This window comes from Juglans regia, chromosome 13, assembly GCF_001411555.2.
Source record: "Juglans regia cultivar Chandler chromosome 13, Walnut 2.0, whole genome shotgun sequence".
In the NCBI taxonomy this organism is placed as follows: Eukaryota; Viridiplantae; Streptophyta; class Magnoliopsida; order Fagales; family Juglandaceae; genus Juglans; species Juglans regia.
Genome location: NC_049913.1, coordinates 26,371,872 through 26,443,960, shown reverse-complemented (window position 1 = coordinate 26,443,960; position 72,089 = coordinate 26,371,872). Strand labels below are relative to the sequence as shown.

Below are 72,089 nucleotides of genomic sequence, written 5' to 3'. Positions count from 1 at the left end.
AGCATATGCATCATCATTAGCGCACATGATCGATCAGATTCAAGCAGCAGGCAATTAGTCAAAACTCAAAATTAATGATGTTGGTGCATGCGCATGTAGCATGTTATACCAGAAACATGTACTAAGCATTCATCCTCCGATCCCGGAAAGAGAAACTCGCCGTCCAATATTATATATCAGCTTGGTGCATATATATTAATATTACTAATTATCAGTACTATAATTATCATTAAAAATACAGTACTTGATCATGTCTCCTAATTATCATATGATCTTTCGCCTTATAACTTTCAAATTAATCATTAGTGCTTTCCCTTAAGCCTCTAATATCAACAAAAATGTTAATTTGTCCACTCCATTTATCCCCTTATTTTGACACCTCATGTATTTTTATTTTTATTTAATTTTTTTATTTACTTAATAGTTAAGGAAATGACTATTAATGTATTGATATATATATATTTTTAATATTTTTTAAAAAATTGTTTTAAAATGATAAAAAATATAAATAAAAAAATTGAAAAAAAATAGAATGAGAATTTTGAACTAGCGGCAAGGTTGAGCGGTGCATTCTGAGTGACAAACTAGCACCGTTCCTAATGTAAAACATCATGATTTAAAATATGTATTTTTCCGTCAAGATTTAACTATTAAAACCATGCACGTTGGATTATTTAATTTTCACCTATCTTAATAATTCGATCATTTTAACAAATTGGATGAATTATAATTAATCATGTCTTAAATTAGAGAGATTCTTTCAAAGGTCCAAACAAAGTAATAATTAGGGTTGTAAATAAATTAGTCTGTTCGATAGCCCGCTCGATACTCGTCTGGTTAAATTCGAATCGAACTCGACTAGTGAAAAAAAAGACTCATTCGTGAAAGCAGATACCCTCTGATTAGTAAATGACACATATCCGACTAAACTCGATTCGACTTGACTAAAGTTCATTAAGGCTTACGCGTTTATGCCCGAGTCTACTCGTTAGCTCGACTTGATTAAAACTCATTCATATATATATGCATTAGATAATAATATAATCATAGCACTTTTATAATTAAATATATAATGTGTAACCTAATTACTTATGCCTATATATTGAATATGTTTCATTGCTATATTGTATAATTTGTACAATAGTTAGTTGATAAGACTTAATAATTTCATATACTACTATGTAAGAACCACATATAAAATAGATATATGCTATCATATTATGTATATTTATTAATAATTTATGTAGGCATATAATATATTGTTATTATTGATAAATATCAACTAGTTCCATATTAATTATTTATAAATTTATAAAATCTTATAATGTAATATTAGATGTTCTATTTGTTAGTTGTATAAATTCAATATTAAATTTTTTATTTATCTAATTTATTAATTATTAAATCTTATTCAAAAAATAAAATAAACAACTTGAGTTGAGCTCATTTTGAGAGTTTAGCTTATCAAACTGAGTTTGAACAAAGATTAAATAAAAATCTTGAATTCGGACTCGATTTTTTGAGTCGAGCGAGCTTGACAAGTCAAAAATTGGCTCGACTCGGCTTGATAACAACCCTAACAAAAATACACGGGTATTAATCAAGCATGGATGTAGAATTCTATCCCTTCTCGGTAACATTTGGGAAGTTTTCGTAAAAGGGAATAATAAACGATTAAATCTTGGTAGTCATGATCAACTTGACAGTTTGAGGTACTAGCTGGGGCTAGGGGCTTCCAATTCATACAGTATATAACAATTATTTGGAAACTAAAGCCTTCTTTATATATGTCAATATAATATTATAAGATTTCATTGATTAGTTGCATATTATTAATCCTCATTGAATAGACATACAGTATAATATTCATTGAACTAAGTCATGGATATTAACGAGAAAATGATAATTAACAAAAAGGAGAAGTAAAAAAGGAAAGTAAATTTCAGCAGATACTACCTTCCAGATCTGTGAGAATGGATAAGGATTTAGGACTTTAAGCTGCATGAAACATGTATATATGCACACTAAAAGAGGCCTTTTGTTCAAATTCAATTAACCTAGATAATACCCTCCAGAATTGTGATGTCTTTTGGGAACGAGAATCTCGTTAAGAAGCTAGCACAAAATCCAGCAGGATTAGATATCTAATTATGCCATTAAATTGGTAAGGTAAGCAAACTCAATCCTGGGTAGTTGGGGCATGTACATTCTCATGTATAAATATCCCACCTCTTCTGTTTTCTTGAGCCACCACTCAGTAGTAGTTTTTCTCAACTTATAGATTCATTTGAACTTAGACAAGCACTACTTTCCGAGAAAGTGAACATGGGTTTCACAGAGAATAATGCCGCCCCTGTTGATCACAAACGCCGCTTGTTCTTGGACAATGGCACAAGAACTAATCACTCATCTAACTCAAATTCCGTTCTTGCTCTCAGCACGTAAGTCCTTATTTGCAGCTTCAATCACACGCTAGGATTTGATCAAAACTTACAGGCCTAGCTAGCTAGCTATATATTTACTGTTAAATATTCCTCTGTGATTTTTTGTTTAATCTCTGTAATCTGAACAGTGGTGATCCGACGATGTTTGAGCCATTCTGGCGAAAGATGGAGGACAAGTGTAAGGTCGTGATCCGCGGGGGTGACTTCATGAGCTATTTCAGTGACGTAAAAAACGTATGCTGGTTTTTGGAGCCCAAACTCGGAGATGCGATCAGAAGATTGCATGGTGTGGTCGGAAACGCTGTAACGGAGGAGCGGCATATCGTGGTGGGGACGGGTTCGTCGCAGCTCTTCCAAGCTCTGCTTTACGCTCTCACTACTCCTGGTGGTGCCGAGCCCGTCAGTGTTGTTTCCTCCGCACCTTATTACTCGGTCAGCCTCATTATTATTACTGAACTTAATTTGCTGCAATATTTACGTGCATCCTACCACCCCATAATTCGTTTCTCCTCTCTACTTCAATAAATTTATTGAATGAAAGATCTTTGGTTAGATATCAGTACTTCTTAATTTATCACTATTTTGAAACAAATTAAGCTGTGTTCTCTAAAATGGTTGTGTGGGACAAAGCAACAGACATGTTTCTTGAAAAACACAAGTTGTGGGAACACGCAACGACCATATATGCAAGTAGTACTACTAGTGTTCAGAACCGAAAAGAAGAAGAAATGGCGACAATGCATGTGTGATTGATTGGGTAACATGCCTGATCTGTTGGGTTGATTCCAAATCATGAATATTGAAAGACTGTGTCGTGTCTCTGTTGGGTCTGTCTCTAAACTAAAATCTGAACATGATCAAGCCGCATTAGTCGGCAATTAGTAGGATCTGTGTTCAATCATACCGGCAAAAATTACAATTTGCATACCTTTATATTTATTTTCTACGTAAAAATCTCCTTTTTTCCCCAATTATTTTGGATTAAAGTTTAAGCGAAGATGATATTCAAAATACGATGAATATGATTTGTCCATACATGAGTTCTCTTTCAGGACAAAAAGTGTCCCAGCTGTTAAGATATAAAATAATAAAATCTACCTCTTCCTATCAGCTTAAGCTTTTGGGACAAGTGGTGATTTAATATGGTATCAGAGCAGAGGTCCTGAGTTCAAACCCTGACTCTACACTCTATCCCATTTAATTAAATATTCCACTTGTTGGGCCTACTCATTGAGGGAAAGTCTGGCCCACAAGTGAGGGGGAGTGTTAAGATATAAAATAATAAAATCTACCTCTTCCTATCAGCTTAAGCTTTTGGGACAAGTGGTGATTTTACACCAGCTACATTAGTTATCTCGAAATTCACGAGTTGATTTTTGGTGTTAAATGGTAATTAAATATTTATTGCATGGTAGCAGCAATATCCGGAAGTGATAGATTGCCTACGCTCAAGGCTATACAAATGGGAGGGGGACGCACATAGCTTTAAAAAGGAAGGGCCTTACATAGAGGTGGTCAATTCTCCAAACAACCCAGAAGGTGGTCTTCGAGAAGCCGTGGTGAAGAACCAAGGTGATCAAGGAATGCTTATTCATGACCTTGCTTACTACTGGCCACAGTACACCGCCATTACCTCTGCTGCCGATTACGATATTATGCTCTTTACATGTTCCAAATGCACTGGACATGCTGGTTCCCGTATTGGGTAAGATCCTTTTCTATATATATATATATATATATATAACATCCATGCATGGCATGCACTGTGGTGTAAAAAAAAAAAGAGAAAAATTTTAGACATAAACCTGACACCTTGCACACCACTTAAAAAGTATATGATTTTACTTTTTTATCATCATATTTCATATTTCAATTCAATATAAAATATGAGGATAAAAAAATAAAATCACACATTTTTAAGTGATGTGTAGGGATGTGAGGCTTCTATGTAGCACAATTCAAAAAAAAAAAAAAAAAAAACTGTTACCTTTCCCAATTTCTTGACCGAATTGGATGGTTTAATGCAGGGAGAGATATATTATTCTTGAATGCTTATGTGGGACCTATACTATTTGAAATGCTCATGCGAATATCACTAAATAATATAGGGCCCATGAAAAGTATTAATGTCTATCTCGCTAGAAATGGTACATGAAATCGGTCAAGCAACTAGGAAAGTTGTTCTTCAAGACCCTCATAAAAAAAGTCTCCCTACATTATTTATGGTGGTACTTTTCCTGATCATTAATCTTAATTGAGCTTGTTTTATTTTGAAGCTGGGCTCTCGTCAAGGATAAAGACATTGCTAAAAAGATGATCCAGTACATAACAATCAGCTCAATCGGTGTGTCAAAAGAATCACAGTTCAGAGCTGCAAAGATCATAGGAGTGATTTGTGATGGCTGTGAAAATGTTCAGTCTACTGAAACGGACAACTTCTTTAAGTATTCTCGACATCTTATGACTAAAAGATGGCAAAAACTAAGAGAAGTTCTTCAACACAATCGGTATCTCAGTTTGTTCAAGTATCCACGACAGCACTGCCTCTTTATAGGAGAGTCTGTTGAAACACTTCCGGGTATATATTTATCATGTTGTTCATCACTATATACACATATTTGGGATTACGACATTTTACTTTCAAGAGAGAGAGAAACCATAATATCAAATGTTGTTGGTGTATGATGTTAAAAGATACGATCTTAAATTATATCACGTAGATGATGTGTAGTGTAAAGATTTTTAAATAGAATTAAAATGAGTTTTGTTTATATCTCTATTAATTATATATATATATAATTTGTATAACCCAAATCATGGGGAAAACACAGATGGATCGAAGTGCTAACATAATGATTTTTCTTGTCTTCCATTATAAACAGCTTATGCATGGCTGAAGTGCGAAGAAGGAATAAAAGATTGCGAAGAGTTTTTAAGAGGAATCGAGACCGTTGGAAGAGGTGGAAAGCAGTTTGGAGCGGATCCAAAGTTTGCTAGAGTTAGCTTGTTGTGCAGGGAAGACGACTTTAACCGATTCATAGAACGACTGTATATGGGCCATCAAGGGGAAAGCAACGGACATAATTAATTACAATTTGGAGTCCTGGTGGAACCTGAGATAATAAGATTAATTTTCCTTTTGCCAAATAAAAAAATCCTTTTTAAAATTTATGTGATTTGATATGGTTTTTCGGATTATAAAATTATATTTATTTTAAAGTAGATCTAACGGATAATATGAAATCACATCAATTTATAAAATTACTTTTATATAATTTATTTGTGGATATAACAGTTCTCTTTATTATAATATCCACATTGCAGTGTATTTCCATATTATAATATACAGCTTATAACTCAAACAACGTGCGGCTTAATATTTGTGCAAGCTTTATATATTTTTATTACTTTTTGATTAGATATCTCTTAATTTATATAAAAGATTTCAGTTTTACTGAATTTTTTTTTAATGCCAATAAACATGGATTAACAATAAGAATAAAACATTCAAAATCAACACTTTCTATATACAAAAACAAAAATCAACCAGCTCGAGTCAAGCCGAGCAAAATTATTTATTTTTTATATTTTGAATAAATGTAATGAATAAGAAATCGTATAAATAAAAAAAAAATCTAAATTTAACGAAATTTTTACAACTAACAAGTAGACCATAAATTAGAAAATTGTAAAAAATTATAAATAATTAATAGGTTATAACTAGTTTATAATTATCTATAATAACTAGATATTATATGTTTGCGTAAATTATCAATACTTATAAATAATATGATAGTATATATTAATATTTCATATATAGTTCCTACATACTAGTATATGAAATTATTAAATATTACCAAATAACTATTGTATAAATAATAAAATATTTATGAAGTACATTCATTATATAGGCATAAATAAGTAGGTTACATACAATATATTTAATTATAAAAGGTGTTATGCTTATATTATTAACCAATATATATATATATACATAATATATATATATACATATGTGGAAAACTCTGGTTGCAGGCGATCTACGCAGGCGATTGCGCACCTATCCAACGTGGCAAGTGAAACGGTGCGGTTTAGATAAGTTTAATAAAACGAACTGTTTGGGCTGAAGAACTTAGGCGGGATTGAATTTTGAGCCCCGAGGCGCCCTTCTCTCTTCTCTGGTTTGAGCCCCGATGCACCGCAATCTGCTTCTCTTCTCCAGGCCGTCGGTTCTCTACTCTCTTCAAGCCGTAGTTATCTTCAGCTCACAAGTCAATAAAACTACAGTAGATGTATAATCTACACAGAGAGAGAGAGAGAGAGCGCATTGAAAGTCTTCAGCAGTTGAAGTTTGAAAGACAGAAAAGCATTAAATATGGCTCCCAATACCAGTTGGCGTTTGTCATTCACATCATATTCACAGTTCGTTAGTAATAGTAACTTTTTCTTTTGCATTTATAACTTGCAACAGATTCGTTGTTGTCTCTCTCTCCTTCTCACCTACTCTCTCCCTCTCTCTCAACAAATCTTGTCTCTAGAACTGGAGAGGAAACAATGTTCGAGATACCTCGTCTTCCCTGAAAATCGGCTTGTGCTATTTGATAACAAGACCAAGGATGAAAGTAAGAGGATTGAACAGGTTCAACAACTTCTCTGCCTTGTAAACATGGTCATCACACAGAATGAAGGTCAACCATATATCGATGAGTTATTTTCTGAACTGAAGGTGATTTTTTCCCTTTTCAGGGAATTAACATGCTCTTGTTATTTCACAATATCTCATTAGTCTTTCTATCAAAATATCATGATAACGACTTTTATCATTTGACATGAGGGGTCAATTAAACTCCGCAGTCAACAAGAGCAAGTTGATTCCCTGAAAAGTTATTCTAAACGAGAAATATCAGAGTTGAAGGAACATATAGAACGTTCATATGAAGAGCAGCTCAAATGAATCACTAAGATGGTATCTTCACTGCCTTTTACTTCTATTTGCCAACTGCTTCTATGTTTGCATCTTGCACTCAATATGTTCTGTGATCAATGTTTCAAAACTGTGATATAAATCTGGGAAGGAGTGCAGCTACACTCTTGATCCGTGATTGTTGAAGAAGACTGCCCCCAGTTAACACGAGGCTTTATTTGTATTTTCTAAATCTCCATCTTACCTTTAGTAAAAGATATCTACTAGAACTTCATGATTTAGATACGCAGATACATACGTTTTTCTTCTATCTGCATGATAGACATGAGTGTGAAGCTGCATTTTGATCTGATGCGGTCTGATTTCAAAAACCATATAAATTAATGAGACCTTTCATAGTAACAAGTTGTTTGTGACATTCTGGTCAGATTCTTCTTCGTGATTTATATGCACACACAAGGTGCATGACAAAGTAATAGATTATTTCCTCCTTGGTTTACCCATGATTTCAGATGAATTCACTGAGTGTTGATATCAAATCCAGTGATTTCACAAAAATATACTGCAATTTAAGTGTGCTGTTTGGACTCTGAAGAAAGTAGGATAGGATAAGCTGAAGAGGAAGAGATTTGAGGGAGCCTTCGGAAGAGATTTTGGAAACAGAGAGGAAGTGCGCTGGGAGGGAAACGAATTGACGAAGGATATTCTTTCTTTTGTTTGTTTTAGTTGTTTTTATTTTTTTGCTTTCCATAATTACGTAAATACCCCTGTTGCCTGCCATGTCACACTTGGGTACGCAATTGGTGCGCGGTTCACTTGTACCCAGCAGAATTGTACTTATATATATACATAATATATATATATATGTAAATAGACACATTTGTCAATGTATCAATGAAGTTTAATCGACTCGAGCATAAACGAGCTGGCCTTAACCAGTTTTAGCTGACTCGACTCGAATATCCAGGTTGTCTCCTAGATCATTTTGGACTCTGACTTTTCTCTTGATTTGAATTACTCTCAAACCCCATCATTATCCTTATTTGAAGAGTTCTACACTCATTGAAAGTTCTTAAGTTGTTCCAACATCTTGCCCACTTGAAAGTCTTTTGAATTTGACTAGGCTTTGACTTGCTCTTTTATAAACCCTGATATTAAACATAAAAATCTGCTTATGAGTATACCAAAGTAAATAGAAACTCAATTCAAGAATACACATTAATTTCTATGATTTCTATTCACATTTAGCATTTTAGTCCAATAATAAGGTATTTATAGTGCACCTTCGTATACTTATCACATCTTGACCGGCTGACCTCGAGCCCTAGAGTGGCCCAAGGGAAAACAGTCAAGGTGAGGGAGGTGGTGATGGTACCAAGGCTCCTTCAGGCCTTGGATCACCGGCCTATCCTTCGCTTGGTTGGGACGAAGGTCCTATGCCTGTAGGGTCGACAAGACTCGGCTCATCCACTTTCTCCTCACCGCCTTTAGAAGGAACCGAGGAAGATACCTCCTTAAAGACGGTGGGCGAAGAAGCCCCCTGCTGATAGAGACACTGAAGGGTGAAGAAAGAATCAAAACCCTTTAGTTGATGAGGGTGACGGGGTCATCAAGAGAGAGACCCTTGCAATCGACTAGCGCAATAGGCACCTCACTGCCAAGAATCGTGGAAGGCGCCTCAAAAATTGAGGCACCCGAGTGAGTGATATTGCTCGAACAAACAAGGGCATCACCTGTTTCCTCAAGGAGCTTCGCTAGAGTTGGGCCTTGAGAAATCCCGAGAATCGGATTGAGTAGGACTTTGAAGACGGAGGTACATGTGGAGAAAATAATGATGAGAACAATCGACAGTGGGGAGGTGGCCACATTGGTCGTTTCCCTTGGCAATACCAACAACCTAGGGAGTACGAGCACTTCGACGAAGCATCTAAGTGAATTAGAGTGGATGTACCTGATTATCATGGGAGCTTAGACCTAAATAGCTTTCATGATTAGCTAATGTCACTGGAAGACTATTTTGAATGGTTTAATATGGAAACCGAAAAGAAGGTTCGGTTCGCAAGAATGAAATTGAAAGGGCAAGCGAGAGTATGGTAGCAGAGTATAGAAGAGCAGTTGCATCGACGTAGACAACCACCTATTACCGATTGGGATGAGATGAAGCTCCACCTCAAAGAGAAATTCCTACCATTGGATTATGAGGAGACTTTTTTCGAAAAGTTATTGGCGCTAAGGCAAGGAAACTTGACAATAGAAAATTATACTGCCAAGTTCAATGTACTCACAATAAGTAGCCAGGTAAAGGAGACGGATAGGCAAGCTCTAACTCGTTTTAAGGCTGGCTTACGTGAGGACATTCGGAAAGAGCTGACCGTGGCACGGTTATTCAGTTTAGAGGAAGCATACTAGCTTGCTCTTCGAATAGAAGCCCAGCAAAAGTTGTCCAATCTGAGGTGAGAAGGTAATCTATTCGGGTGCGGTGATGGCGACACTCGAGGAAGTTCATTTCCTGAGAAATCTACAACAAATAGTGCAGATCAAATTGGAATAAATAGGGAGAGTAGTATGACCAAAGGAAAAAAGATAGTTGTTGCAAAAAGAGGTCCGATCGAGTGCTATAAGTGTGGAGGAAAAGGGCATCTTGTTTTAGTATGCCCTACAAAGAATCAACGCTTTGCACTTATTTGTGAAGAAGATGAAATGGAGAAAATACATTGAGGATAATGCAAGGTGGGCGAGTTGGCCGTGGTTCAAGGTGCTGGAAAGAAGAAGAGGTGCCCGAAGTTGAGTTAGAGTTGTCGGAGTTGCCCGCCTACTTGGTTCAAAGAGTCCTAACAGGTCACAAACAGAAAGCTAATGAAGACGACTCTTGGCTGCGCACAAATATTTTCCATACTAGAGTTGAGCATCAAGGTAAAGCAATGAACTTGATCATCGACAATGGAAGTGGAATGAACATTGTATCCCTTGATTTGGTCAAGAAACTAAAGCTGAAGCAAGAACCTCACTCTAAACCGTATCGAGTTAGCTGGATTGATGATACGTCTATGGCTGTTAAAACCATATGCTTAGTTTCTTTCTCTTTGGGAAAAGACTTCGGTGAACAAGTCTGGTGTGATGTGTTGCCCATGAAAGCATGTCACATTCTTTTGGGTAGACCTTGGTTGTATGACAGGAAGGTCCGATATGATGGGTACTCAAAGTCATATTCGCTAACTTGTGGGAGTAAGAAGATTCGATTAAAACACATGAGATTCATAGATTTTCAGAAGGTAGAGGATTCTTCTTCCTCTATAACACTGTCCATGCGTTGGTTTGAAGAAGAGAGTAAGGAATCGGGAGCTATATTTTTATTAATCTCACGTGAGGTTTCTATAATGCAGGAAAATAAAATTCCTCCAGATTTCATCTCTATTTTGGAAGATTTTTCAGACTTAGCCCTTGAAGATCTCCTTCGGCAACTACCTCCCATGCATGATATTCAACATGCAATCGACCTCATTCCAGGTTCGGTGCTACCAAATCACCCGGCATATTGACTCAATCCAAAAGAGTATGAAGAGTTGAGGAAACAAGTACAAGATCTTTTAGAAAATGGATTTATTCAGGAGAGCATGAGCCATTGTGCGTGTCCTGTACTACTCACTTCAAAGAAGGATGGTACGTGGCGTATGTGTATTGACAGTAGAGCTATAAATAAGATAACTGTTAAATACTGTTTCTCTATTCCTTGCTTGGATGATATGATAGATTTATTATATGGATCTACAATATTCTCAAAAATTGATTTAAGGAGTGGTTACCACCAAATCCGAATTCGACTTGGAGATGAATGGAAAATTGCCTTTAAAACAAAAGATGGGTTATATGAAAATGTTGAGGCCATTTTTCGGTAGATTTGTTGTTGTATATTTTGACGACATCCTTATTTATAGTTGAGACAGGGAGGAGCATAAAGAACACCTCAGACAAGTCATGCGGGAATTAAGGAATGAGCAGCTTTACATCAATTTAAAGAAGTCATCTTTTGCTAATTCACAAGTCACTTTTCTGGGGTTCATTGTCTCAACAGAAGGAGTGCTAGCCAATCCTGAGAAAATCCGTGCAATCAAAGAGTGGCCCACACCTTCGAACATTCATGAAGGAGGAGTTTTCATGGATTAGCTACTTTTTTTCGCAAGTTTATTCGCAACTTCAGCACCATTATGGCACCCATAACCGAGTGTACAAAATTGGGGGCCTTTCTATGGAGTTTTGCAGCTGCACGCGCCTTTTAAGAAATCAAAGAAAAATTAACTAACGCTCCTATTTTGGAGTTATCAGATTTTGAAGAGGTCTTTGAAGTCTCATGTGATGCCTCTCACATTGGCATAGGCGGGGCCTTAAGTCAAGGATGTCACCCAATCGCTTTCTTTAGTGAAAAATGAAATGACGCTAAAAAAAAATATTCAGCATATGATCTCGATTTTTATGCGCTCATTCAAACCTTGAAGCATTGGAGACACTATTTATTACATCGTGAGTTTGTTTTATTTATAGACTAAGATTCCTTGAAATTTATTAACTCCCAAAAGAAACTAAATGCACGGCATGCTGCTTGGGTGGATATATTGCAAGAGTTCAGCTTTGTTTTGAAGCACTGAACAGGAACCGAAAACAAAGTAGCAGATACCCTGAGTAGGCTGTCCCATGTGCTCTCCATCTTTTCCTCTTCTGTTATTGGTCTCGATGAGATAAAGAAGATGTATGCAAATGATCCCTTCTTTGGTCCAATAATTTCGGACCTCTATTAAAACAAGTTGGATACTCATACAGGCTACTCGTTGAAGGAGGGATTTTTGTTTAAAGGGTGCAAATTATGTATTCCTGATTCATTTCTAAGGCCACGACAACCTATTGATTTAATATCCCTACAGATTAACTCAAGAGTTAGAGAGAGTGGTACAGATCTTTCTAATCACATCTAATCATTACATGAAGAAATCAAGCAATGTTTGGCAGTCAACAATGATTTCTATAAACAACAAGCTGATAATCATCGTAGGAACATTGAATTTGTAGAGGATGATTTTGTTATGATGAGGTTAAGGCCTGAACATTTCCCACAGCACACTTACCAGAAGTTACATTCAAAGAAGGTAGGTCCATTTAAAATTCTCAAGAAATTGGGCACTAAAGCTTATGTGCTCGAGTTGCCGGATGATTTGCAGATTAAAGATTTGCAACTATATGAAGGCCATCATGTTGACGATGAAATTCCAATAGTAGTTCCTAAGCTTCCCACAAAGATACCTCCGAAAGAAGAAATTGAAGAAATCCTTGATGATTAGATTGTGTCTACTCGCCGTGGTGGATATCATAAATTCTTGGTTAAATGGAAAAACATGCCATACTCTGATTGTTCATGGGTACACACTGAAGAGCTTCAACGACTTAACCCAGACTTGTACGAGTTCTGCCAAACGCTTCACTCGTCGAAGTCGAGCTCTTTTCAACAGAGGAATTGGTGGCTGACCAATGATGGAAGATCCGTGTCAGAAGACTCTGCCAGGTTGAAGATTTGATCTCTTGGCTATTTTTTTAAAATTTCAAAGTTTAGTTTTATTTGTTGGTTATGCAAAGCTAATTGTAGCTAGTTTAAATTTGAATTTTCCTTGATATCATAAAGCTGATTTTCAGCTGTGTTTGTTGCATTTCAAATTTGTAATCTCTGTAGCTATTAAAGGAGATTGCTAAATGAATAAAGGCAGAGTATTGATTATTTTTTTCAGAAATTGCCCTATTGTCTGGTGTGATTCTAGCGTAATTTATCTGAGAGTGTGCGAGGAGAGATTCCCAGCATATTTTCTGTTCCGTTCCACATTCTACATCAGGTGTAGAGCGACCTTCTCAACAAGCCCCTCAGAGTCGACAGTCCCGTGCTGGGAATCAAGGACCTCTAGGACAACCGAGTCTGGAACCCCATATATGTCCCTCAATGCCCTTAGGTTTGCTTAGTTGGTGGTAGTGGATTGTTACATACGGGTCCTAAACTAGGATTTAGAATTAAGATTATTATTATTAATACTATTGTTGTTGTTGTTGTTGTTGTTGTTGTTGTTATTATTATTATTACTTTTAGTAATGTTATTATTTTTTTAAGATCTATTTTGACATATTGATTGTTTTTGAGTGGGATTCTTCCAATCTTCCCGCCCATATGCCTCTCAGTGTTTATTTCCTAGTTGGAGTAGTTTCATAATTTGTAGCCAAACTCAAGCTTCAAAACCGTAGCCTAAATCTTCTCTTTTTATTCACATTATTCCTCCCTCATGCCAACAACAACCATGGCTAGAACCCAGCAAAGCAAAGTTTGCTACACTGCAGAACCTCATGGTCCCACCGTAGCCTTCCTCACAACAACCAGGTAGCCATCCTGCCGGAAACACCATAGAACACGCCGACGGTAAGCCCTCTTCTCTCCTCCGTCACTTTCCTCTCTCCCTTTACCATGAATAACGAAATAATTTCTGCCTGTTTCGTTCTGCCATCGTCGATCACCACAAAGAAGTCGGGACACCACTCGATGGCCCTAGAAACTACTAGCCAGTCACCCTCCTTCAGTTGCACACTTTTTAGGTAAGCCCTGACCGTCGATCACTTCTTTCTTTCTCTGTTGTCCTTTGTTAAAGACCACAAACTATTTTCTCTCTCTCTCTCTCTCTCTCTCTCTCTCTCTGTTGCACCACTATTCCAAGAGATCATCCAGTTACCATCGTCGAACTCGACTCACCAACCATCATCGTCACAGTTGGTTCTTCTACTCACTCTAGGTGAGCATTGCACAACCCTCCTCTCCCATAAGCATGTGTTTCTCCTTTTACTTCTTTTGTTTAGGCCTTTACCAAAAAGTCATGCATTATTACTGGTGTTACACAAATGCTCTTAAAACCCTTGTATTGGTAAGCTTCCGTAAATCCTCTTGAATGAACTTTTGGTAATTACGTATTTACCCTAAAGTGTCTATAACCGACTTTATGGTTTAAATCTGATCATTTACGTGGGTTGATTTCCATTTGTGGGCTAGGCTTGAGGTTCATTAGACATGCATCATTAAATTGGACTTGAGTTTTATATTGTATTTGTCTTAATTGTGGGTTGTGTTTTAAGTGTTAGAATTAGCTATTACTCTAGGGTCACATTATGATAATGAGTGTAAAGTTTACAAAACCATTGTGGAGCAGTAAGTTCTAATTAAGGGATTTAAAACATATATTATTGGGTATTAAAAACCTATTTTATGAAATTATTAATTATACTGTTATTTTATAGAATAGATAATCTATATATTCCCTATTAAATTATACTTAAAGGACTAGACCTGATATTATTATTTTAATAGCAATATGATATTAGTATTTATTGAATTCAGTATGTAGCCGAATATTTTTGTAGATTAAAATTCATGATATGTGTTCAATTGGGTGGAATGCTACGGCACGCTTTCTAAAAAAAGAATTAGTAACCTCTAGTACCTCGTATAGATAACGCGCTACAAAGTAAGTACCAAGAAGGAGTGCTAAGAGGTAAGTAACATGATTATAACTACATGTGTGGTAAATTATTTTGTCTTCTTTTATGAACATGTGAGGTTTACCATAACCTATACTACGCTACGAGTCAGTTGAAGATACATGGTGAATGAATGAAACTCTGTCTGCCATGCTGATATGGATTGCTGTTATAATGGATGATATGTTATAATAATCACATGTAGGCCATGCAATATTCATATAAAGTTTAGATCATGTTATGCTATATCACGTAAGATAAAAAATAATATGCCATGTTATGTGTTATACCATGCATGAGAGTATGTCATGTCATGTAAAATCATAAAGACAAATATGTTCACATGCATTGTGGAAGCAAGTAAAGAAACACATGAATAACAAATAAACTGTAAATGGGCCATGTTATGGGTTATGATGTGCGGTGCCATAGACTCAAGCGTGGTTCACCCTCTTTCTAGTGATATCATGGACCCAAGCATGTATCACTACATGATATGACATGTTACACGATGCCACGAACTCAAGTGTGGTTTGCCTTATTTTTAGTGATAACACAGACTCAAGCGTGTATCACTACATGATATGACAAGTTACATAGTGCCATGGAATCAAGCATGGTTCACTCTATTTTAGGTGATATCACGGACCCAAATGTGTATCAATACATGATATGACACATTGCACAGTGCCACGAACCCAAGTGTGGCTCACCTCTTGTTACATTATGTATGCATGGTCAACGAAAATTAGACCGATGCTCACAGGTAATAATGGTCACTAAATGAGTGAAAGATAAGATCAACAAGTCATGCATGATAAATAGGAAATACATAGGGTTAGCCACTCATGCATCAATCTACATAAAATTCCATGATTTTGTTTATTCTACATATGTTACAAAACATTGAAGTTTTGCTAAAGATAAATTAAGTTACATTATGATATGCTATTATTGAGTTTCCGACTCATTTGTTTTTGTTTTAATGTTTTAATGTCTCAAATGTTGATTGTGTGGACACAAAGCTGGAAGGCCTGGAGTAGATTAATTTCATAAACTTAGATTGGAATAAGTGTTATTTCCACAAGGATTTAGTTTATGATTAAAAGATTTGGATAAGTGATCACCACATAGAACTAATTATTCATTTTCATTATCTTTTAGCTTTATGTTATGAAAGATTGTTATGTTAAATTAGTTGATTCAATAAATGAGGTATTTTCATAACTTTGAATCTCTTTACTGGGCTTTATGTTTGAACAGGGAGTACCTCGTTAAATGCAATAAGATGCCGCCTCCAGGCACAAAGGCTCGGCGAGGGTCCAGAAGTCCTAACAGAGGATACCGCATTAAATGCGCAGCATGCCATCCAGAGTAGAGGCAAACACCCCAGGCGCAGGAAAAACAATGACCCCACCAAAGAGGGAAGCATAAAAGCCTTGGCACATGTATGATTCAAGGAGGATTCTGACTATTGTCTCTCTCTCTCTCAAGTATAAACTGACTTAGGTATCGAATGTGTTTTTTGACACTCCGAGCCATCAAATTTTCTTGTCTCAAGTGATCGGAGGAGGACGGCGGGGTGCGAAACATCCTTCACACAAAGAAATTTTTTGGGTGGCAAATAGAGATAAACCATTGTCTAATCCATCTTCTTCAAAACTCGAATTCTTCAGAGATGGCACTCTGGTCCTACTCGAAGGTTCCTCCAAGATACAATTTTGGTCCACAAACCCCAGTCAAATTCAACTAAAGCAGTACTTCACGATGACGGAAATTTTTTTTTAAGGGATAGATCGAACCTGATTACTATTTGTGCACCGTTTCGAGTGCAAGAGATTGCATTGGTTTAATACCAAAATGGCAAGATACCGATGCTTGGTGAAAGGGCTTAATACCAAAAAATCGAAAGTGCATGTTTTAAAATCGAAGGACACGGAATGAATGACACATCCGAAAAGCCAAACTTGGCTTTTACACATAGTAATAGATATTGTTTTTAAGATAAGTGTTACAACAAAAAAAAGATTTCATAAAAATAAACTTATAAATTGACACAACCTTATATGATATATTAGACCTATTTTATGATAAAAATAATTTTATAATTTGACAAGTCGCATCAAATCACGTCAATTTAAAGAAGACATGTCAGTTAAGTTGAATCAACCACTTTTTTTATTATTAATTTTTTCTTATATGTTTTTATCCCAATCATATTTACTGATTTGACATCCCACGAAATTTTAATACCATTCTGGTTGTTGTCTTTACATTGAGACTCTTCCTTTTTAGAATAAATTTATCATGCCCGAAAAAACAAATCTCGTTTTTTGAGACAATTTTTCTAGAACTCTGAACATACTTAATAAAATATTTACATGATATAATTTATTTTATAAAAATAAAATAAAATTCAAATCTCACAAATCAAATGTTACCATTTAAAAGATTTGAATGACGTACCCTACACACCGACGTGAGTTCATCAATGTTGTGTTTCATAAAATAGAATAGCTATAAATATGTTACTTCCAAATATAGGTAGTTACAAGTCAATTAAATTTGTGATATTTATGTCGTCCATCAATGTTGGATAGTGTGAGTTCATCATCCCTAAAATCCGATACAAATTGCCACGAACCCTCAAGAGAAGTATTCTTTATTTCTTTTCTCACATTTCAAAGTTGTATTTCAAAGAGGTAATAATTTTCGAGTTAATTGTACAATTAATATCTAAGTTATCGCATTTTTATAAATCTACTCTCGATTTTCAACTTTCACAAAACTAATATTTGAATTTAAAAAAGCTCGCAATTAGAAACCTTTCCCAATTTTGTTAAAAACCTAACAAAGGATTGCTGCATGTCATACGAATACCATGTGTAATTCCTTGATTGGCTGACACATGCAACCAATCAAAGACTGACGCGTGTCATTAGTATGCCACTAGATAAACTCCCATTAATTTTCTGACGAGAGTTTAACGAAAGTGCCTAATTTAGAGTATTTAAAGTTTGGGTATTAATTTGCAAAAGTTAAAAAACCTAGGCCTCAATTTGTAAAAACATAAGAACCCACGTACTAATTTTGCAATTACCCATAGATTTTCCGAGGGTAACCACTAACCAGAAACATTTGGTGATTAACGTGCAAACTAAACGGGCCACAGACTGAAAGGTAACGTAAGAAACAACATCAACCTAAGAATTGTATATATAATGCAGAGCACGACAAAGGGACGAGGATTATAATCTGTCACACGTCTGTGACTGTAACAGTAGGGACCAAATTCATAATGGATTTGGATAATTGGAGTCTAATAGTTGAACTCAGCCTATAGCCCAAAGCCCTCATCTCTTTTATTTGCTTGAGTTTTGTTGTGTCCGGCCATCGCCTATTGTTAGTTATAGTTGTAATTGTGGCTTTATGTTTACTGTTGGAGTAAGTGGCTTGTGAGGATCCAGTATCATTAATGGAAATATTTTCTTATTCTCTTTTTTCTATTTTTCTTGAAGGCTAGGTCAACTTCGAATGTGACCAATTTTCTTGTATTTTCTCTTATATTTTCTAGTCACCCAAACACCTACTATCAGGTGTTACATAATCACAGATGAAATAGATTAAGAATTTTCTCATGCAGAAATATTTGAAAAAAAAAAAACCACAAAACAGTTTTTGAGTTAGAATATATGATCTTTAATTCCAAACAAAAGAAAAGGAGAATAAAATGAGCTTTCTGGATATCCATCAACTAACAATCCTGTTAAAATAATGATCGATGCGCAACACCAAAATAGTGAGAAAAAAAAAAAAAAATTCTCAATGAATACTACTAACTCAATGAAGAAATATACATGATGGATGGGGAACACCAACATGTGAAACAGCTTTCATGCAAGCCTTAGTTCATATTCACCGGCCATGGTTATGTACCTCACCCATGGAAGAGCTTGGTATCCACTTTTCTCAATAATCTTCAGGTAACGAACCTGCGAAATCACAAGATTTACATAAATGATATTAATTCTAATACGCTCTATTCTGCCATGATTCCTGCTAATTTAACAACACTGTCTTAATAGGCAGTTAATCTCAACAATGTTATTCTATTTGGTGGTCCCTATTGCATATTAAGCCTTTCTACATATCTACCTTCAGCTTTATATTTTACGTAAGAAAGAGTGAAGCAAGAGCACCGACAGAAAGTTCAATGTTGCAGAGAACGAAATTTATAAAAATTACATCTCTCTTCAGTCCGATCCATTTCATGAGTAGTTCTTTTAGCCTACTGTTTCTTTTTGGTCAATTTCTAGACTACCACATCAACCCTATGAATCTAGATTCTGTGACACCAAATATAACACAGTGTCCACCAACAAGGTAACATTGCATTGCATTGATGAAAATGAGTATGTACATCTTAATCTTTGGGGACATTTATTATGCAATATAGCACACAATCATATTCTGTAAAAAAACATACCTGTATACCAGAAACCGTAAAATACGGTATCTCAAACTTCACACGTATAGGGGCTTTTCTCTCAGGAGCCGCTTCTTCCGCCGTTATACTTGGAAGACGAAACTCTGCTCTCAACATATACTCCTAACAATTTAAATTTGAAAAAAAAAAAAATGAATGGCTAATTGTAAAGGAACATGAACAGTAGAATAATTCCTTTAAATTATGGTATCAATGAAAATTATTTTTTGAATGGGTGTCAATGACACAATGTTAACACTGAAAAGGAGTGGAGATTAATGCGAATTAATACCTTGCCACCTGGAAAAGATCTAATTTTCCAGACCATTGCATCTTTTTCAGGTGCATATGTTGCAGAACCCATTGATGTACGAACATTTGGATTCATAGCATCTGCTGGCACAGGCAACTCAATCTCAACATTTGTGGCAGTGCTGTACAATTTAATTTTCATTAATACTGAAGAAAAACAACAGACTGTGCAAAATCCAGAGCAATTGACTACACTAGAGATATGACTAAGCAGCAATGACCCCTCCCCTCTCCCTAAAGAAAACAGAAAAGAAAATCTGAATACCTGCGCTCCTTGAACTGGCTTCGAGCTTTTACCAAAATCTCAATACGACTTTTTGAATGCTTTTCAACTTGAGCTTCCACCCAAATCAAAGGCTTTACCTGATAGCCAAAATATTATAATTTAGCTCAACAAAAGGCATCAAATAAGCAACTCAAACACAGAAAGGGGAAATGGCATTTGTAAACACAAGGTACCTGAGTACTAAGTCTATATGTCATGAGATCAAAAGATCCATCTGGTGGTATGAAGGATATTGTCCGATCATTTTCAAATCGGGCCAAACGCACACACCTAAACCAAAATTTGGATTTTAATTAAAAGAATTTGCAGGAAAAAAAATAGTAATCTTGAATCTTTTTTTTTTTTTTTTTGATAATTAATAGTAATCTTGAATCTTAATTTATAAAAATGCATCATTTTCACTGAATGCTCACGAACACTTGAATAACCAACACCAGAATTCAAGTAGACCAAAGTTAAGCTACATACTGATGGAATTTAATGTCTTCCAAGTCAATGGCCTTTCCCTTAGTTGACCGACCTTGTGCCTCCAATAATACTCGATCATTTAGGCCAAGCTTACACTCGGGCATGCCACTGCAATAGATAATAGAAGAATATTTTTAGGATCCAGCTAAAACTGACCAGAACAAATAGATGAGTAACAAAGCACAGATGTTCCTTTAAGGAGGACAGAATCAAAGTAAAATATTGAAACTGTGGAGTTCTGTGGTGGTGAATTGACTGAAGTCGGCTATAGAGATCCTGCTAGTGTGAAGGAATATGCTAGATGAGCTCAATTGGGAGAAATTCTTCAACTAGATCATCCTCTTTTAGAATCCAATGGTTCTGTTCATAGTGATCCAAACACATGCCATGCTATCTCGACTCCTACTTGTTGGACACATTTCGCATGACACTAGATCTTGTTTAGAGATATGTTTTGCCACTATTGACTCAGATTTCATGCTGATGTAGAATTTAGAGCATACCAAAAACTTGGAAATCCAACTACAAGCAAAGTAGTATACAAGATCGATTTCACTTTTCACCTTCATTTTTGTGATTTAAACATGAGACTAACATGAATCGAACCCTGATGCACTTATAACAGTTCAAACAGTTAGAGAAATTTTTTTCACTTTGCCTAAAGTACAAATTTGTTTTGTTTCCTAAAGTACAAATAAAATTATAGACTTTCCTGGAAAGTCAAACTCTTGACAAGGCAGTTGAAGCTTGGTTCAATAAAATGTTATTCCCACAAAATATGGCAGACAGAGAGAATGGCAGATCAATTAGCACCATTTGGTTGCTCGTCAACCCAAAAATCTGTACATAAATGGGAACCCTGATGCAAAACTGAAGAATAGCAGTACTTGCTAGTTCTTATACCGCAGAGTTTAAAAATAAATTTCCCAATAGAATTAGAATCCTCTATCGCAATAAAATACCTAACTCTGTCATTTCAGTGCAATAAATCGTGCATTCAGTTGGCAAAAATGTCAATCCCCAGGCACAAGTTTGTTGGGAAAATGATGAGTTAACCACTAAAATACATATCGAGTCAAATAAAAATAGTAGCTATTATCTCTTGATGAAACTAAATATGAACTAAGCCACAACCTATATGAAGTTGAATAAATGTAGCAGCTATATCTCTTGATGAAACTAAAACTCAAATGACACACCTCAAATAGGTTCTCATCTTCAATGCCCCGACAACATCGGACCTAATTATTTGTCCATTGCTGTTGACAAGTATATTAACACTCTCCACCACATCCAAGAAAACCTGGCAACCAAAGAGAAAGGAATATCATCTAGAAGCTTACACAATCAATATACAAAAGCAAGTGTGTGTGTGAAAAAGACCTACTTCATTCTTCTTGTATTGTATCCCTTCACTGCGCCAAGACACTGCATTTGTTACAGCCATGGGAGGCCTCTGTGTAACTTCCATCCTGTAAGCATCGGTCTTGATGAATTCACTAAGAATCTTAGCCTCTGTGTACTGAGGGTAACCAAAGTCCATAATCTCATCAAGTAACTCATACTGCCAAACACAAGGTATTAACATAATGCCAAATCTCATCTTTCAAAAATCAAGTTTTCACAGCACCAGTAGGTGAATGAACACCACCAGATCAAGCTAAGAATAATATGCAACCAAAGAATAACATCCACCTACCACTACAACAAAGTTGTCTCTAAGTGATTCCTCTTCTAGCTCTTCAAAATAATGCTTAAACACCTGACCAAGGAGAAACCAATGAGAATGAATAATCTTGATCTTGCAACTCATTATAACAGTGGAAATAAATGTCAATATGTTTTATATATGCATTAATTATAAATCTTTCAGGCATGGACCTATAATTACCAATAGCGCTTACATCAATGACACGGTGTAGGAAGAAAAGAAGGCTGGCTGCATTGCAATTCTGCCTTGATGCCGTCATCAGGAACACATTGTTATGCTGTACAAACATGTAGGATACACCACTATCATACACAACTGGATCTTGAGTCTCGGGATCCCCCTGAAGCATAACCGGGATCAGCTAAACTTATTCCGATAAAGATCATTTGTAATGTAAATAAAGCAGCTTAAGATGAAAAACGGATATAAAAAGCTTATCAAAAGCTAGATTCCGTAAAATCGCTCAATTCAAGTTGAATGAGTCTCTTGGAATTCAGGACCTCCACTCAACTAGAATTCATAATTTTATCACTTTGTACCAAGTACTCGGTAACATAAACAACCAGAAACCAGCATGCAACCAAGTCAATTAGAAGATATATCTTTCAAATCGAAGAAAAACCTCCGCAATTAACACAAAGGCGAATCGGCACAAAGAGAAACAAGGAAGATTTTGGAATGCAAGCATAAAAACAATAAAACAAAAGAAGCAGAAAATAAGAGGGAGGGGATCACTTTCTCTATGAGTTTGGTGAAGAAGCGCTCGGCCTGGACGGCGGAGACGTCGCCACGGTAGTCGCGCCAAATCAGAACGCGCCCCTTGATGTCCAAGAGGAACAGTGCAGACACTGCCCCTGCCATTCTTTCTTTCCTATTTTTTCCTTTGTCGCCTTTTCTTCTAAATATTTTCTAGGGTCTCGCAGACAGGATCAGCGTTTAGCGAGGATTACCGATGAGATCTGCTGTTCGATTAATCACGACCAGCCGATGGATCTAAATGCTGAGAGAAATTTTGGGCACGGCTTGCCATCCGCTCATTTCTCTTCGACGCAGAACCATTTGTGTGAAGCGTTTTCGAACGAAGTGTCAGAGTAATGGAAACAAAAGGCTCCTTTCCGGCTCCTTTTTTTCTAACGAGCCTGTGTCTGAACAGTGAACTCTCCGAGGACTGAATGAAATGGTAATTGAGCTCCGCACGTATAAACCCTTGAGGTCCGATTCTTTGCATGACATTGACTTCTCTAAACGGTGTCGCATATAATTATAGGATTTGGTCCCGTGGTTATGTTTAGGAAAGGGAAAGTGTTACGTGAGTTCAGTTGCGTTTGAGTGGTGAGGTGATTTTAGATATTCTGTAATTAGTATTAAAAAAATTAATAAAATAATAATATAATAGTAAATAGTTAGTGAATAGTAAGTAAAAAGTAATAACCCAAACTAACCCTTAATCTTCTGGTCGATCGGGCTGTTATTATTCAAATTACAGTCCTCCAATGAATTAGTACCATGTAGACTTCTTAACTTAGCAACCATGTGCTCCCATTGCAGGAGATCACGCACGGCGACCCATCCCACATCCCCTCCATCCTCTCCCATTGAACAAATTATCTACAAAAACAACACTTCTCAGACTTTTCAACGAAGCAACTGATGCAAGAATCTCTCCATAGAGAAAATTTAGCTAACATTTAGCACTTCAAGAGTCTAGAACCGTTTGATCTTGGCTGGCAAAGGACCCTGCCCAAGGAAAGAACTGACAACACTTTCAAGTTTGAAAGCTTTGTTATAACAATGGAGAACCTTGCAGACAGAGTTTGTTGAGAAACAACAAATTCCCAAGAATTAGGTTTTGGGCTATGAGAATGAGAGCTTTTGTTTTCGACAATAAACAACTTAGGCGATTGTTTAAGCAGACAATCCTGAGAGAAGGTGAGGGAGGGAGGAAACAAAAATTGGTCCAATTTGTCCACCCCTGAAGAGCTTCAGGATACTCAAGGAACTTCTGAACTTGGGAAAGAACTCGGGTTTCACTTCAAGTCAACTGTGTAATAGAAATAGGAGCAAGTATGGCAAGAATGAGTGTAGGAAAGAAGAAACGGAAAGAAATCCAGAAAATCTCCATTCTTTGGGCAACGCTAAGCTTCAAATTCCAATCCTAGAGCAAGAGAAACTGAGGTCATCATTCAAATGATGTAACTCTAACATAAAGAACCATAACATTTACTGTAAAAGTTGAATGGGCTTTATCTCAAAGTTCTGTAAAGCAGAAATGATTACAGGAAAAGATGGAGTAAAAGGATCAATGAAGCCAATAGTTATTATTTAATGAAGCGAGAATGAGTTTAATGTTAGCCATGAACAAAGCCAGCAAACAACGAAGAGGATGGTGGTCGAATGCGAAATTACTGGAGGGTGACGGAGCAGTGGTGGGCAACAGCGACAAGAGAAGATTGAGGTGATGAGGTTGAGGTCAAGGAACGCGAGGAACGACTGGGGCTTATGGGTTTTGTTTCGGCAGAATTCATTAATTGAGTGTGATGTGCCTCTTCTAGTTTATGTGGAACATGTGACGTGGCGAAATGCTATTGGTGTTTGTTAAAGCCTCAACAACAGCTCGACCGGTTCAAATCGAAATTGGTTTTGCGTAGTAACAGGAGGAAATTTTATATTTAATGTAACCACTTTGTTATTAATGTATTTTTATTTCGAAAAATGATATTCCCAAACTTAAGAATCTCATTTTCATCATTTCAGCTCAAAAGAATTGGTTGCTAAAATAATAAATCAATAATTCTTTAAAGAAAAATGATATTTATTGTCTTAGAGTGTGCAATCTCGCATACTCCATTTGAAAAAAATGAATAAATATGAAACTCAAATAAAAAATTATTTTTTTAATTATAACAAATATTAAAAAAAAAAACTACGCGGAGACTGGTATATAACATTAAAAATATTTAATGTCATATTAAGAAAATATTTTGAGAATCATGGAAACTTTGATAGACAAGAAATCAAACTTTCTCATCCCTGACATACAAAAAAGAAAGAGTAATTTCACTCTTTGAGGCTTTTCCCATGAGATCCAACGGGTTTTTCAATGTTAAATGGGATTTGGTCTCCTTTTCATTTCTCTCATCTTTGTTAGTGTAAACGAGGAGATGCTTGGTATTGGCAATGTGGCATGTGCAGTTGAACAGGCACTCTGCTCCATTTCTACTGTTAAGGACATGTTTCATACTCCAGTAGACTGAGTCAATCAACCTGCAATACAAGAAACATGAAAGCTCGGTGGATAGGTGACATCATTCATGCCTAAGTTAATATATCTCTTAGAGAGACCTTTTTTATCTCATCCTTGAGTCCGAATTTTACTTGTATTTAGGCTTTTATATCCCTCTTTCCTCGTTGGGCCTCTGTTTCCTTTATGCCAAGGGTGTTTGTCGACTGATATGGGTATCGTGTTGTTGCATTTAATCTGACTACTCCCATTAGTTGTCTCCCGTGACAGCTGGTGAAATGTGGCCTTTCTCTAGGTACCCTACCAGGGACAAAATCTCCCTTCGGGATCTCCTGCTTGTGATCCATTTCGGGTCATCTAATGTGGTATGGCTCCCCACGAGTTATCTGGGTAGAGGCGGTGCCGATGTGAACGCTATCCCATCTTCTTATCCTAGCCTGGGTTGCTCCTTGGGCCTTGGTGGGCCCAGTGGGAGATGAATATGTCAATCCAGTTACTCCACAAATTCTTATCGTACAAGTTCAGTGAGAATTTCCTTTTTTATCCCATAATGGTACACATTCCCAAGCCTAGGGTAACGTGTGACGGCTCAACTTCCATGTCTCATGATGTAGCGGGGACCACATGATTTGTTCCCAATGTTTCCTTCTTGGAAACACTTGTCACTTTTCTACTAGGAGTCTTCCAATCAACACTGCCTGCCTATTTAAACCCCACGCCCTGGCTTCTGTCACTTCTTCCCTATTGCTCTCTACTCATTCTTGCATTTTCTTTGAAAACCCTAGCTTTTCTTCCTCCGACCTTTTTCTTTCGCTGCTAATGGCACCCAAGAATTATTCCTATTTCTCATCACGAGGCTTGCGCTCATTACGCCGTAAGGGGTCTTCCTGAAACCCCAGGGCTTCCGCCCAAGATAGACCTTAGTATTTTGAGGGATACCACTGGATTGTTGTCACCACCTCGTCGGATCTGGACTCGGTGAGGAGTTCTTACGGAGTGCCTGACTCCTTTTTCTTGGAAGTTCTGGGGGTTCGCTGTGGGGTCGTCGACTTGGAGAGGTTTCTTGAGAAGGTCGCATTATACACCGTCATGTTTTCGAATGGTGTCCGGCTTCCCTTTTGTCGTCTTGTACGGGATTTCTTGGATTACCTTGTGTTGGCCCCATAGCAACTTTATCCCCCATGGAGGATTCTATTATCGTGCTGCATCATTTGGCGCATGGTCTTGGGAGCTAAGGATGAAGATTATCCCGACTTGAGTGCAAGGGAGTTCTTTTTCACGCACAAGGTTCGATGTCACAATGTAAACTTATGTAGCTTCCATTTCCGTACCAAGTGTCGGGTTGCCCATCTGGAACCCCACTTTTCCTATGTTAAGGAGGCCGTCCTTCAGGAGTTTCCCGTTCGAGTCGCGTGGGGGGTTGTTTCAAATGACAAGAAGTTTTCTTTAAACTTGTCCGACTGGGAACATGTTTGTTTGAAGATGGTCTACTCTTGGGTTAAGGGGCACCAAGAAGAATTTTGGACTAATGCTATGTTGACCAATGCCAACATTGATTGATTTTTGGTGATGCCGGACTGAGCACATTTTAGTGGCCGCCACTTCTTAAGGGAGCCCTTCCAACACTTTAGTGGAGGGAAGGGGAAGAAACTTCGCACTAAGGATGAGGCAGTCTGTGAAATGATGGGAGCTTGCTGTAGCTCAAAGTTCGAGTTCGAGCAGGAAGTCCCCCTCTCATTCAGTGGCTCCAGCCACCTTCCAAGGGCTCAACCTTCATTGGGACCTATGGATTGTCTCGTCGTGAATCACCAAGAGAAGACAGTATTGATCAGATCCTAGAGCAGGCAGAGGTTGACTTGGTCACTGCGATGGCTCTTGAATATCCTTTGACGGACCTACATACTGCTTTGTCTCCTTCGTTGGATTTGCATTCCATCTCGTCAGGAGATTGGGGGCCGGTTGTGGCTCTCAGCCGGGCCGAGGAGGAATTCAAGATGGTGTTTTACTCGGCGTTCCTCAAATCATTCTCGGGGGGGTTCTCATGAGCCCACTTTGGGAGTGCCTTTCGAGGACGTTGGGGAGGTCCCTGCCTCTAGTGACAACGATGCCGGGGCATGAACTACTATCTTTAGGGTGCTAACTTTTAAGGACGTGTTTCGGATCCCAACTGATGGACTCAATCAACTTGCAATACAAGAAACGTTAGGGCACAGTGGGTGGGTGACACTCTAATGCCTAAGTTAGTATATCTCTGGGAGAGAGTTTTTTTATGTCATCCTTGAGACTGAATTTTACTTGTATTTAGGTATTTATATCCCCTTCCCCTGGTTGGGCCTCTATTTCCTCTATGTTTGGGGTGTCGGCTAACTGTTCTGGGTGTCGTGCCGTCATATTTAATTTAGCTGCTCCTATTAGTCCCTTGGGTCATGTCTCTTGTGACAGGTGGTGAAGTGTGGTCTATCTCTGGGGCCTTTGCCAGGGACAAAATCACCTATCGAGATCTGTTGCATGCAATCCATACCGGGTCATTTAATGCGGAGTGGCTTCCTGGCAATTATTTGAGTAAAGGCATTGCCGATGTGAACGCTGTCCCATCTTCTCATCCTGGTCCAAGACTTCCTCTCCCTTGCCATTTGTTGGGCTAGTAGTATTTAGTCCTTGAACCTTGGTGAGGTGGATTGGCCCAGCCCGGTGGCGGATGTATATGCCCTTCCATCTACCTTCATTTTTATCTTTTTTTTTTTTCCAAAATGAAAATATCTCGAATCTTTGATAGTTGTACCATCCCCAATGCTAGCTTAAAAATCCACCAATCAACTATCTACAGAGACGAGACGAGCCCAACAATATGAGAGATAAGGGGGACCCATGGGGCACCAATATGCCTCCCGAACTAGCATTTGTTCTTGGGTTTATCCCCCATTCTACTCTATTCTCTCTCTTGTCAAAAGTAGGCATGACTTCTTCTTTTTTTCTAAGAATGTGAAAAAAGTTTTACCAAATATTTTAATGCAATCAATTTTTATGCATTGTTATCTAAAGGAGAAATGCTACAAGGTTCCATGTAAAATTTCTCTATTTAATGAGGATTTTAGCTTAAAAAATACATGATGAAAACCTTACTGGTTTGCATCAAAAACCATTTCTTGGTAGTATTTTCCTCAATATATTGGAATAAACATGTGCTCGAACCAATATTTTATCTCTATTGTTTGTTTTTAATTATTTTCGATGTATTGTTTATAACATATTTTGTTAGTGTTCCTTATTCCTTTTATATCTCTCTGTTTAGTTTAACAAAAGCGTATTCATAAAATTGAAAAAAGGAACAATTATGTTTGATACATTTTAGGCCAAGATCATCATTTCATGTATCAAATCTCCTAAGGTTATAACAGTACTTGTAAGGGGTCCCCCCCCCCCTTCTTTCTTAGTGGACCTGAGAGGAGCAACTAAAGGAATAGACTTCCCTGGAGGCAGCCCCCATGTAGGAGCATATTGTAGGGAGAAGGGACTCGCCGTCCTGGAGATCCCTCAAATAGTGTCTAGCCCTTGAATACCTATCCACAAAAACAAGTGGGAAGTAAGGGGACCATCGATCCTCTGACAAGGTTCCATCGACAGACGGCTGAAGTCACTAGTAGGGCAAATTAGGGAACCATGCCACATTAATGACACCACTACCCGAGCAACACACCACATTAATGACGTCATCGCAGAGGCACGCCGCATTAAAGAACTCTGACAAAAGGAACAGTAAAAAGGGCATGGACTTATAAGGGCATACACAATCTGTCCCCCCTAGGCTCTCGGTATAAATAGGAATTTTGCAGGTACGACAAAGCTCTGGTCTTTAGACTCTCGTTATTTACAAACCTCTAAAATACTTTACTAACTTTAGCATCAGAGACTCCTCGGCCCCAAGGCCGCCTTCTCCTAGCTGCTTTCTACTTCATTTTTGCAAACTTAATTTTGAAGACCTAAGTTACTAGAACCTGACTCAAAGCCGTACAAAACACGACGTTAACAGTGCCACCTTCTGTGGGATCCTTGTAGATCTGGTGTGTACTTCGTATGCTTATGACAACCTGTTCCAGACAACTCAGAAGCTCACCGATAGTGCTGACAAACATGGAAGCTCAGCAATAAGGAAGCAAAACTCCCAGGATTTGAGGAGGAGGCATTGCGGAAGAGAGGCAAGAACATATACAGGGAGGGGTGCCTCCGAGTGGTGGAGTGAACGCGATATGCCCTATGGTGGATGACTGCACCTTACCACTGTCACTCATTTGTGCCTTAGCTGAAGGCGAAATCCAAGATGAGTAGAGACTCAGAAAGTTGGAACCAAACGAGTCGTTGGAGTTTGTTCCCTTAAACTTGAATAGACCATAAGCCACTGCAAGGATTGGTAGCAAGATGACGCCTAAGGTGTAGAGCGCCATGCAACAACTCATCCCCTAACACCAGGACGTATTCACTTGGAGCCACGAGGACATGCCCGAAATAGCCCCTGAAGTCATACAGCACAGCCTTAACATGGACCCAAAGGCCAAATGGGTGAGATAGAAATGCCGAAGTGTCAACGCAGAAAAGAACATCGGCACCTTGGGTGTCCAACGTGGCACCTGTTAGCCGCTGGATTCATCCAAGAAGCCCACTATCCAGAATGGCTGTCCAACATGGTGCTCGTGAAAAAGCTGAATTGCAAATGGAGAATGTGTATCAACTTCACCGACCTCAACAAAGCTGATCGTCGACTCCACGGTGAGCCATTGTATGCTCAGCTTCATAGACGCTTACTTTGGGTATAACCAGATTCACATGAACCTGTAGGCAAGGAGAAGACCTTATTCATCACCGATTGAGGCCTGTATAGTTACACGGCAATACCTTTTGAGCTAAAGAACACGGGGGCCACCTACTAGAGGCTGCTCAATCGTATGTTCAAAAATTAGGTAGGAAGAAATATGGAGGTCTACATGGAAGACCCGTTGGTTAAGAGTGGGACTCCAAAACAATACTTGAACGATCTGAGGGAGGCTTTCGCAAGATTGAGGCAGTACCAAATGAAGTTAAACTCGGTGAAATGCACCTTTGTCATCGAATCAGGAAATTTTATGGGATTCATGGTGTCAAAACGTGGGATCAAAGTCATTCTCAACATGGCCCCACCTCGAAGCATAAACAAGGTGCAGAGATTGGCTGGGCGAGTGGCGGCTCTCAGTATGTTCATGTTAAGATCCACCGACAAGTGTTTGCCTTTCTTCAAGGTTTAGCGAAAGGCACAAATATGGGATTGCGAGTGCAACCTGGAGTTCGAGGCTCTCAAGAAGTACCTCACAAGCCCACCGCTCCTCAGCCAGCTCAAGTGTGGGAAAACATTGACCCTGTACTTGTCGGTCTCTCTCCAGGTGGTCTCTTCGGCATTAGTGCATGAAGAGGATGGAGTCCAAAGGCCGGTCTACTACACCAGTCGAGCATATCGTGGGGTTGAAACCAGGTACCCTCGCATTGAGCAACACGTCTTCGCACTGGTGGTAACCACACACAAGCTGCGCCCATATTTCCAAGCTCATCTAGTAAGGGTCCTCACAGAGATCCCTCTGAAAAAGATCTTGCAAAGGACAGACGCTTAAGGTCGGCTCATGAACGGGACAATATAGCTGCGCGAGTTTGACATTGATTATGCACCACGGAATACCATCAAGGGGCAAGTGCTAGCAGACTTCGTGGCTGAATTTACTAGTTTCCCAACAGAGAACGAATATGCACCTCTCGTGAAGCCCTGACAAGTTTTCGTGGATGGCTCATCTTGCCAGGCTAGAGGGGGAGTGGGAGTGCATATCGTTATGTCTGAGGGAGAGGAGTACAATTACACCATCAAGTTGGTTCTCAAGACCAAAAACAATGAGGTGGAGTATGAAGCACTACTTTCAAGATTGGAGATAGCCAAATCTCTGGGTGCCGCAAAAATTGAAGTGCGAGCCAACTCGCAGGTGGTGGTCCATAATGTAGAAGCCGTGAAGAGTAAAAAATTGAAAAACTACCTGGCACTAGTAGAAGCCAAGCATCCCCATTGCCAGAGTAGACTGTGATCCGAACCGTCGAACACCAGAAGGATCGAGGTGATGGAGATACAGCCCGAAGCCCCAGATGATGCGAGGGACATCCTCAAGTACCTGGACGCCAACAAGGTGCTCAATGACAGGCAAGAAGCTAGAAAGATTAGGAACTGAGCAGCACACTACACTCTGATCGAGGGAATTCTGTACCGAAGGGGCCACTCGACGCCTCTCTTGAGGTGCATCTCTCCTGAAGAAGCCCAGTACATGTTGGCAGAAATACACGAAGGAATTTGCGGCAGTAACTTAAGAGGAAAGGTGCTAGCCGAAAAGGTGATGAGGGTGGGGTATTACTGGCCATGTGTGTAACACCCGAGCGCGTTTGGGATTACGAGTAAAATTTTTAGAAGAGAGAGCGTGAGCCTAATATATTTTGGCGGTATATAAATTTTTTATAGGTTTGATATTTAGGTTTTAAAGCTTAATGGATCAAGTGGATATTCATCAAAATTTATGGGATAATTATATCTATACCTATATATATATATATATATATATATTTAGTTGATTTGAGACCCAAAACTTTAGATAAAAGCAATGCATTAATCTCGTTCAGAGCCCAGCCGTGAGATCGCACGGGTCTAGACTTCATCGCACGGTGTCAAGCCATTTCTATTTCATGCATGTCCATCCTTTCCTTTTATTTAGGTTTGTTCTACTTTCTACTTATAGCTTATATATAAGTTAAGTTTTTCTCAACCCTAGATTTGTGCTGCTCGTCCTCCTCTCAGATTATCAACTGAGACCTCCACTCCAGCCGCCTCACCACCTTCAAGTAGCCACACCCAGCCACGCAACTCCACACACGGAAGCTCCAGCTCTTCCTTTTCCCGTCGTCGCTGGCCATAAAACTACAAGCCTCGGTGGCGTTCAACAGCTCCGCCACTCCCACAGCCAAGCCAACGAGTCGTTACTCCCCCGAACCCAGTCCACGCGGAACCTCAGCCGCACGAAGCCGCCACCCAACGCCTGCATAGTATCTATTGCAAGCCACGGAAATCCTCTGTTTTAGACAACCGAAACAGAGCCACGCCTACAGCCACCCCAACTCCTCGGTGCCACCTGCCACGACTCACCTATGCCCAGTGTTGCACCGTAACACCTCTGCTTAGCCGCTTCTCTGCCACGCGAAACCTAGAACCACCCCCACCTCACTGAGAAGCCTCTGCTTCCTGCACCAAAAACAGAGCATTTACTGAACTCCACCGTAAGCCACTGCAAAACCCGCACCTGTTTGGACCGAAAAACACCATAAAATCAACGGAAACCGCCGGTCGTGACATCCCCGCCACCCTGCGCAGATCGGTGAACCCATACCCTCCGCCATATTCGTTCCCTCTCGGTTGCTATCTCCCTCTCATCTCGCACTCTCCGAGCTCTCTCTACCTCTCTCGTGCGCTTTCGCCGCCCAGCGTAGGTGGCCTCGCCACTGCATGCCCTCCTCGGCACCCAGCAGCACCACCATAGTTCCTGCAGCCCAGCCGTCGTGCCTTGCCCCTCCACGTACAGCTCGGTTTTAGCCGTAAGTCCGCACTCCACTTTTGTTTTTCGTGTTGCTGACTTAAAAGGGTAGTGTATGTGTGTGTTTATATATATATATATATATATATATATATATGTGTGTGTGTGTGGGTAAGTCTGTAATGTAATAGAATAAATGCTATTACCGTTATACCCTTTGATCATATTTTCAAACAAGGTATTACAAAAGCTTTTGCATAATCGGTCTAATAAATAAAATTTCCTTGTTACCTTTGAATTATAAGTTACATTATTGTGTTTTAAACTTTGATATGCATTTGTAAACTCTAAATCTTCCATGTTTACATAAATGATCTTGGTAAGTTAGATTTATTTTAAGTAAAACCTCTTTCCAAAAGTAAGTGATAATGTTGTAATTTTATCACGATATAGTTTGTTAAATAACTTTATGAATAACTTAAAAAGAAAGTTTGGCATAATTATGTTATGTAGTATTAAATCCGATAGTTTGATTTTTTTTTCATCAGTTAATAAGTGAGTTAATCTTTAGTAAGAGTTTTAGTTGGAATTTGAGAAGTGTTAACTTTTTTAGGAATTCGTGAATTTAGGTTTATGAGGAATTAAAATAAGTTGTTTTAGCATCTTAGGCTTAAATATTGAAATACGTATTCGATTGGAAATTTACGAAAATTATGTGATTATGTTATAGGTGAAGATTAATATTTGTTCGGCATTTTGAGGAAATTTTCAAAAAAGTTAAGAAGTCCAGGTAAACGGGGTTCCTATGCTAGATTTGCATAAAAATAAAATGGATTGATGTTGATTTTTGAAAATATGCATGTTTTGTTATGAAAAGAGATTTGAACTACCTCAGTTATTTGTTACTCATGAGATTATGTTTAAGAATGAAGTATTTTCGGGCATGACTGGTGTAGACATGAGCTATTTTGCATTTTGTTTCTGAACTGTGCAAAAGAGAGTGAATATGAAAGTTTGTGCATAAAATTATGTTTTGTGATTTCTGAAAACTCTATTATGTTCTGAAAATGTTCTGTACTCTGATATGATGAAATTTCTAAAAGCTTCTGGCATGACATTCTGAATCGGGATGTGGTTTGTGGATGGTGACCTATTTGACCTAGGTGCTAATAGTGGCTTCTGTTTGGGTTGGTACCAATTGTTATGTTTCTGGTGCACCCACTTTGGAAACAAAGTGGTTTTCTGGTGGTCTTTCCTGTGTGCACACTCGGGGCTCCGAGAATAAATAAGGGGAAGATTCACATTCTGTTTCTGCTCGGTTAGCTACCGGGGTTTGCACAACCCTACCACGGGGGTTAAACATGGCCTCTGTTGTGTTATGATGCTCTGGTACGATGGCGGTCAGTTATGCCATGCCAAAAGAATTTGAATAAGAATATTTTTGAACTTTCGCTCTGATATTTTTATAACATGTTCTGACTCTGCATTCTGAAAATAAAAAGTATTTTGTTCTGCATTATGAAATCTTTAAATGCTCATGTTTGCATACTAGTATATGTTCTCTGCTTACTGAGTTGTTGATAACTCACCCCTATCTCCATAATATGTTTCAGATATTTTTGATGCAACAACTGGAAATCAAGAATAGGAAGTACTTGCAAGTTTGTTGATCATAGAAGACTAAGTGCCTTAAGGCACAATGACTGTTGGAGAGTCTTTTGATAGTGTTAATATTGTATGTGACTTTGGTATTTTGAGTAATGGATATTTGTATTGAACAAATAAGTTAATATGTTATGGAGACCCTGGTTGATTTTAAAAGTATTATTTAGAAATGATTTTTGGATGATGTGAGTTAACTCTCCAGACCGTCGTGGTCGGGGCGTTACAATGTGCCTTGCAAGATGCTTAGGAGTATGCGTGAAAATGACAAAAGTGCCAAAAGTACGCCAAAGTGACCCACTGCCCGCTGGAAGAATTGACGTCGATCATTTCACCTTGGCCCTTTGCCCAGTGGAGAATTGACTTCATCGTCCCATTGCCCCTGCAAGGGGGGAGTAAAATTTGTGGTGGTAGTTGTGGATTACTTTACCAAGTGGGTTAAGGCCGAGACCCTAGCAACCATCACGATGAACAACATCAGACAGTTCCTGTGGAAGATGGTGGTTTGTAGGTTTGGCATCACGAGCACTATCATATTGGACAATGAGAGACAATTTGATTCCGATCACTACCGTAATTGATGTTGAGAGCTGGGGATCGAGTTCTGGTACTCATCTCTGGGCCACACCCATCTAACGAGCAGGTAGAGGCGACTAACAAGACGTTGATGAGAATGTTCAAGAAACGACTGGACAACAGGAAGGGCGTGTGGCAGAGGAACATCCCGGTGTCTTGTGGGCCTACCGGATCACAGTAAAGACACCCACAGGGAAAACTCCTTTCACCCTCACTTATGGCCGCGAGGCGATGTGGCCAGTGGAAATCGAGATCCCCACCTACAGAGTTTAGCACTTTGACCAAACTCCAATGACAAGCATATAGAAGAACATCTTGATTTGTTGGAAGAATTCAGACTAGAGGCAAAGGTAAGGATCGCCGCCAACAAAAGGAGGGCTGAGCAATGTTTTAACAAACGAGTGCCTCCAATAGTATTCGAAGTCAGAGACCTCGTACTCAAAGAAACAGAAACAACAATACGAGATAAGCGAAAGCTGGGCCATCGATGGGAAGGCCCCTACGTGGTCACCCTACCAATCTTTCAAACTCTTACAAACTCTGGGACTCTCAAGGAAACGAGCTGCCACACTCATGGAATGCCGAACACCTATGAAAACTTTATTACTAAAGCTAGCTTAATTATTGTAAATCTATGTTTTCATGCATACACTAAAAATTCTAATGAAAGAGGAGTTGTGTTTCAATGTTGAGTTTTAGGAACATAATAGAATCTCGATCAATGTAATCTCCATCAACAAAGTCTTCATCGACTGTTTATCTCCCCGCGGGACACCAAAGGGATGAGTCACACCAGAGACTGCCTTGTCCCTCCTGTGGAAGAGTGCGGGTTGACCATCGGCCACCCAAAAACAGAAACTTACCTTCCTCGTGAGGGTCAACAGGCAGAAGTGGGTCCAGTTATAGATTTTCCAAATGTTGTACCTCCTGCTAGGCGTAAAGGGCAGGTTGAGCCAACTTGTCCTTCCCACAACAGAGAGAAGGTCCAACCTCGAGGCTACTAGAAAAACTTACCCCTATTTCCGCCACGACGAAGTGTGGGATCAGAGCCAGCCTAACCCAAACTTACCATTTCTTGCGATGTCAACAGACGGGAGTAGGTCTAGTTCCAAACTACCCGAACAACATACCTCTCCACGAAAGATGATATGTGAGCTAGAGGTTCAACCACTTCGTCCGAGAGAGCAGGACCAACCCCCGAGTGGCTCGAAAAACTTACCCCAACCCCCATCGTGGTGAAGGAGCGAACTAACCATAGCCACATTGCTGTCTAAATTACCTCTCCCGTAGGGTACAAAAGAGATGGGTGTAATGCTTAAGGCTGCTTTATCCCTCCAGCGGTGGAGTACGGGTCAATCCTCAACTATCGGAAGGGAAAGACTTACCTTCCTTGTAAGCGTCAACGGATGGGAGCAGATCTAGTAGCAGACTGCTTGAATAACCTACCTTCAGCGTGGAATGAAGGGACGGGTTGAACTAGAGGCCGCCTTGTCCCTCCCGTGATGGAGGCTGCCTGGATACTTACCTCAACTCTTTGTCACATTATTGTCCGAATTATCTCCTAGGGGGGCAAAGGGACGGTTTGGCTTGAGGCATTCCAACCCCTGGAATGCAGGCCGAGTCCTTCGACTGCCCGAATGCTGCACTAAAGAATATGAAAATCAACAATGTGGTAAAAAGTGGCAAGCACATCCCGTCATAGGTCGAAGGGCCCAATTACATATCAAAATAAAGCAGGCAACGCAAACTGGAAGAACTAAAGGACTAGGTGGGTTAAAGTGCATCCAAGAGATTGAAAACAAAAAGGAAGGAAATTGGCTTAAAGCAGAAGTAGAGAGACATTGGTCTCGTCAAACAATATCGCTAAAAGCCCCAAGGGGACAACTGTGAGACCCAGCCCACTGCCAAGCCCAGTCCCGTGGAAAACGTTTCCAGAATTCACGTCGCTCGGGTTCACGCCATCTTTCCTTTTTCATGCACGTCCATCCGTTCCTCCTCTTTAGGTTTTATCTGTTTTCCATTTATAGTTTATATATATGTTAAGCTTTTCTCAACCCTAGATTTATTGCCTCTATTTCTCTTCTCGCCTCAGCCACCCAAACCATTCGGTCATCACTATCCACTGTGAATCTTTGGCCAGATCTGACCACCGTGCTCAGCCACATGAAGCTGCCGCCCAACGCCACCGTAGCCTCTATTGCAAGCCTCAGACTCCTCTGTTTTAGTTTCCAAAAAACAGATCTTTGCTCAGCAACCTTAAGCCACTGAAATCATCATCCACCGAGAGCTCCACCATGCTGTGACCCCACAAAATCTGTCTGCGAAGGCTTCCCGTAACCCATTATGCCACACGCTGCCTCAAGCTCCCCGGTAAGCTCACGCCATTCTTGTTGGTTTCTCTGTTCTCTTGGTCTCTCCCTCTTTCTCTCACCGTGTGCCTCTCTCACTAATCGCTCTTTCTTCCTCTCTCAGCTAGTGACCAGGCGCCACCCCCATCTGCCGTAGCCAACTGCCAGCTCCACGCCATCGTGCCCCCATCTCTTCGTAAGATGCACTGTTGTTGAGTTTTTTTTTTTAATTTCCGTTCTCTAGTAATTCATTACAAGATATATATATATATATATATATATATGTAACTTACGTTAACCAAATAGTAGGAAGTATTGTTACCTTTTTACCTCTTATTTTATGCCTCCAGATTTGTTGTTTCGGGTGTTAGTTTAATGAGTTTATGTTATATACTTTGGGTTTGAACTCATGAGTATATTACGTGGGTCACAGAGTATTTTTTTTTATTTGGAAGTAGGAGTGTGGATTTATTTTGTTAAGTTGGTTTTGTAAGAGACTGATATGTTAACGGAATATTTATTATGTAAATACTGATGAATTTTTTGAAGTGATCGGTAAGTGTAAAATATTATTTTGAATCATTTTAAAAGAATATTTTTGATTTAGACAAAAGTATGATTTTTTTTTTACTTATGATGATTTCAAAATAATTATGTTATTTTAGTTCTTATAAATCATAGTAAGATCTCAATCGTAAATAAGTTAGAATTTAATGTTTTAGTCGGAGTTAGTAAGTTGGATATTGATGAGTTTAGAAAGTGGTGTTGGTATTTTAGGAATAATGAGAATTTTGGATTTTGAGGAATTAAAAATAGATTATTTTAGAAGTTTAAGGTTGAATATCGAAATACGAGATTGAATGAAAATTTATAGAAATTTACGTGATTATCTTACAGGTGACGATTAACTTTATTCGGCATTATTGACAAAAAGTTTTGAAAAGCTAAGAAGCCAGGTAAGCAGGGTTCATATGCTTGATTTGCATAAAAAGAAATGAACTGAGGTTGGTTTGTAAAAATGTGCATGCTATTTTTTTTATAAAAAGAAAAATGTGAAAAACAACCTCAGTATATGTTTTGCATTCACTCATGAGATTTGTATGAAAGAGAAAAGAAATGTTTTTGACATAAATAGTGTAGACATGAATAATATTTGACTTATTTATGGAATATACAAAAGAGTGAATATGATATCATTGAGATTTTTATACATGTGATTAGGGCTGCAACCTGACCAAACCGTTTAATATTTGGGCCGCCCGACCCGGCCCGACCCGACCCGGCCCGGCCCGGCCCGACCCGACCCGACCCGACCCGACCCGTATAACCATGGATAAATATCGGTTCGACCCGACCCGTTGTCGGGTCAACCCATTATCAGTTTTTCTTGTGCTGAAACTTCGGTGTTCGCATTCATGAGTCCCAAATGTGGTGAGCTTGCTGCTGAAATTGCCAAACCCAAGATCGTCGAGCCGCTTGAGAGTCCCAGAGGCCTATAGAGAAGCAAGAAAATGGAGGACAAGGAGAAGACGGAAGAAGAACAAGAATCGAAGGAGAAAGACTCATCACACAAGGAGCAAGAATCGAAGAAACCGCTTGAAGGATGCTCACTCACCTTCTTAACTTGGGAATAGCTTTCTCTTTTTCTCTAGGCTTAGGCTTTCACGGGAGCCAAAACAAGAATCGAACGAAATATAAGACACAATTCCATCGTTTTCCAGCCAAAACCCTATACTTGTCCCTTCTAGTAAAGTTCGTGCACTCAAACCCTAGCGTAGCAGCCAAGATCCTTTGCACATAATTTACAACATCATGCGGACTTTTCCCAGAGAAACATGTCGCTTCTATTGGTAACTGGTTCAAGAACATTACCTCATAGATAGGCCTAGGGTTCATGAAGAAGAAAATCGGGTCCAGTGTTTTCCATCCCTTAGCCATGATTTTCTCTGCATCCGTCTCCCGGATTCGTGTTAACCTAACAGTGGGTATTGGCGACAGGATCTCAGTTAATCGAAGGAGAAGATGGAAGAGGAGCAAGAATTAACAGAGGTAATGAGAGAGGCTGAGAGCTAGGGTGTGATTTGAGTGATTTTAGGCGGGTTGAAACCGGCATTTTACGGGTTCGACCCGAAAATACTTTTCACCCGTATTTATCAGTCGGGTCGGGTCGGTTCATTCGGGTGGGTCGGGTCTGCGGTTTTTCTGCACAGCCCTACATGTGATATGAAATGATTTGGATCTTTTTATCAAATAGAAATGATATGAATATGTTTAACACATGTTTTTATATGATATGGATATGAAAAAATTTTGGCATACTTATCTATTTTGGTTATGATTCTGAGTATGGTTCTGATATGATGATACTGGTTCACATGATATGGTTTGTACCAACATGATATGATATGATATGATATGAGTGCACCCACTTTGGAAACAAAGTGGTTTTTTATTTGTTGTTTCCTGTGTGTATACTCGGGGCTCCGAGATTGAAAAATGGGAAGTTCCACAATATGATACTGTCTGATTTGGCTACTGGGGATAACACAACCCTACCACAGAAGTTAAACATGATATATGATATGACATGATATGATACGAAATGATATGATAAGATGAAGATGTCCAGTTATATTATGCTAAGGCATTTTTGGATATGAAAATGGTCTTTGAACATGAAAAATGTCTTTATATATGAATAGTTGATTTTTTTGAGAATGAAAAGTTTGAAAAGTCGCTCCGATTTTCTGAAAATATATTTTTGAGATCTGCATATGAAAATGAAATGTTTTGTTTCTGCATACTGAACTTTCTAAAAATACTCATGTTTACATACTAGTATATGTTCTCCCCTTACTGAGTTGTTGATAACTCACCCCTTATATTCACAATATTTTTCAGATGATTTTGGATATTTCAGCTGGAGATCAAGATTTTGGAGTTTTGGGTGAGATGATTTAAGAGTAGTGGATGAAGTATAAAAAGTTCTCGATGGGTATTTGAGATTTTTATTAAGAAATTTTACTGTGTTATGATGACTTTGCATTTTGAAAAATTAGTTATATTGAGAAAATTAGCTTGAATTGAAATTTCTTTATGATATTGGAAATTTGGAATCTATAATTATATTGTTGAAATGTGAGTGTTAGTGACAAGAAGTAACTCTACGACCCCTGCGGGATTTGGGCGTTACAACAACTGCCTAACAAAGGCGAACGGAGACAGCATAAGCAGAGAGCCATCAGCCAGCGAGGTTGTTAGGAATAGGTTAGGTGTTGGTGGGGTGGATAGTAAAGCTCTGGATGCCGCCTAACACAAAACCCATAATTCTCTACGACAAAAACCCCCAGGACAACCATAAAAGAAAAAAAGGGAAGAACAAAAAGGAAACATCGGGGAAGAATACACAAAAACAAGCAGCCTGACACAATTGAAAAGACGCCGTCAAATACAAGCATGGTAATCGGGAGATGTACCAACAAAGGTGAGTTTAAGATTAAAAAAAATTCTCAACGTATGAATCCGATGAGAATCGGCAGGGTAACTGTGAAGGATTTTCCCCCTTTCTTAGTTGGTCTAAAAGGAGCAAATATGAGAATAAGAAACGAAGGCCCAGCCCAAAACAAATAGACTCCTTGGCCCGACCCACAGGTAGACTCCCCTAGACGCAACCCCTATGTGAGAGCAAACTACTGGGGGATGGGAATTGCCATCCTGGAGATCCCTCGAACACCGTCCAACCCTTGAGTACTTGTCCACGTAAACGAGCTAGAAGTAAGGGGGACCATCGATCTCCTAACATGGTGACATCGATGGGCCATCAAGGACACCAGTAGGGTAAGGCAAATTAGGGAACCACGCCGCATTAATGACACTACTACCTGAGCTACACGCCACATTAATGACGTCGTTACAGAGGCAAGCCGCATTAAAAGACTCTAGCAAAAAGAATAGTAAAAATGGTATAGACTCCACGAAGGTAGGCACATTCTGTTCACCCCCAGACTCCCAGTATAAATTGCAATTTGCAGGTACGAGAAAGCTTTGGTCTCTAGACTCTCTCCTTATTTATAAACCTCCAAAATACTCTACTAACTTTGGTATTGAAGACTCCCCAACCTCAAGACCGCCCTCTCCTACCTACTTTTTACTTCATTTTCACAGGCCCAATTCTAGAGACTTAAGTTGCTGAAATCTGACATAAAGGCGTACGAAACACAACCCAACAAATTACTTTGAACCTGTTTTATGTGTTAAAATTCAGTCATGATTACCAAATATTAAAATTATATAGTTATACGTACGTACATGATCATTTCCATGTTCACACTTTCGAAAATTTCAACATGAAATTCGGAAAATAACTACTAAAAACACTCTCGATCAGCTGTTATGTTATGTATGAAACATCAAAACAGCAATTGATTTTAAACTACTAAAAACACTCTCGATCACACCATAATTACATGAAAGCTCTGTTTTTTTTTTTTTATGGTTTAATTTGTATTCATCTTCCATTAAACAGCCCACTGAAAACCTGGCTGTTCCCTCCTAGCGATGCTTCCCACTCTACGGAGGACATAACTATTTTAGACAACGTCATAACTATGTCACGCATCTCTGGTCTGTTACCTGCATCTTCACTCATACACCACTCTGCTATTTCTGCCATCTGCAACACCGCATGCATTTATAACATGATCAGAAACTTAAGTCGACGTACCTCAAAAATTTTATCCGAGAGAGCAATCATTATTAAGAATCAAGCTCAGTTCAATTTCCAGTCTTCCCATGATTTTATTTTTTGTTTTACTCTTGATTTGTTCTTTTTATAACCATTATTCCTTCCCGCAGGTCTGTTTATTTGTCCATTAAATATACTTTTAAACGGCCTATGGGAGATGGGGAGGAGCCATGCATGATCATATATAGGATCCTCAAATGTTGCAAACCTTGAATACGTCCTCAAAAGGGTAGCTGCTGTGAAGATTCCCATCTATGACAGCTTCCAAAGCAATCTCTGGGTCATCATCTTGGAATACTTTACTAATCTGCTCACGAGATCATGAAAGTTAATTAAGAAAACTTAGCTTGCTCATCATATTAAGATTGCATGAAGTACGTACTGGCTTGCACGGATTTAATCATGGCAAAGTTACAAAAATATATATAGCTACGAAACAAAATGGAGAAATAACATATGATTGCATTATTGTTCAGTGTGACTCATTTTGCTAGCTAGCTAGCTATCACTTCTACCTTTATGTGGAATGATGTTTCTTATCAACGTTGATTGAATGCAGCTTAATAATTAGTTTATCTTTCTATGTAGATCGAATTTGTTGACTTACAATGGTAATTAGTGATTTCATCTTGCCGGGCTCCCCATTGTCACAGATAAGTGCTCGCAGCCCCGTTATCAGTTCTGCTAGAACCACCCCAAATGCGAATACATCAGTTTTTGGGGTCACCTGGAACTCCTTCACAGATCTTCGATTCAAAAAATTTTAGGTCAGAAATACGATAAATTGCCCTTGAAAAAAATTCAGTACTAACGGCCGTTGCTTTATGGTTGTAGGTACTACATAAAGAGAAACATGATAGTACTCACTCGGGAGGAAGGTAGCCTGGCGTTCCAACAAGTCTTGTCGCTAGGAAATCTTCGTCATTGGTTCGTCCAACTAGCTTTGCCAATCCAAAATCTGCTACCTTTGGATCAGCACATGCTAAGTTGGTTTTAGTTCTTTTTATTTTCAGTTCGGAAGAGTACGAAGTTATGCTTTGAGTTCTGCATGATCAGGGTTATATAACACTAGGAAGATAGGTAATATTGGCGAAGATTCTTGGAAGTGGCACCCATGATATATATCCAAAGAAAATATGATGTTTTTTTTTCTCGTATCAAGCACGTACGTAATCTTGTCATGATGAGGACCAAGAGAACTAATTCATATCATGCGACATGCATATGGTAAAGAAATTGGCAAACTATATATGCAATATAATTTTAGAAGTAGATAAATTGATCATGAAACTGTCATTAAAGGGAGTACTAGCTGGGTTTTGGTACCTTTGCCCTGAGCCCTTCATCAAGTAGTATGTTACTTGTCTTGATATCTCGGTGCACATACCGTGCTTTTGTGTGGTCATGAATGTATTCAATACCCTTTGCAGTATCCAGTGCAATCTGTGCTCTTGCAGTCCAAGAGAGAGGCTGATGACCTGATTCCATTATACCCATTTTTGTGAGGACCTCATTGTTCATCCCAAGTAACCCTATGTTTCTAGTTAACATTTGTGAGGAGTTGTGCTACATAGAAGCCCCATATCTCTACACACCACTTAAAAATATATGATTTTATTTTTTTATCCTCATATTTCATATTTCAATTCAATATGAAATATGAGGGTAAAAAAATAAAATTATATAATTTTTAAGTGGTATACAAGGTGTGGACCTTATGTTTAGAATTTTTCAAATAATTTAATTCCAACATGTCTAAGTACTCATTGGTACCCAATGAAATTATTGTCTGAGTGCTGCTGCTACTGCCGACTCCAAGTAGATGGGATTAGGGTTTTCTTAAATCTCACTCACTTTAGTTTCATTGAAGTTCAATTCCTTTGTCTAGACAGAAAATAATCTCAATCTATATATGCCTCAACTGAAGTAAGCGATATGTGTGCACCGAAGCTGTAAAGTACCTTTTAGGAGTGGATCATGCAGATGACCGCTGAGTGATCCGTTCCGAACAAATTCGTAGACCAAATAGAGATGGTCATCTCCGCTGGCGTACCCCAAGAGCTCTACCTACACCAGAGAATTTGCTAGTGCGAATATGCTCAAACCCTTTATTTCAAGCGAAGCTAGGAGCTAGCTGTAAGTTCTTAGTACTGATAATTACTCACCACATTTATGTGATGGATCTTGCATAAGATCTTTAGCTCTGCAAAGAACTCTTTGGATTTACTAGATCTCATCTTCTTTATTGCAACTTCCTGAAAGTTGAAGAGGCAAGCTGTTACCTTTCTAAGTTTCATTAGTGATGTGAATATAGATACTAGGTAACCATGCATGTTGAAGTAGAAGGAAGCAAAAGTGATGAAGACCCAGGACCTCGATCCCATACCTGGCCCCCAAGTATTCCGAAGTACACCCTCCCATATCCACCCTCTCCAATTTTCTTAGTTTCATTAAAATGACCGGTAGCCTTTTCAATCTCCTCAAGACTAAATATTACTGGCCTTTCTGATTCAAAACCTGTCACATCTGCACATTAATGTAAATTTACTATGAGGGCCTCTGTTCCATGGAGAAAACAACAAGAAATACAGTATTTCTTATCACTTGAAACAATCTAAGTTACATATACTTTCCCAGAGATGTAGAACTAAGAGAGTAGTAGGTATGTGTCTTCTTTTTTTTTTTTTTTCCTTTTTTTTTTTCACGTTTTGGAATGTTTTTCTGACCTTCCATGTTATCCTTATCCTGGTACTGACTCTGCAAGTGAAAGATTGTGTTGGCACTCGAGATTTTGGCCACAGCTTTTGGATCTTCCACGTTCTGTTGGGATCTCTTTCTCCTGACAAGAACAGCAATCAATGCGCTCATTGAAATTAATGTCACAGCCGATAGTGTGACAATGATTATTGTCCATATATGTGTCCTGCTTCCTGATGACAAAGGGCAAATAGAACGCAAATTAACTTGCAAGAAAATATATGATCACATTGATCAGCTTTTACTGAACCATATGTTTTTCTCATTCATTTGAGCATGTATTTATATATATATATGTATATTCGCGATTAAATTCACAATCTGAGGTTGAGATCAGCGCAGCACACCTAATGAAACTTGTTGCAAAAAATATATAACAAAAACCATGAATTCTAATTCTATTCAATTTTCAGGGTGGGTGGGGGGAAACTGCGAAGATGAAAAGTCATGGCGCCTTTGGGGTTGGAATACGTGAAAATCACATAGTTCCAAAGGATCTCACCTGATGATCTATCTTGTGATGGAACCCCGTTCTTCTCCATGGGTACGAACAACACCCAACCCACATCTATAAACGTGGGGTTTTCAGCCAGTTGTCTGTTCAAGCCCTGAATGCCACTCTGCTGAGCAGACAGCAGCTCAGCAATACCTGATAATGTGTCGTGCTCCTGAACCGTGTATGTGACGACAGTTTGAGCGTCACTCTCTACGCACCCACATGGAAGCTGCACAGATAAATTTGTACCTGGGGTTAAATTTAGGTACTTTCCTTCGACCTTCCAAGCTTGCCCGCTGTAGATCTTAGCAGAGACACCATCAAATGTGTCACCTAGTTTGACAGGGTAGGATGTATTGTAGAAATATCCGGAAGTTACATTTACATCCATGCAAGAACAAGGTACACTGATGAGGTAATCCGTTTTGCCATGCGTTATGGTTTTCATCTGGGATAAATCGACAGAGTAAAAAATTGCAATTTCTTCTTCTTTCAGATCGTTGCCTACATGGTAGAGCGAGGCATCACATGTCTTGATCTGAGCAGAGCAATCAAAAGGGTTTATAATGGTTGATTTGATGGATGTTTTGAACGCAAGAATCGTAGCAAATAGAGTTGCCAATAGGGGGAGGAGATGGGTAAGAAAACTACGATGAGAAGCCATGGTTGTGGAGTTGTGGTCATGGGAATTTAATTCCCTGGTCTAAGAAATGAAGGAGAAATGTTGAAATCCAGAAGTTGCAGACATTCCTTTCCTTCATGTGTTCTCTTCGTCATTGGTTGTTTGTCCTTTTAAGAGACACGAACACTTTCGTCTATACTGACAGTTTTCATATGGAAACTGCCAACCTTCGTATTGGTTTATCTAAGGTTCCCCTAAAGGTCGGCTCAAAATGACACATAGGATCTCAAAAGAAAACATGAGGTATCGGTTAATAAGTCCTAATATTTAATTAAATAAATAAAATACAGATTCAAGATTTCTTAAATTATTATTAATTTCAAAATTTTAAATTAATAAAAAGAAGTAAATTTTAATTATATTTATATTTATGAGACAAATCATCATAATATAATAGTTAATTTTTATCATCAAATATTAATGAGTATGAGTAGGATCAGTAATATTATTCATCCTACACTTGGCACAAGCGTACTATGAGAGTCTAGTTTTCAATCATATATGTCTGCTAGGCTAGCTAGCTCATTGAACATAACGCAATCTGCTAGCCACTTTTATATAAAGTAATGCAAAGCTATGGACGTAGCATTTGGAGCACATACAAACGCAGTCTATAAGATTGACATTTTTACTTTATATATTAGGTTTCCTTGTTTTATCCGTCTGCTCGGTTCGGTATGGATGGGCGTTTTGTGCAACAGGTAACTGTCTCTTTGGACTGTTTGAGAGTTGTTATCCTACGTTTGCTAGGTGTCTCATCGTACCTTCCACTCCTAGTTGTTTAGTGCTGTACAGAGTATATGTTCTTTAATATTAGGGTCTTGGAAAATTCTTATTGCAGTCCCTGAATGGGACTCCCCGCCCATGGCTATTATGAAACGCATCGTTTCATTTCAAGTGGACCCTATCATTTTGAATGTCGTGAGAATGTAAATTGAAGATGAGAAGAAAAAATCGAAAAGCATTGTTTTAATTTCTTATGCCCTAACCTTCATCCCCATCGTTATGAGTCACATCTTCATCCTTACAGAGGTTTATGCTTATAGAGGTTGAATCGTAACAGAGATTTATGCATGCTTGCATACTTGTAATAGATCAGGTAAGTTTGTGCTTAGCTTGGTCCGGCTCCACCTTTTTCCCTCAACAAATAAAATAAAAGACATTTGTTTGTAGTTTTTATGAAGGATCAGCGGGTTTCATCTTGCATCTGTGACCAATATGCATGATCTAAGAATGAGTTCCATCTTATTAGTTGTATCCCTCTCTCCTGGATTTTGTAATGGGCCCCCTTCATTGAATATGAGTTACCAAGAAATAGAGAGAGAAGATCCAAGAAGTAGAGAGAGAGAGAGAATTTGAGAAGAAATGTGGAGAGAGAGAGAGAGAATAGGAAGAGAATGCGAGGGAAAGTCTGTTAAATCATTTCATACCCCTTTACTTCATTTGCTTCTGTTTTTATAGTTGACAATTAATGGAACAACCCTGTTTCATGCCTTCTTTACAAACTACACTAATGCGACAACACCGTTCAATTACTCTTCATTAAATCAAAACGACAAACAACAATACATCTTCAGGACGATCTGTCGTATTGACATCCCTTTAACTAACAAAACTAACTTTCGATCTTTATTTTTGCTACTACATGTGATTCTTTCCACGAACCTTCAACAACTGTTGGCTACTGCTGTGCATAATCCCTTCAATGTTGCTCAGCCTCAGGACCCTTACATCCCTCCCCTTCAAAGCACATTGCCCACAAGGTGAGAGAATTTATGCCTTAGTTGCCAATATGGTTCCCAAGTAGCTTGGTCATCATCAGTTCCTTCCCATTGAACTAAGACTTCTACCATTGCTCTGTTGTTCACTTTCCTGCTACGGTGTTGTAGAATATTCTGAGGCTTAGGTGCAATTTCTCCTTGAACATCCACTAGTGGCAATGTTGTCAAAGGAGAAATATGTTGTCCAACCTTCTTCTTTAAACCAGAGACGTGGAAAACAGGATGTAACTGTGATTGTGGAGGTAACTCAAGCCTAAGCCACCTGGCCAATCATTTCCAATATTTGAAAAGGACCAAAAAATTTAGGTGACAACTTCATGTTTCTCCTCACTGCCAAGAACTTCTGTCTATAAGGCTGAAGCCTTAAATAGACCCAATCCCCAACTGCAAAAGTCCTCTCAGTATGCTGCTTATCATACTGAAATTTCATTCTCTATTGTGCCAACAACATATTAGTCTTCAAAATGTCCAATATATGTTCACGAGACTTCAACAATTCTTCCACAGTTTGATTAGATGAGAGACCTGGAATATATTCTCGAAGTGGAGTAGGTGGTACAACATAAACTACCTCATAGGGAGTGAGCTTAGTAGAGGTATGGAAAGTGGTATTGTACCACCACTCAGTCAAAGCCAACCACTCAGACCACTGTCTTGGTTTATCACCTGAAAATCACCTTAAAAATTGCTCTAAACACTTGTTTACAACTTTAGTTTGACCATCACTTTGAGGATGGTATGCTGAAGAATAAGCCAGATTCACGCCTTGTAACTTGAAGAACTCCTTCCAAAAGGAACTGAGGAAGGTAGAGCCACGATCTGATACAATGGATTTTGGCATGCCATGTAGTTTAAAAACATGATCCAAGAAAATTGAGGCCACTTTAACTGCTGTGAAATGGTGTTTTGAAGGTAAGAAATGAGCATATTTCAAATGCCTGTCAACAATCACTATAACAACTAAGTAGCCTTTAGACATAGGCAATCCCTCCACAAAATCATATATCAGTCCAAACTGCTTGAGGAACGTTCAAGGGTTGAAGCAACCCAGCTAGATGAACATTTTCAACTTTATTTCTCTGATAAACTTCACACTCCTTGATGAATTTCTTTATGTCAGTTTTCATACCAGGCCAATAGAAGTTAGACCTTGCTCTCTGTAGTGACTTATGAAAGCCTGAGTGACCTACAACAGGGCTTGCATGAATAAAATGCAATATCTTGACTTTTAAGTTAGCACAATCAAGAATATACAACCTACCCTTCTTGAACAAAACTCCTCCTTTAATAGAAAATGATGAATTTGTTGTAGGATTTTGCTGTAAAAGCACAAACTGCTACTGCACCACTTGATCTTCAGCATATGCCCTTTTAATCTTTTCTAACCAAGTAGGATTTGGAACAGATATGGCTAGCACAAAATGAACATTCTCATCCTGATCTTTACAAAGCATCTGCCACTTTGTTTTCCACTCCCTTTTTGTATTCCACAGAAAAGTCATAGCCAAGAAACTTAGAAAGCCACTTCTATTGAGCAGGTGTTCCAACCTTCTATTCCAACAAATACTTCAAGCTATGATGATCAGTTCTGATAATGAATGAACCACCCAACAAATAAGACCTCTATTTCTTGACTGCCAAGACTAAAGCCAAAAATTCCTTTTCATAGGTGGATAACAACAGATTCTTGTCCTTTAAAGCTTGGTTTAAGAAAGCCAAAGGCCTTTACTCCTGCATCAATATAGCCTCTACATCACTAAGACACACACATCACATTCAATTACAAATACTTTAGAAAAATCAGGCAAGGATAAAACAGTAGGTTGTGTTACAGCTTGCTTCAATTCTTCAAAGGCTTTAGTTGCTTCCTCAGACCATTTAAAAGCTTCATTCTTCAACAAAGTTGTTAATGGAGTAGCTATGATGCCATAATCTCGAATAAACTTTTTGTAGTAGCCAGTCAACCCCAAAAACCCTCTTAATGTTTTAACATATTTAGGAACTGGCCATTTAATCATTGACTCTATCTTTTTCTGATCTGCCTTGACCCCTTCTTTAGAAATGAGGTGCCCCAAGTACTCAATCTCAATACAAGCGAAGTGACACTTAGATCTCTTTGCATACAATTGATGGTCTTGTAAAGTATTCAGGACAGTGGCTAAATGCTTCAAATGGAACTGCAAATCTCTACTATGGACCAGTATATCATCAAAGAAAACAATGAAAAATTTCCTTAAAAATGGTCTAAATACATTATTCATAAGACTTTGGAATGTGGAGGGTGCATTAGTGAGTCCAAAGGGCATTATAAGAAACTCATAATGACCCCCATGTGTTCGAAATGCTATCTTGGAAATGTCATCCACCCTTATGCAAATCTGATGGTAGCCTAACCATAAATCAAGCTTAGAAAAAACAGTTGCCCTAAAATGTTCATCAAGCAATTCATCCACCACTAGTATAGGTGAAGAAAATAGTGACTGACTTGGCCTAATAACATCAGATTGTAGCAACTCTTTGACTATTTTTTCAATTTCAATCTTTTGGTAACATGGATATCTATATAGCCTCACACTCACTGGTGTGGAATCTTTTTCAGAAGTATTTGATGATCATGAGACCTCTGTGGAGGTAAGCCTCATGGTTCATAAAAAATTGTCTGACATCTGTCTAACAGATTCAAGATATCCTGAGGTACATCATGCAACACCTCTAGAGACTGAACTGCAGTTATTTGCAAAAATAATCATTTGCTCTCCATTGAAGAGAGTTTGGCAACCTCAACATCATCAACAAGGTTGCTAGAAGTAGAAGTTAATGCCTTTAAACATGTCAAAACTCCTTTGTAAGTAAATTGCATACTCAACTTGCCAAAATCCCAAAGGATAAGGCCTAATGACAGCAACCATTGTACTCCCAACACGATATCACAACCACCCAAATTCAAAGTAAGCAAATCAGATACAGAGGTTGTACCTTGTATATGTAGGGCCACATTAGTACATTTCCCATCACTAGCCACCAAATCACCACTTGCAATTCTAACCTACATAGGGTCAGATTTTTGTATTTCCAGCCCACATTTACTTGCCACTGTAGTATCCATAAAATTATGGGTACTGCCAGTGTCTATCAAGATAGTCACCCATCTCTTCTTGATATGGCCAAGAACTCTCGTAGTTTTTGGATTTGGTGTTCCCACCAAAGCTTGAACTGAAATTGAAGCACCAGCAGCAACTCCCTTCATCTGCTGACTATCATCTTCTTGTGACTACTCAGCTTCTTCATCTGATTCCCATGACTCCATTTGAGATAAATCCATACCCTCTAAAACATACACTCTTGGTTTTGCACATTTATGGCCTTGATAATATTTCTCATCACAGAAATAACAAAGGCCCTTCTTCCTTCTATCTTGCATCTGAGTTTCTGAGATTCTTTGAAAATGCATTTTAGAAACAGTCTATCCTCGAGAGGTGTTCCCAAAATGGAAGGGCTTGCATTGATCTTTGCACACTAGCCCCCGAATCATAAGAGGTATTCTTCCACACATTTCTTGTGCTCCAAATATTCTGTTCTTGAATCTTGGCCAATCCAAATGCATCATTCAAGTTCTTGGGATTAAACATCTTCACAGTGAACCTCATCTCATCTTTCAAGCCACTTATAAAGCAACTTAGCTTATTCTTCTCTGAAATTCCTTTGAGCCTATTAGAAATCAAATCAAATTTTGTCTTATAGGCCACAACTGTATTCACTTGCTTCAACCTTGTAAGAGCCTCCATTGGATCATCATAAACATATAATCTAAACCTTGCAATGCTTGAGTAAATTCATCCCAATAATGAAATAAACCTGCTTCAGTAGAATTCTGAAACCAAACCAAGTCTTCCTCCTCCATGTAAAAAGAAGCAAAAGAAATTCTTTGTCCCGGTGGTACTTGATGGTACAAAAAGTATTGGTTAGCCTTATACACCCACGCCACAGGATTTCCACCAGAAAACCTTGGAAACTCTACTTTGATGTTTTTAAAAATTCCTCTATCAACTTATTCACGGCAAGGTACTTCTTCACTGTCTTCATGCATTTCTTCATATGCCATTGATCCATTTACTGATATTCTTGAGATCTGCTGTATAACTTCTGCAAATCTTTTATCCTAATTCTCCATGTCGATTCTTGCAGTTTTCTGTTGCTATACCAAAACAACAATTGTATCCTCAAGCTGCTTCTGATGTTGATCTTGTTGTTGTCTAAGATTATTCAAGGAATCCACCACTTGTGCATAGGATCGCGTTCCTTCAGTCATGACTATTGATACCAACTATAATGGACCCCCTTCACTGAGTATGAGTTACCAAGAAATAGAGAGAGAAGATCCAAGATGTAGAGAGAGAGAATTTCGGAAGAAATGTGGAGAGAGAGAGAGAACAGGAAGAGAATGCGAGGGAAAGTTTGTTGAATCATTTCATACCCCTTTACTTCATTTGCTTCTGTTTTTATAGTTGACAATTAATGGAACGGCACCATTTCGTGCCTTGTTTACAAACTACACTAATGCGATGACACCGTTCAATTACTATTTATTAAACCAAAACAACAAACAACAATACATCTTCAGGACGATCTGTCGTATTGACATCCCTTTAACTAACAAAACTAACTTTTCATCCTTATTTCTGCTGTTGCATGTGATTCTTTCCACGATCCTTCAACAACTGTTGGCTACTGCTGCACATAATCCCTTCAATGTTGCTCAGCCTTTGGACCCTTACAGTTTTTGCTAAAAATAGTGTGTCATGTCTGCAACCACAACATCCCTTGTGATTTCAAGACCAAACCTTTTGGGTTTGATGAAAAAAACAAGACCTAAAAATGGTAGTATATCCTCTTCTGCTCCGCAGCCATCGTACCCACTTGGAGAAGTTACCATGATTAGTAGGGGTGCTATCCACTTGGTGCGGGGCCGCCCCGTTGCACACCCCTAATGATTAGTGCAACGACATGCATACTTGTTAAAGGACAAAAAACAAGTATTTAATTTCCAGAAACCAAGTTATGATCAATTTCTTAGAGAACCCAAAAAATGGAGTCAGGTATAAGTAGTCTGCAAAATAGATTAAATAAGCAGAAACTAAAGGTACATGGATTGAAGAGAGGATGCGATTTCGAGAGAAAATCTTGAGCTTGATGGACTGGGTTTCAGATTGAATCAAGGGCAGGGGTATTAGTGTCATTCAAACAAATGGCCAATGGCAAATGGTATTAGTTTTATGCAGGTGCTGTCATCCTTTCTTTAAAAAAAAAATCCTGGAGTGCGTGCGGAGTCCCTAATTCAGGATTGTATGTAGACAAACTCATAGGTGTTTGAGAATAAACTCATCATTAATTTCGAAGATGAATAGTACTCTCTCTATATGAAACAAACTAGAAACTCAATAACAAATTAAATACGTATATATATTCCTCTTAGCTCCAATACTTTGTATTTCACCTGTGACAATTAGATTTATGATTTTTACCTCTTTTTTATTTCTACAAAGAAAGAACTTAATTATTCAGGTGGTTAAAACCCACAACTTTTCTCTCTCCTTTATTACTACAATGGGAGGACATACCAGTTAAATTACATGAAGTCAAATGGTGATCTGGTTGATTTTTGGTTTTATATATTTGACTCCTAATATTATGTAATTCTATGACCATAAGGTAGTTGTGGAGGATTAATATAGTTACGAAGATATCGAATCGTATATATGCATATTGATCACACGTATATTTGGCAAAAATAGTAACATCCATAATATATATGACTTTAAATGATTTAACAGAGTTCTTACCCGCGCATGCAAGCACAAAGACTAGGCCCCATTTGGATTGAAAGATGAGATGAGTTGAGATGGTTTGTGAATAGTAATAAGATTTGTGAGTTGAGATGACTTAAGATGGTTAATTTTGAGTATTTGTATTGGAAGTGAGATGAGATGGTTTTAAGTTGTTGGAGAATTGATATATGTGGGTCCCACAAATGATTGCATAGTATCTGTAATGATTTTTCTTATTTATAAATATATTTATAAATAAGTAATAATAATTTTTTAAATTACATACCCAATTTTTTTTATAATATAATTCATAATAATATTGAATTATATTATAAGATCACAATATTTTTATAAAAAAATATCAAATAAAAATATATTTTATTTCCAACATTTTTAAATAATTATGAAATATTTATAAAATCAGTTTATTTTATATTTTTATCATTATAAAAATAAAATAGATTTTATTTTATTTTTCGATCGTTTCCTCCTTTTTTTGCTGGGAAAGCTTAATGGAATCAATTCTTTCTGAAAAGTACTGACCGTTTGCCCTTATTTGTCGTCTTGTGAAAGTAATTTGAAATCTGATGAGAAAACTTTTGACTATTTGGTTAAGAGATGAGTTGTCTGTACAAGTGATCTCATCTCACTCCTGAATCCAAATCAGGGCTAAAAGAATCTGGAGCAAGGCCATGGGGCCGGCTGGCAATGTATAGGACTTCGTAGCTGTCGAAAAAGGGCAATGTTCTTCTGGTCGATCGCTTGTTTAGTATTCTTCCATATTATAAGAAACAAGAAAGAAAGTTTAATTTAATGCAGAGTTAAATGTCTTTACGTTTGGATACTGAAGTGATCTCAGATGATTTGAGTTGATCTGTGAATAGTAATATTTTGTAGGTTTCATTGAGATGTGTTTGAATGTATAAAATATGTGAGATATGTGTTTGATGTATGAAGTTGGTCGAGATGTGTTTAACTTTTTATAGGACGTTGAAAAAGTATTGGGTCTTATTAATGAATGGTTTGAGATGGATTGAAGTGATCTTGATATCCAAACACCAGTCTAGCCAATATTCGCAATGCTATAGCTCATCCCTAAAATGATTTCGAAGTTGTTTCCTTCTTGCGGGCAGGTCTTGGACCTGAATATGACTCGTTTGTTACATCGGTCACCACCAGAGTTGATCCGATTTCATTGGAAGATCTTTATGGCCATATGCTCGCTCATGAGCTTCACTTGGAACATCATCAACCATTTGTTGACCTGTCTCTTGCCAGTGCCAACATTGTTGCCCGCACCAATGGTTCTCGGGGTGGTCGTGGTGGTTGATTTCCCAACTATGGTGGTCGTGGCTCTCACTCTAGCTTTAGTTTCACACGTTCTTCTCGAGCCTAGGGGTGTGGTCGTGGACCACCCTCATCCTCTAGACAGAAGCTTGTCTTCCAGGTGTGAGACCGAAATAGGCACGCTGCCCTTCAGTGCTATCATCACTTTGATGAATCCTATCAAAGTTATTCTCTTTCCAGCCCTATTTTACACAAGAATCAAAGAAAGGGTTCGATTCAAGCCGATTTTGCCGATTCAAATTGAGCCGGTAAGAAACCAAATCGATTTTAATGAAATTTTTGAATCGTTTACTAAACCGCTTCAATCGAAAGATTGAATCCATTTCTAGCCGATTTTAGACTGATTCCAACCGATTCAAAACTTTATTTATTTTTATGTTGTCTAACAACCGAGTCTTTTTGTTAATTTCTTATACAAAAATACAATAGAATTAATCATATATTAACTTTTTTTCATTATTGTACTCAATAAGAATCGTAGAAAAATTGAAAGATAAAACATGTAGTTCTTTATTTTCTTGAGTTGAACAAAAAATTAAGAAATGAATGAGTATATTATATTAAATTTGTGGTTGTGCATAAAATATTATATTTCTATGTACTTATAACTTAATGGTCTTTATCTTCTTCGTATATGAGGCAAAAATGTGGACAATTGAGGTTAAATACATAAATTTTATAGTTACTGAAACTATTTAGATTCATATAATATTTTTATAGAAACTAGTACATGAATTTATATTTTATACTCTTTTTTACATAATATAACATGCTTGAATTGCATTTTTAATACTTTTTCTAACCTTGAAATAACCGATTCAAAATTGTCATGAGTCACCCAATTTAATTTGTTGAGTCACCCGGTTCATGGAATTGGTTCTTACCTGATTTCGAACCCAATTCCGATTTGACAGCTCCCTTGCAACAATCATACAACAACTAGTATCCTAACTTGGGTGCATCTCACCACCTTACATCCGACTGGCCAATTTGAGTGTCAACTCCGATGAATACAATGGATTTAAGCAGATATGCATTGTTAAGGGTACTCATTTACCAATCAAACACTTTGGCACAATCCGAGTAACCATGCCTAATATTTCTTTCATTCTCCACAATGTTCTTCATGTGCCATACTTTAAGAAAAATCCAAACCAACTTGCTACACAATAGCAGCTAGATCACCAGAGTGACGTGCTGCCATGAACAAGGAATTCAATGCACTTTTAAACAATGGAACATATTATCTGGTTCCACCCTATGTCGCTTACAGTGTCATTGGTTCCAAATGGGTTTTATGCATCAAACGCAAGGCCAACAGTGAGATTGAACAGTACAAAAGCAAGGTTAGTGGCCAAGGGCTTTCTGCAACAATCAGGTATTGACTACTTGGAAAAATACAGTCCAATGATCAAGCTGACAACGATACACCTAATTCTCTTGATCATTGTTTCTTTTGGTTGGATCTTTATCTTTTTACACACATCTGTCTGAAGAGGTTTACATGGGTCGACCCTTTTTTACAAGGATCTGTCTAAAGAGGTTTACATGACCCAACCCCTGGATTTGCTCATCCTCAATTTCCTCATCATGTGTAAATTACACAAAGTCTTGTATGACTCAAAGCCTTGTATGGCTTAAAGAAGGCTTGAGCCTGGATTTCCCAACTAAGCAATAGATTTATGGACCTTCGTTTTCATTATTGTCAGTCTGATTCATCTCTATTTATTCATGTTTCGAGTAGTATTACCATATATGTTTTAATCTATGTCGACAACAAACATTTTCATTACCGAGTCAGATAAGAAGGCCATTGATAGTTTGTTACAAGCCTTACATTTTGAATTTAAAATTAAATATTTGGGATCTCTGAACTTCTATTTGGACATTAAGGCTATTCATGGCCAAGGCAATATATTTTTATCATATCTACACTATATTCTGGGTATTCTCTAACGAATTAAAATGGTTGAAGCAAAGCCGATTGGGAATCCCATAGCCACATCCATGAGTCTCACAGCCTTTGATGGTGAGGATTTTACATATCCTAGCCTTTTCAGAAGTACTGTCAATGCCCTACAATATCTTTCAATTACCATGTCAGATAATGGATTCACAGTCAATTAGATTTCTCAATCCATGCACAATTCAAAGCTCACTCATTGGCAAGCTATGAAACGCCTATTACGCTATCTCAAGCAAAACATTCACTTTGGTCTTCTGTTATAAAAATCATCATGCATATAATTGCAATCCTTTTCAGATGCAGATTGGGTTGGATCCCGAGATGACCGATGCTCAACTGGTGGTTTTTATATTTTCTTTAGGTAGAATCTTATTTCTTGGAGCTGCAAGAAGTAGGCTACTATGGCCCTCGAAAGCATGAAATTCGAGTATAAGGCTGTAGCTAATATTGTGGCTGAACTTCAATGGCTACACTCATTGATCAAAGAGCTTGGCATCTCAGTTACTAAACAGCCAATTATGTGGTGTGACAACATTAGCGTTACTTATCTCTCAGCTAATTCCGTGTTTCATGCTCGCACAAAACATGTGGAAATAGACTTTCATTTTGTTCATGACATGGTAGCTCAAAAGTTCATAGACATTCGGTTTCTGTCCACCAAAAATCAACTAGCTAGCAAACATTTTCACAAAGCCATTGTCTTCAATTTGTTTTTCATTAATCAGAACCAATTAAGCTCAATGTTGTTTCTCTAACCTTGGGCTTGTGGGTGTGTATTAAGGACTCTCCCCAAGATCCAGATCCTAGCTATCAAGCATGAGGCTACATCTCTACAAGATAAAGTTCAATCAGAAGATTAACCAAATGTATCATAGTTAGACTTAGATACTAGTACTCTTGTATAGTTGTGCATTATCTATCTTATTAGTTATCTCTTATACTTAGACTCCTATTCAAACGTTGTAATTAAATGATTCCCAATAATAATATATGTTGCACCACAATTGAGTGAGTTGAAATAATTCAATCAAGTCCATATATACGTTGATTAATCGGAGTATAGAGGATCTGCTAACACTCTCTCATCTGACAAAAAATGGAGATCTTTTCTTTTTCTGGTATATATGTATATATGTACAAACGGCGATCACCACTTAGATATTGAAAAAGGAAATCTGGACTGTTCTTCCTAAGATCCTAAAAAGTCCAATAAGTGCCGGTGATTTCAAATTTATATAAGAACCTTCATTTGTTTGTATTGTCGTAACAAGGGAGGAAATACTCACCATTAATCTTTCCAAATACATGATCAAAATCATGTGACGTACGTTTCAAACTAAAGGCCAGCCTCACACTGATCACCTCTCTAATGGGGGTGGAAGTATGGAACACCATTCTTCTCCATGGGTACGTACAACACCCAACCCACGTCGATAAACGTGGGATTTTGAGCCAGTTGTCTGTTCAAACTCTGAATGCCACTCTGTTGGGCAAACAACAGCAGCGCAATACCTGATAATGTGTCGCGCTCCTGAACCGTGTATGTAACAACAGTAGTTTGAGTGTCGGTACTCTCTACGCACCCACATGGAAGATACACAGCTAAATTTGTATCTGGGATTAATACCTCCTCTCCTCCAACCTTCCAAGCTTGCCCGCTGTATATCTGAGTAGAGACATTATCAAATGTATCACCTACTTTAACAACGTAGGATGTGTTGTAGAAATATCCGGTAACGCCATTTACATCTTTGCATGAACAAGGTACGTTAATGAGGTAGTCTTGTTTCTCGCCATGCAGTATAGGTATCATTTGGGATAGATTGACAGAGTAAAAAGAGGCAATCTGTGCTTCCTGTAGATTGTTGTTCATCATGTGATATAGGGAGGCATTACATGTTTCGATTTGATTGGAGCAGTTGAAAGGGTATACGAGGGTTGCAGCTTTGATGGATATTATGTTGGACGCAAGAATTGTTAATGTAAATAGAGTTGCTAGTAAAGGGAGAAGGAGATGTGGAATTAGGAGATCAGTGTGGGGGGAAGCCATAGCTCGTGGTGATTGAAATTTTCGTTGCAAGCATTAATGCTTAAATCCTAAATACTTTATAACTAGGGGAAGTGACCTTGTGAATTCCGAAAATTATTGATCTAATGATTACGTTAAGAGTTTCATGTCCCATCGTCAAAACCAATAAGAGGGCCATCTGTCCATTGACCAGATGATCGAAACTCATGTTTTGTGACGTTCCTTAAAGAACAATTGAGATCAAGCGAGGACAAAGAGATGATTTTGGTAGGTTCTCACTATAGACAATTTCTCCGATGAATGTTAGGTCGATCCATTAGCATCTTGACAATTCCAATTTGTTGGTATTTAATTTATTCCAATAAAAATGATTTATTATTTAACATTTATTTTTGGGTATAGTTCGCTTTTATTGACCAGCTAGGGGATGCCCTTGGTTTTATAATTTAAGTAAATTCAATGAGATTGATGTGCATCGATCATGATGAATATATATTTGTTTTGTTCATGGAATTGGATCGAGCTTTCTGATGATCAACATGTACATATGTTCAATGGGAGATGCTTGGGGCACAAACCCAAGCACAAAACAGACATTACCACTACAAGAAATAGAACATTTCCCGGCGATCAATTTCACCTGTATAAGGCCATCAAATCGCCGCTAAATACCTTTACCAGCGATATTCACACGCCGAAGGTTCGCCAGTATTAAACCTCTCTTCTAAACTATCCCAACGGAAGCCAAAAATTGCTACGAAAAATTAAAATTTCTTGGCGAAATTTCCCCCCCCAAATAGTATAACATATCGCCTCAAGATGTAATCTAGATTTCATTCCTAATCGTTGGGAAAGATTAATTCTGACAATTATACATCGTCGCTAAAGAGTTACTAAATCGCCGCAAATATTCCTTCCCAATGTTTCCAAAATAACGCCGAGAAGGACTTCACAGCCGCAAACGACTTCTTGCGGCGATTATAAAATGCCACAAAGTAATCTTCCTAGCGCTTTTATAATCGCCGCAATTGTATTTTCAGTTTATTGAATAAGTTGCAGCTATCGTTATATCACTGGTAAATAGTAGTACGCAGCGAGTTTATAATCACTGCAATTAAGTTTTGGTTTTGATAACTCATTTGCAGCGATTATAAAATCGTTGGGATATGTGATATAGCAGCGATAAATTAACTCGCTGTAATTGACCCTTCTGTTTTCTTTATTCAATTGCGGCGATGTATAAATCACCGCAATTTACAAACTACCAGTGAAAATGAATCGCTGGTAGTTGATTTAACAATATACGAAGATAGATTTCGTGGTGATAATATTTCACCGGCAAATGGTTGAAAATCGCCGGATAACTAATTTAATCATTTTATGGACCCTATTTTCTTTTACTGAGCATCATTTTTTGCTTGTACCTAGAGGCAACATTCATTATTCAAACAACCTCACATCCATTCATTCAAATTGAAGACTAAAAACATCTCATAAAACTAGTTCATCAACAAATATATATATATACACACACTAGCTGGGTGGTGCATTATATTCTCATATCAAGTACAAATTGAGCTAGCTACATATTAAATACTAGATAAACATCACAGTTATAACCGATTGTTTAACTCTTAAATATATCCACCAAAATAACTACTACCAAGTTCCATAAGTACTCTATTAAAGTGGGACCGTCCATCAGCATTGGCACCCAAACAGTTTTACATATCGGCTTTGATCGAGAAAGGTGGCGATTTCATAGATATAGCACTATCACGTGTGTTCTCATACTCCTTATCTGTGTATTTGACAAAATTAACTATCTGCACAACATTAAGGAAAACTAAAAAATTCAATTATATAAAGAGTATAGATTTAATGGAGCATGTTATCAAGAAAACCTATAGCATCCAAAAAAAAAAAAAAAAAAACAGTAGTAGAAAAGATAAGTAGAGTAAAAGTCCTTTAAACCCAATGCACAAGGATGAAAGTAGATGTGAAATATATAGATGTGAGGGTCAGAATCCTAGAATGCCACAAACTCCAGCAGGTATTCTCACCCCACCAACACCATTAACACATACCATATATATACTGTTAGTAAGAAAGGCTTAATCAACATATTAAAACAATTAGCTTGCTCAATGATTTAAAATATGATCAAGCATCACAACAAACACGGGTATTAATTTTTAAACAGATGGGATAACATAAAAAATGTTACAGGACTTGTCACTAAATTTTTATTGGAAAAATATAATTTTACTTACTAAAAGTCCTGAGGTACAGAACACACAGTGACTCTTCAAAAATCATGAATAGGTATTTTAGTTGTTTTTTTTTATAAGTATAGTAGGGAGAGCCGCAGAGCTGGGTTTGGTATATGCAGGTAATGAGGTTTTGTGGATTAGGTACTTTAGAGCTGCTTGAGAGTGTGTTGGGTTGGCTGAAACATGCTGGAATCATGGTGTTTAACCTTGCGTTTGTTTCTCAAAACAAACGCTTCAAGAATTAGAAAGTTTAAAGACAATAGAGATAAAGAGCATGAACATCGATCAGGGGAAGTGGGTGGGAAACATGGGGGTTTTGGTTTGTTTTTCTTTGAACAACTTGAACTTTCTTTTCTCTAGCACTCAACAAACTTGGACTTTGATTTTTGGGTAGATGAGTAATCTGAACTTGACGGCCGGGGGGAATTTGGAGGTTTTGCTTTGTGGATAGTTATATTTTCTTGCATTTTTTTAAGGAAAATGTCATTGTTTGTGATTTATTTAAGATTTGTGTGGTTGGCCTTTTAATGAGGGGTGGGCAAAAAGTGAGAGATTGCTCTAAATCTGAAATGATGAAGATACCAGGCTTCCATCATGATAACCATCAGCACCAGTTGATGAGCCATCTGTATCTCCCCCTTCTTCCCACAATACAGTTTGTTCATTAATCATGCTGGCTTCCATGATTTGTGCCTTTGAAAGGGCTCTCTCTCTCTCTCTCTCTCTCTCTCTCATATGGATGGAAGTGAGTTTGGTTGCACTTGAGGGCTTTCATGTCACATGAATTAGTTCACATGACTTGGGATTTTCCAAAAGTCTTTATTTAAGACACACACATACACACACACATGTGCATATATATATATATATATATATTCTGATTTCAATATAAACATAAAACAATAGCAAAATACATACAAAAGGGGTATGGAAGATGAGTCTCGGAAAAGAAAATGATTGATGAACATACTTAATCCATCTAATTTTGTAAATAATTTTAGCATTAATCTTTGTAATACTTCATTTTTTAAAATCAAGACAACCAAACTCTTCAAGGGAGTAATCTTCCCCATTGATAATATCATGAAGTAAATTAAATCTGGAGCTAACATAAGAATTGGATCTAAACATTCTATTCATCTTAAATCATGCTAAAAACCCAAGGTAGATGTCCAATAGTAGTACCTCCTTGGACAACAGTACTAACCACGGGAGATGTTCAAGAAAGCTTTTTCATGTGTCTTCACCCAGTCCGGATGACCAAATCTAGTCTCATGCCCATCTATGTCAATCTAAGGAAATTTTTATAAATGAATAAAAAAAATAGAAATTAGAGATCAGGGGTGCAACTCCAATAATGTGGTCACTGAGCGAAGGTATGTGACAATGAAAAAAACAAGGATGAGCATCTCTTTTACTCTCCTCATCAACTAAAAAAAACTTGACAACCAAAACAATTACTAGCCCAATTAACAGCATCTTGAGCAGGACTGCTAATAACTTGTTTAATTGATCCAAGGAAAAAAAAAATTCTACTTGCTTTTCACTTAGTCTGGATTTTACCAATTAAGCAATGAATAGACATCAGATCTTGTTCATATTGACATTTAAAGTACCAACAGCAAATCATTACAAATATATCTTCGTCTTGCACTATGTTGCAAGCCACGTCCCATCAGTCGATTTAAGCTAATCACATCACTGTAAAGCAAATCAACCCGAATTAGAAAATAGGAAGAAAAAGTCAACAAGAAATTTGTACTGTTTGGGTGAGAAAATTATTTCTAAAAAATATTTAACTTACACTGAGAATTGACTGTACAACATACGTTCGCGACAACCACAATTGCCCCTACTTGTGAATGAAAGGGACATGCCCACAAAAGATAGCCACTAAACATCCCCCTACTGGAATGGGTCAGGTATGGAGTCCCAAGATATGCTCAAAAGTTTCTCAAAAAACTTGACACCCAGACTTTTGTATATCCTTGGTATAGACATAGATCCCTTTATATATATATATTGCCCAATTGTCATATTGACTAACAAAAAACCATCCAAAATTTCCAAAACAAAGGACCCCCTTATGGGTCGGAGGAATCGTTACACTGAGTCTGTCGAAGAGAATTAGTGAATGACGGAAAACTCCTAAAGAAAGACTGAAGCATGTTGTCAGTCTGTATCTGATGCTCCCTAAGAGCCCACATCTCTCTCCTCATTTCATCCAACTGACTCTTGTGCTCTTCAGCGTCTTTCTTGTGTTTTTCAATCTCAGACAAGTAATGTTACATTGAAGTTGGTCACGTTGTCTACTTGACTCGGGGATGGCCATCTCCCCGAGTCCTCGTGCATATCCAGGTCGATGGCCAAAGACCCCCCTAAAGACAGTCGTTGCTGCCTCATCACTAGGTTGCTCTAGTCCTAGGCCATCCAACCAAGTTTGCAACCTACCTTGCATCACCTTCTGCACATTAAGAAAACAACAATTATTAACAATCTACCTTCAGTGCTAAAGGTGGCATTTATCACATTCAGAAATAAACATAGATCCCAGGGACAGTTAGTTTACTACTCACATAAATCTCTTCTGTAGCATCTGTCACAAATTTATTCTTTTTCTTCGACCAGTGCGTCTCCTTGTAGAAGTCAACCAAATTTTCATTCTTAGTGCGCTACATGTATGAGCAATGAGTATAAGAATATATTAGCATTTTCAAAAAACGCTATTGGGTAGACATGTGCTATTTAAGCCCAAAAAACTATGAGTAACCCCTCCCCAACAGGATACGTAATACTGTCACAAAAATAACAGTGATGTGCATTTTCACAAGTCAATTGAAATGGAAATAAATTATTCACATCCTCGTACCTTTTGCTCAAGTAATCGGACGAATGATTTACGCCCTGTTATGTGATTAATCGCCTGCTTTTTCGGTTCTCCCGATTTTGGCCCATATTTTCTGTCATGCATGAGGAATGTTAGTTATCACAAACAAGCGAATTTGCCACATTAATATTTTTATGTGTTAAATGGGTAAATATATGGTTCAATTTGAGAAAGAGCATATATACAATAAAGTCAACTTGGAAAACGAAATGGAGGCACAGAATCTATATTGTAAGGGAAGGAAACGTAGGTTTTCAGCTTGTTACTAGTCGAAACGAAGGGAACTCGATTTTTCCATTTTACTAGCCGAAAATGGAGAACCAACAACGAAAGGGAGAAGGGTGTGGGAAAATGGGACAGTGAAAATGAGGTTTCGCTGAAGACGGAGGAGGTGATGCCGTGCACAAACACTGGTTAGGGTCGCAATGCAAATGCAGTATAGTCGAGGGTTCGTCGAAGTGTAGAAGGTGGGAGTTGGGGGGAAATGCGTTTGGGGGGGAAATAAAAGTAGTACTCTTCGATATACAGGAGATCGATTTGGCGCCCACACAATGTATTGCAACGTAGTTTAGAGCATTGCAAAGCTAATTTTTTTACCAGCGACTTTAATCGTCGCCAAAGACAATCAACGCGTTGCAATAGCCATGATCAATGGACCCAGTGTACGAGGGATGGTATTTCATTTTAAAACAACCGGCCATTTTTAACTCACCTTTAAAAAATACCTTTCCCAGCGATTTTTATTGCAGTGACTAAAAAATCACCGGTATAGGCCAATTTTCTTGTAGTAGTATACAAGGGAAGTGACTTTTTCCAGCGATTATTTTCACTGGGAAAAGTCCCTAAATCACCGCCATTGAATTTTTCCAGCGATTTAAAAATCGATGCATTTTCGCCTGTATTATCCCTCCACTTCTGATCTACCCCCACGGAAGCCAAAAATCATTGCGAAAAATGTTATCTTTTCCGGCAATTTTTTTTCTCTGCAAATTCCAAATTAAACGCTGCAAATACCCATTTTGTTTGTCTATTAAATCGCCAGGAAAACTTTTTTGCGGTGAATTATAGTCATCGCTAAAAGTTTATTAATCGCCGCTAATAATGAGCTCTATTCCAATGACCAACTTAAATCGTTGGTAAAACTATTTGCACCGACTTATATTCGTCGTAAATTCTACAAAAAAGCACCGGTAAAAAGTATTTAGTTTAATTTGCAAAAAAATTTCCGACAAATTTGGAAAAGATATTTCACAAAATAAAATTAAAAAAAAAAATCCACAAGATTAACCCTGATGAACTATACCCAAACTATACATATTAGAGACCCTTATATATAATATATGTATATTATCATATGAGAATATTCTTCTTCTACTCTATAAAATCACAAAAGACTTGAAAAATTCAAGAAATGCCAAAAAGAGCATGACAGACACAACAATGGTAAGAGCCAGTCTTCTGCATAGCAGAACAGCAATGGTAGAGATAAATAATGGAGAAGGTTAGACCAAAAAGTACAAACCAAACACAAAGAACCCCTCAGTCATTCGTTAAAATAAATAAAAAATTATACAACTATGAGCAGCAACCCAAGATTGCTAGAGACTAACTTCTTGTAGTGAGAACACTGCAGCTAGGAGGGATAAAAAATACGAGGTTCGGTTCATAACTTCATACAGACTAATGTTCAAAATACTAAACAAGATTGCTACTGTTGACAATACTATTTTAGAAAGTACATATGAAATTCAAATAGCAATATATATTATATGTATGTATGTGTATATATGTGTGTGTGTATACGTGTGTGTGGGTGTGTGTGTAAAACTCTCACGTGTTAAAGCATAACTCAAATACAAATATATATAAAAAAAAACTAGTAAGCCTGGTTTGGATAGAGAGATTCATTTCATCTCATCACATCATATTTTATCTTATTTCATCCCAATATCACCACAACCTCCTCAACCTCCACACACCACCTTTTTTTTAAATCTTTATATTTTTTAATATTTTTTTAAAATTCTTTTTTGAGTTTATTCTTTTTAAAATAATTTTATTTTTCTATTCATTATTCATATATTAAAAATTTGATGAAAGAAAAAAATAATAAAATTTAAAAAATGTGTGGTGTGTGGAGCGAGGGAGGTTGTGTAGATTTTTTCCAAACACAAATATTTTTCAATTTCAAATCTTCAACTTTTTCATCTAATCATTATAACCTAATTATTACAAATATTTCAAACTTTCAAATAAAATATAAAAAAACAATCCAACAATTTTTCAAATCTTAAAATAAAATAATATTAAAAAATATATTCGAATAATATTTTAATTTTATAATATTTTTATTCAATTTATTCTTTTTCCTTTTTCAAAATAGCATAAAATATTTTAACTCAAATTATTTCTAATTCATCTCATTTCAACTCAAGTATATTATTACTATTTATAAATTTTCTCAAATCATTTCATCTCAACTCAATATCAAATCAGGCCTTAAATAACTATCAATCCAAGAACTTGTTTGACAACAAACCAATGCATTTAATTTGTGGATGAAAAAGTATTATAATATTTAAACATTTCTTTATGTTTATATTACATTGTGTATAACTAGTTGCTTATAATGAGCCGAGCTCGAGCGAGTTGTAGGTGTCAAGGTGATCCAGTCTCATTCGTTTAATTTTTATTAATTTGAACACAATTTGAGTTTCTAGCTTTTCATGGAATTGGATTCGATATTAACGAGCAACTCATTTAATATTTGAGTTCGAATTTATTCACGAGTGAGTTGCTTAATTTAGAAGTAATTATTTATATTGTATTATATACTTTATTTAAAAGTTTTGACAAGCAAATTTTGACATTTTGTTAATATCTTCGTAACGCTTGTACATACATATATCTAACATGTTTAGTATTACGATATTTGCTCTAATTTTTTAATATTTTTAACATTTTCATTATACATACAAAGATAATATTATAAAAATAATAACACAAAATTATTCTAGCTTATTCAAGTCCCCAAGTTTTGTACGATTTATATGGTTTAATAATCAATCATAATTCCGTATTCATAAATAGCTTATTTAATAAACAAATCGAGCCAAACTCGAGTTTGACCAAGCTGATCTCAAATGATTTGTCTGAGTAATATTATTTATTTCCAATCTTATGTATAACACAAACAATATTAAATAAGCATAATTCAAAATATAAAAAAATATTATCAAATATCAATTTAAGATTATATGATGTACGTTTAACGTTGTAAACATTTTCTTTCTACGTGAGTAGACCTCATTGCGCCTTCGACTTTTAGAGAGAGAATGTCTCCCTTCTCTTTAGAAAACTCAATCATTTTGAGTGTTTCTGCCGGAGAGGAGAGTGGAACTGTGTCTCTCACCCTCCTCTCCGTTCTCTTTCCAAAACCGCTTAGTGTATATGCTTTTATGGTAGTTTTTTTTCCTCTCCCCTCCACCAGTTCAGTTTTGGTAGATGTATCATTCTTCAGCAACCAACTATTGACACGCACCCCACCACGCAATCCTACAGCTGCTGATCTACTGGAACGACATGGAACTATGCTGAAAATGTCAACACCTTAACTCGCATGCACAACTTCTGCACGTGGCATTCACGTGCCCCGATGAGCCTATCGGTTACACGTGCCACAACAGTAGATTCCCCACCTCGAGATCTTTCAAATCTGGCGCACCTCACCTCTCAACCATCAGCATGTGCCTTCACGTGCTACTGTAGTTGCACGGGACAACAGATGATCTGCCGATACCATGCTTTCTACAATATTAACGCTTTCCTTAACTAATGATCTTGAAAAAGGGAATATGTATCCCTCCAAGAAACATCTTAAGACAAAAAACTCCCTACTTCCACCACCTCCAGCGGTATTGCCACAGTTTGCATGGCTATGCAAACTGTAAAATACGTCTTTTAAGACGACACCCTCCTTGTAGGGCAAGGGTGGGGACCAAGAAATTGGTCTCAAAACTCTTTCTTTTTTTTTTCCTCCACCTTTGCACTGTGGTTATTGTACTGGAGCGTTTGTTGGGGAACCCCACCCCCTCTTCATGTATCATCTTTTCCTTATCTGAATGAAAATCTGTTTGCTTAAAAAAAAACGTTTTCTTTCTGTCTCTCTCCACCAATTAATTGTTATAAGCTTTTATTCCCTCTTTCAGCAGAACTTATACATCCAAATTGAACCAATTTCGTTTCTATACTAAACATCCTGCTAGAGTGGCACTATATTTTAACTTAATTTAAATATATTTTGTGGCACCCCCAGCCCCCGCTTGGGATTGAAAGGTGAGTGAAACATTGGGACATGCAACATAAGGCTACATACCCCTTGTACATGACATATAAGATGCAATGCACCTATGTATATTAGTAATATGCAATAAATAATGCAGCGAAAAATGTAAGGATCGTATAAGACTAAGCAACACCTAAAGAAGTTGTCTTAGCACATAGTATCGTAAGACTACATATAACCCAAATATTACCTTAACATAATATGCTTTTCAAAAGTATTGGATTATAACTATGTTCATTGTCTCCTAAAACATAAGTATGGAAAACTTTTTCCCAAAACAAAGGAACCAATCTCAAAAGGCCTTAAATCTATTTTTCAAGTATATGAGAAATCCAGTTAAAATTTTTCAAGTACTATTTTATGGGCCGAGAAAATTTAAGGAAGAGCCCATTTATTTTTTTATTAACTACATTTTTTTTATGGACCATAAAGCCCAAGCCCGTATTATCTTATTTTCAGACTCCACGTTCTACACAATATTACGTCGGTTTTATCCCTATGCATGCACGCCACTTTCTCCCATATCTAGGGTTTTAATTTTGTCTTTCAATCGCCTATATATACCACACATTAGAATACACAATCGTCTCTTTTCGATCCCAAGAGTAGTTGCTGCCCAGCTTCACGCAGTTCCTCCCAAACCGCTCCAACCGTGCACCAACTACCCAGTCTTGCACCTCCACGTAGCTGCACCAGACCACCACTTTTGACACACTCTGGCTCAACCTCCGTCAAACCCTCCACCAAGTTGCAACCGTTGCTAGCCTCTTCAACCCAGCCGTTACACTGTCCAGAACTCACGCTATCCCCCCCATACGAAATCGACGCAACCCGTGCTTACAAAAAGCCCGCACCATGCACTACCGCGCCACCCCAGCACCTCCACATAGTTGTCGTCCAGTTCATCCACCCCTCGTAAACATCCACTCAAACTAACCACCAGAACCGTGTTCCACAACCACGGGAAACAGCAACCCACAACTTGTACCAAGTCAAAATTCTCTGTTTTATCTCCCAAAAACAAAGCATCCTTGGAGGGCACCGTGAACCACAGCCACCACCCCACCTTCGTTCATGGCCACTGATCAGAACCACCATAGCCACTGATCTACACCCCTCTGCCTCAACCACCGCTCTCTCTCTCTCTCTCGGTAACACCTTCATGCACATGCCGTGTTTCACTCCTTCTATCATGACTTCTCTCTCTCACCGTGTTTCTCTCTCTCGTACATCACTCTTTATCTCTATCTCTCAGTACTCTGCTGCTATGTAGACCACCTGTGACGTCCGTCCAGCCCTGCCGTTGCGTCCCTCCTTCCTCCTCAGTAAGCATGGCCACTGTTACGTGTGTGTAAATCCCACTTTTTGTTTGCAAAGAGCCAAGCAGGTTATGAGTTTTTCTTTCCCAAAATGTCCTTGATTGAGTATGTACCGATCATGTTTTTATCATCTGTTATGCGTGGGATTTTGTTTGTAGTATAAGAATTTATATTTACGGATAGAAGTTAAATTACTAAATATATGAGTTTTAAATATGATTAAGTTAATTTTTAAAATGAATATAAGTTGTAGTTGTTTAGTTTTAAAATATTTTGGTATAAATATATTAGTTAGTATTAACTCTTATAATTTGATTTCATTAGTAAATAAGTTAGATTTTGTGTTTTAGTAGGACTAATTATTTGGACATTGATGAATTGAGAAATGTGAAGATATTTGAGGATTACGTGAATTTAAGTTTTTGAGGAATTAAAATAGGTTATTTTAGCATCTTAGGCTTAAATATTGAAATACGTGTTCGATTGGAAATTTATAAAAATTATGTGATTGTGTTATAGGTGATGATTAATATTTGTTTGGCATTTCTTGAGGAAATTTCAGAAAAATTAGGAAGTTCAGGTAAGCAGGGTTCCTATACTAGATTTTGCATAAAATAAAAATGAACTAAGGTTGATTTATGAAAATGTGCATTATGTGTTTTGAAAAGAAATGTGAAAATAATCACAGTTATTTGTTTGTCATTACTCATTGAACTCTGATGAAAGAGAAAGCATTTTTATCATGATTGGTGTAGACTTAAGCTTATTTTTTATATTTTATTTCTGACCTATACAAAAATAGTGAATATGAAAATTTGTGCATGATTATGTAAATATGTTTTGGATCCGTTATGATTTTGAAGATGATATGATTTTGTTCAGTAATCTGTTTGGATAATATTGATTTTTGAAAACCTCTCTCTAATTCTGATTTTGATTATGTTTCCGTTCTATTTAGTTACGGCCCTACCACAGGTGATAATAGTGGCATACGGCCTAACCAAGGGTTACAATAGTGGATACGGCCCAACCACGGGGTTATAATAGTGGATAAGGCCCAACCAAGGGTAATAATAGTGGATACGGCCCAACCACGGATAATAATAGTGGATACGGCCCAACCACGGATTATAATAGTGGATACAGCCCTGCCACGGATTATAGTAGTGGTCTCTGTTTTGAGTGCACACCTTAGTGACAGAGTGATTTATGTTCTGCTTGGCTATCCGCAGATGCACAACCCTATCATGGGGGTTATACATGGCCTCTATTCTGAGATGATGTTCTGATGATGATCATCATCATTTATGTTATGCCAAAGGATATTTTTGAATGAAATTATTTCTGAATCTTCGCTCTGATATTTTAATAACATGTTCTGCTTCCGCACTCTAAAAATGAAAATGTTTTGTTCTGCATTTTGATCTCTGTAAATGTTCATGTTTACACACTGGTATATATTCTCTGCTTACTGAGTTGTTGATAACTATCCTTATCTTCATATATTTTTCAAATAATTTTGATGGTTCAGCTGGAGAACAAAAGTAGGAAGTTTTAGCAAGGTGTGATGATCGTAGTGGAATAAGTGTCTAAGGGTACAAGTGCTTATTTAAGAGTCGTAGTTAGTAAACTGATTTATTTTCGGTTACTTTGATTTGATGAGTTAAGAATATTTTCGAGTCTTTTGAGAGTTTTTAATGTATGTTATTGAAAATTTCTTTATTGTCCCCATGACGGAAATATATATTTAGGTTGATTAAATGGATTAACATTTTATGGAGTTTTTTGGATTTTATAGTTGTGTTATCTAAGTTGATATTAGGTATTAAGAGCTAACTCTCCGGACCTTCAGGATCGGGTCGTTACATCTATAGAAATCCAAAACATGTTTCTTGGCAAAGGAAAACGGTCCCTATTTTTTTTCACAAGACTAGTCAGGCTTCTTTCTTTTCTCCAAAAATCGATCATTGCCCCGATTCCTTAACCTTTTCAGCTCGTCAATGAGCTGCAGTGCCTTGGAAATGAGTCAGTTGCTCTTTTATACCC

The 72,089-nt window shown here is 37.8% G+C and overlaps 3 protein-coding genes across 3 annotated transcripts; 1 reads left to right on the top strand and 2 right to left on the bottom strand.

The window, feature by feature from the left end:
- Positions 1–2,300: 2,300 nt before the first annotated feature.
- LOC108979082 (L-tryptophan--pyruvate aminotransferase 1-like) lies at positions 2,301–5,555 on the top strand. The gene is made up of 5 exons (XM_018949664.2): positions 2,301–2,441; positions 2,573–2,876; positions 3,863–4,149; positions 4,721–5,022; positions 5,327–5,555. The coding sequence occupies exons 1-5, from the start codon at positions 2,326–2,328 to the stop codon at positions 5,530–5,532; spliced, it is 1,215 nt and encodes a 404-aa protein (XP_018805209.1). The 5' UTR covers positions 2,301–2,325; the 3' UTR covers positions 5,533–5,555.
- A 13,017-nt stretch (positions 5,556–18,572) lies between these two features.
- Positions 18,573–23,323, bottom strand: LOC108979101 (AP-1 complex subunit mu-2). Its single transcript, XM_018949695.2, has 11 exons — positions 22,918–23,323; positions 22,376–22,522; positions 22,171–22,233; positions 21,859–22,035; positions 21,671–21,774; positions 20,472–20,579; positions 20,177–20,273; positions 19,983–20,080; positions 19,698–19,839; positions 19,406–19,528; positions 18,573–18,911 (listed from the first exon to the last, which is right to left on the bottom strand). Exons 1-11 carry the CDS (start codon positions 23,041–23,043, stop codon positions 18,813–18,815), a joined length of 1,284 nt encoding a protein of 427 aa, XP_018805240.1. The 5' UTR covers positions 23,044–23,323; the 3' UTR covers positions 18,573–18,812.
- Positions 23,324–41,917: 18,594 nt separating this feature from the next.
- Positions 41,918–46,394, bottom strand: LOC108979081 (lysM domain receptor-like kinase 3). The gene is made up of 10 exons (XM_018949662.2): positions 45,596–46,394; positions 45,063–45,266; positions 44,723–44,862; positions 44,502–44,591; positions 44,298–44,403; positions 43,663–43,814; positions 43,204–43,301; positions 42,944–43,082; positions 42,545–42,643; positions 41,918–42,264 (listed from the first exon to the last, which is right to left on the bottom strand). The coding sequence occupies exons 1-10, from the start codon at positions 46,251–46,253 to the stop codon at positions 42,100–42,102; spliced, it is 1,851 nt and encodes a 616-aa protein (XP_018805207.1). The 5' UTR covers positions 46,254–46,394; the 3' UTR covers positions 41,918–42,099.
- Positions 46,395–72,089: the final 25,695 nt, after the last annotated feature.

Bases quoted from the DNA above. Each gene is read 5' to 3' on its own strand.
- LOC108979082 (XM_018949664.2), top strand. From the start codon at position 2,326: ATGGGTTTCACAGAGAATAATGCCGCCCCTGTTGATCACAAACGCCGC. The intron at 2,877-3,862 runs GTCAGCCTCATT...GCATGGTAGCAG, and splicing joins CCTCCGCACCTTATTACTCG to CAATATCCGGAAGTGATAGA. The intron at 4,150-4,720 runs GTAAGATCCTTT...TTTATTTTGAAG, and splicing joins CATGCTGGTTCCCGTATTGG to CTGGGCTCTCGTCAAGGATA.
- LOC108979101 (XM_018949695.2), bottom strand. From the start codon at position 23,043: ATGGCAGGGGCAGTGTCTGCACTGTTCCTCTTGGACATCAAGGGGCGC. The intron at 22,036-22,170 runs GTAGGTGGATGT...TGTGTTTGGCAG, and splicing joins GAGACAACTTTGTTGTAGTG to TATGAGTTACTTGATGAGAT. The intron at 21,775-21,858 runs GTAGGTCTTTTT...TTTGGTTGCCAG, and splicing joins TACAATACAAGAAGAATGAA to GTTTTCTTGGATGTGGTGGA.
- LOC108979081 (XM_018949662.2), bottom strand. From the start codon at position 46,253: ATGGCTTCTCATCGTAGTTTTCTTACCCATCTCCTCCCCCTATTGGCA. The intron at 44,863-45,062 runs GTCAGAAAAACA...ATTAATGTGCAG, and splicing joins GGATAAGGATAACATGGAAG to ATGTGACAGGTTTTGAATCA. The intron at 42,644-42,943 runs GTAAGTCAACAA...TCTCGTGAGCAG, and splicing joins TGAAATCACTAATTACCATT to ATTAGTAAAGTATTCCAAGA.